The 71,547-nt window shown below is 41.7% G+C and overlaps 12 non-coding genes across 12 annotated transcripts; all 12 read left to right on the top strand.

Moving 5' to 3' along the window:
• The first annotated feature begins 42,172 nt into the window (after positions 1-42,172).
• trnar-ccu (transfer RNA arginine (anticodon CCU)) lies at positions 42,173-42,245 on the top strand. Its single transcript has one exon. It is a non-coding gene; the product is annotated as a tRNA-Arg (tRNA).
• Positions 42,246-44,673: 2,428 nt separating this feature from the next.
• trnar-ccu (transfer RNA arginine (anticodon CCU)) lies at positions 44,674-44,746 on the top strand. Its single transcript has one exon. It is a non-coding gene; the product is annotated as a tRNA-Arg (tRNA).
• A 1,598-nt stretch (positions 44,747-46,344) lies between these two features.
• Positions 46,345-46,417, top strand: trnar-ccu (transfer RNA arginine (anticodon CCU)). The gene has a single exon. It is a non-coding gene; the product is annotated as a tRNA-Arg (tRNA).
• Positions 46,418-51,826: 5,409 nt separating this feature from the next.
• On the top strand, positions 51,827-51,899 carry trnar-ccu (transfer RNA arginine (anticodon CCU)). Its single transcript has one exon. It is a non-coding gene; the product is annotated as a tRNA-Arg (tRNA).
• Positions 51,900-55,132: 3,233 nt separating this feature from the next.
• Positions 55,133-55,205, top strand: trnar-ccu (transfer RNA arginine (anticodon CCU)). The gene has a single exon. It is a non-coding gene; the product is annotated as a tRNA-Arg (tRNA).
• Positions 55,206-56,244: 1,039 nt separating this feature from the next.
• On the top strand, positions 56,245-56,317 carry trnar-ccu (transfer RNA arginine (anticodon CCU)). Its single transcript has one exon. It is a non-coding gene; the product is annotated as a tRNA-Arg (tRNA).
• A 1,947-nt stretch (positions 56,318-58,264) lies between these two features.
• trnar-ccu (transfer RNA arginine (anticodon CCU)) lies at positions 58,265-58,337 on the top strand. The gene has a single exon. It is a non-coding gene; the product is annotated as a tRNA-Arg (tRNA).
• Positions 58,338-61,498: 3,161 nt separating this feature from the next.
• trnar-ccu (transfer RNA arginine (anticodon CCU)) lies at positions 61,499-61,571 on the top strand. Its single transcript has one exon. It is a non-coding gene; the product is annotated as a tRNA-Arg (tRNA).
• Positions 61,572-62,892: 1,321 nt separating this feature from the next.
• trnar-ccu (transfer RNA arginine (anticodon CCU)) lies at positions 62,893-62,965 on the top strand. Its single transcript has one exon. It is a non-coding gene; the product is annotated as a tRNA-Arg (tRNA).
• Positions 62,966-66,920: 3,955 nt separating this feature from the next.
• Positions 66,921-66,993, top strand: trnar-ccu (transfer RNA arginine (anticodon CCU)). The gene has a single exon. It is a non-coding gene; the product is annotated as a tRNA-Arg (tRNA).
• Positions 66,994-67,755: 762 nt separating this feature from the next.
• Positions 67,756-67,828, top strand: trnar-ccu (transfer RNA arginine (anticodon CCU)). The gene has a single exon. It is a non-coding gene; the product is annotated as a tRNA-Arg (tRNA).
• A 1,809-nt stretch (positions 67,829-69,637) lies between these two features.
• On the top strand, positions 69,638-69,710 carry trnar-ccu (transfer RNA arginine (anticodon CCU)). Its single transcript has one exon. It is a non-coding gene; the product is annotated as a tRNA-Arg (tRNA).
• Positions 69,711-71,547: the final 1,837 nt, after the last annotated feature.

Raw genomic sequence — 71,547 nt, 5'->3', positions numbered from 1 at the left:
ATTTTGGAAGGTATCATTCTGAAACTTTGCACAAGGACTGTTGCCCTCTTATGTTTTTCACTGAAATTGTCCCCATCATCCTATCTGAATGTTTGTTTTGTCTTGTTCATTTTAGCCTCTTGGAACCCCCCCCCCCCCCCCCTATCAACAGGGACAGTAGGCTTTTCACTAGGACCGGGAGGAAAAATGGCTACCTCTTTGTTTAGCGCAAAAAGTCACACTGAGAGCCAACAACTGACCACTTACGCAATGTGGACGTTTACGCTCATTCTTCAAAATAAAGGCCTGAAACTACGTCTAAAGGCTGTAGACATCTTAGGGAAGCCACAGAAAAAAAGGAATCTGGTTGATATCCCTTTCAATGGGCAATGGGGATGCATAGAAAGACAGGGGTTTCAAAATAAGAGTCACTTCCTGATTGGATTTTTCTCAGGATTTCGCCTGCAATATCAGTTCTGTTATACTCACAGACAATATTTTTACAGTTTTGGAAACTTTAGGGTGTTTTCTATCCTAAGCTGTCAATTATATGCATATTCTAACATCTGATCCTTAGAAATAGGCAGTTTACTTTGGGAACGTTATTTTTCCAAAAATAAAAATAGTGCCCCCTAGCTTCAAGAGGTTAAGACAATCAGAAATACTATCAGACATCCCCAAATGGGCACATTTATAGACCTACATTTGTGCTTAGGCCAGGTAGACTAGTCCTACTTCTAATCAGGTGTGTGTCCTTACTTAACCTCTTGATACTCCCCACCCCGGATCCGGGATCGTGAATAAAGCCTCAGGCTCATTAGCATAACGCAACGTTAACGATTTCTGAAAATCGCAAATAAAATGAAAATAATGCACCTGCTCTCAAGCTTAGCCTTTTCTTAACAACACTGTCATCTCAGATTTTCAAAATATGCTTTTGAACCATAGCAAATCACTAATTTGTGTAAGAGTATGCTAAGCTAGCTTAGCATTTTGAGTAGCATTTAGCACGCAACATTTTCACAAAAACCAGATAACCAAATAAATAAAATCATTTACCTTTGAAGAGCTTCGGATGGTTTCAATGAGGAGACTCTCAGTTACATAGCAAATGTTCAGTTTTTCCTGAAAGAATCTTTGTGTAGGAGAAATCGCTCCGTTTTGCACATCACATTTGGCTACCGAAACGAACCGAAAATTCAGTCACCAAAACGTCAAACTTTTTCCGAATTAACTCCATAATATCGACCGAAACATGGCAAACGTTGTTTGGAATCAATCCTCAAGGTTTTTTTTCACATATCTCTACATTGATATGCAGTTCGTGGAAGCCTGCTTTCCCCTCAGAATCGAATGGAAAAATACCAGCAGCTGAAAAAGATGCACCAATTTCGACGGAGGACACCGGGCGGACACCTGGAAAATGTAGTCTCTTATGGTCAATCTTCCAATGATATGCCTACAAATACGTCACAATGCTGCAGACACCTTGGGGAAACGACAGAAAGCGCAGGCTCATTCCTCTCGCATTCACAGCCATATAAGGAGACAATGGAAAATGGAGCCTCAAAAAGCCTGCTGGTTTCCTGGATGCCGTTTCATCTTGGTTTTGCCTGTAGCTCCCGTTCTAGGGCACCCACAGAGAATATCTTTGCAGTTCTGGAAACGTCAGAGTGTTTTCTTTCCAAAGCTATCAATTATATGCATAGTCGAGCATCTTTTTGTGACAAAATATTGCGCTTAAAATGGGCACGTCTTTTTATCCAAAAATGAAATAGCGCCCCCATAGCATCAAGAGGTTATTAACATTGACAGGAGGGTTTCAAACAAAAGACAATTAATAAATGTACAAAACTGGCACATCTTGTGGGGTAAGGTCTGGGTGGTCTGCAAGGGGTCGTTTCATTTAGTATCCGTTTGGGTCGGCATGGGGAGTGATTGTATTTTCCCATAGTATGTTTTACCGAAGTTAACCGACCGGAAGGGAGTGTCATGACATTGGCTTGGGGGATAGGTTACCTCTTTCCCCCTTTTTCCTCTCTCTACCCTACTGATGTTGCATTTGCAAAACCATTGGTTAGCATAGAGATTCTGGGAACATCAGAAGGTGGGGGAAATTAACTATAATCTGGTAATCCGACAAATGGAACATATGCGGTGGTACTTAATGAATGTGATGTCAGTTCGGTTGTCATCTGAGACATTCTTATCAATGATAAGATGACATAAACTCTACAGTGGAAAGTCTACACATCAGAGTTATCGGATTCACATGGAATTGTTGTTCAATTTAAATGTTTGAATATGAAATTATTTGTGATGGGATGAAATGTGATTTTAGCTTCTAAAATGTGAGATTTGGGTTTTCATAAGATAGGGCTCTGCTCAATCAGTGGCCCGCCCTTGTGAAGGGACATGGGCTATAAAACTTTTCAAACGTGCCCTCCTCTCCCTTCCTATATAAGCCCTTGACGACAATGTAACCTCCTGTTCCGAAGATGTGAGGACGACGGTCCTATGTCAGAATGGTTCAGATAATAGCTACAGAACGAAGCCAACATCAGCGTGAGCTTTGGTTGCGAATGGTATGAACTTTGAACTCTTATTCACTACAGAAGTGATACCTCCTAGCCGTTGAGTTAGCAACAGCAGATGCAAACGAGGGTTAGGAATGAACAGACAGAGTATTCTGTCTATCACACAACAACGTTACTACAACGTATCCAATTGACCGCCAGAAACATTCTACCAGAGTAAATATTTATTGCATTTTCCTTTTCCCAATGGGCGGTAATTTAGAATGCATAAGATACTGTATTTACAATAGCACAGCCTCTTCCCTTTGTTCCTCAGTCTTCCCGCTCTTTCACTCAAACCCAGCCCCTTTTATTTTGTGTAACAAGCTGTCATATCTGTTCCGCCCGCTAGGGACGATTTCCTTTATGACGTAATGTGTAATCAAGTTATGATTTAAATATGTGTATGTGCAGTTCTGTGTGATTAGTTAGGTATTTAGTAAATAAATAATTAAACCCAATTTTGTATTGCTGATTCAACTTGTTAGCCAGGGTTCGTGCAGATAACTAAGAATTTACAACTTTCAGATGAGCCTGAATTAAGCTGACTATTAATATTGACTGCTATTGATGTCTTTAAGAGTTTATTCGAAGATAACAGCTCTATAAATATTATTTTGTGGTGCCCGACTCTCTAGGTAATTACATTTACATGATTAGCTCAATCAGGTGATATTAATTACGGAGAAATTATTTTATAGAATAGCATGTCATATCACTTAATCCGGATAGCCAAAGACACGACAGGAGTGTAACTTTATGACTACTGTTGGATTCAGGCTAAACTTTGAACATTGAGATATTAAAAGACATGATAGGTCAGGCGCAGAGTATATAAAGGAGTGAGATCTGTAGAAAGATAGAGTGGCTGTGGAATGTGCTGGGTGGATGGGAGGTGATCACAGGATTGCTATAGGGGAAGAGGATGGACATCTGTGGATTAGGCGAAGGAGGGGATTAGGTCAGGTCAGATCCCCTGAAGGGAGTAATCAGGGTTTAGTATCCTGTTACCCTCTTCCTGTTGAACCAGAAGATGTAAGGATTGGAGAGAAGGAGTGATCAAAGTGGGGTATATATACTTGTGATGGTGAGAACATTTCTTTGGTCTGAATTACAGCTGTAACGACCCTTTGGGAAGAATTCAACTTGGTTAAGCTTCTCTAGTGTCTGTGAGTTATTTACTCTGAAAAATTAGAACCTAACACTATAATTAATGTTCCCTGAAGGAGGGAAACGAGGTGCAACACCTGTTTGGCCCCACCCTTCCTGGGTCAGTGAAGAGTGTTATTAAATTTAAGGAATAATCCCGAGCCTCACGCTCATCACCTGTGGAAGGTGGGGCTACCAGCGAGGCGCAAATTTAATGGTATGTTGTTTCTAGGAGTTTTTCCTAGCCACCGTGCTTCTACACCTGCATTGCTTGCTGTTCGCGGTTTTAGGCTGGGTTTCTGTACAGCACTTTGAGATATCAGCTGATGTACGAAGGGCTATATAAATAAATTTGATTTGACCTTTGCACCGGACGCACCGGAGTGGCTATAGTGGTGAACGCCCTTGTCCCGACGCTAGTACCAGTTAGCCTCGAGTCAGGTGCGTCTCCCGGCTAGCAAACAAAATTACTCCAGCTACAATACCTATTTTGCCAAATGGCCTGGACCCTTTGTCGACACGTAGCCCCACCGATCCATCACGACTGGTCTGCCGACGTAATTCCGTCCGATGTGCCCTCAACCGGCCTTTACAGGACGTTGGTGACTCCCTTGTCCCGAAGCTAGCACCAGTTAGCCTCGAGCCAGGCGCATCTCCCGGCTAGCGTAGTAACGACTACCTAACGGCTTCCCTGTTTCATACAGTTGAAGTCGGAAGTTTACATACACTTAGGTTGGAGTCATTAAAACTCGTTTTTCAACCACTCCACAAATTTCTTCTTAACAAACTATAGTTTTGGCAAGTCGGTTAGGACATGTTCTTTGTGCATGACACAAGTCATTTTACCAACAATTGTTTACAGACAGATTATTTCACTTATAATTCACTGTTTCACAATTCCAGTGGGTCAGAAGTTTACATACACTAAGTTGACTGTGCCTTTAACAGCTTGTAAAATTCCAGAAAATGATGGCATGGCTTTGGAAGCTTCTGATAGGCAAATTGATGACATTTGAGTGAATTGGAAGTGTACCTGTGGATGTTTTTCAAGGCCTACCTTCAAACTCAGTGCCTCTTTGCTTGACATTATGGGAAAATCAAAAGAAATCAAGCAAGACCTCAGATAGAAAATTGTAGATCTCCACAAGTCTGGTTCATCCTCAGGAGAAATTTCCAAACGCCTGAAGGTACCACGTTCATCTGTACAAACAATAGTACGCATGTATAAACACCATGGGACCATGCAGCCGTCATACCGCTCAGGAAGGAGACGTGTTCTGTCTCCTAGAGATGAACGTACTTTGGTACGAAAAGTGCAAATCAATCCCAGAACAACAGCAAAGGACCTTGTGAAGATGCTGGAGGAAACAGGTACAAAGGTATCTATATAGTAAAATGAGTCCTATATCGACATAACCTGAAAGGCCGCTCAGCAAGGAAGAAGCCACTGTTCCAAAACCACCATAAAAAAGCCAGACTACGGTTTGCAACTGCACATAGGGACAAAGACTGTACTTTTTGGAGAAATGTCCTCTGGTCTGATGAAACAAAAATAGAACTGTTTGGCCATAATGGCCATGGTTTTGTTTGGAGGGGAAAGGGGTAGGCTTGCAAGCTGAAGAACACCATCCCAACAGTGAAGCACAGGAGTGGCAGCATCATGTTGTAGGGGTGCTTTGCTGCAGGAGGGACTGGTGCACTTCACAAAATAGATGGCATCAGGAGGGAAATGATGTGTATATATTGAAGCAACATATCAAGATATCAGTCAGGAAGTTGAAGTTTGGTCACAAATGGGTCTTCTTAATGGACAATGACCGCAAGCATACTTCCAAATCTGTGGCAAAATGGCTTAAGGACAACAAAATCAAGGTATTGGAGTGGCCATCAGAAAGCCCTGACCTCAATCCTATAGACAATTTGTGGGCAGAACTGAAAAAGCGTGTGAGAGCAAGGAGGCCTACAAACCTGACTCAGTTACACCAGCTTTGTCAGGAGGTATAGGCACAAATTTACCCAATTTATTGTGGGAAGCTTGTGGAAGGCTACTCAAAACGTTTGACCCAAGGTTAAACAATTTAAAGGCAATGCTAACAAATACTAATTGAGTGTATTTCTGACATCTGACCCACTGGGAATGTGATGAAAGAAATAAAAGCTGAAATAAATCATTCTCTCTACTATTATTCTGACATTTCACATTCTTAAAATAAAGTGGTGATCCTAACTGACATAAAACAGGGAATTTTTACTTGGATTAAATGTCAGGAATTGTGAAAAACTGAGTTTAAATGCTAAGGTGTATGTAAACTTCCGACTTCAACTGTATATTGCTGTTTACTGGACACTATGATCACTTGGTTACATAGCTGATGCCTGCTGGACTGTTAATTAATTAGTTAATTCATTCATTTTGTTTATCTGTCGGCCCCAGCCTTGAACTCGGGCATTGTGTGTCGTTAACTGAGCCTCACTGCCCATTCATCAACATATTACCTGTTGTTGTTGTCTCCGCTAGCTCTCCCAATCAACATCTGTGATTGCATTATGCCTCGCTTTGTCTCTCTCTAATGTCAATATGCTTTGTATACTGTTGTTTAGGGTAGTTATCATTGTTTTATTTTACTGCGGAGCCAATAGTCCCACTCAACATGCCTCAGAGAGCTCTTTTGTACCACCTCCCACACATACGGTGACCTCACCTAGCATAACTAGTGCTTCCAGAGATGCAACCTCTGTTATCGTCACTCAATGCCTAGGTTTACCTCCACTGTACCCGCACCCTACTAAACCCCTGTCCGTATATTATGCCTTTAATCTATCCTACCACGCCCAGAAATCTGCTCCTTTTATTCTCTGTCACCAACGCACTAGACGACCAGTTCTGATATCATTTAGCCATACCCTCATCCTACTCCTCTGTTCCTCGGGTGATGGAGAGGTTAACCCAGGCCCTGTGTGTCCCCGGGCGCTCTCATTTGTTGACTTCTGTAACTGTAAAAGCCTTGGTTTCATGCATGTTAGCATCAGAAGCCTCCTCACTAAGTTTGTTTTATTCACTGCTTTAGCACACTCCGCCTACCTTGATGTCCTTGCCGCGTCTGAATCCTGGCTTTGGAAGGCCCCCCAAAATTCTGAAATTTCCATCCCCAACTATAACATTGTCCATCAAGATAGAACTGCCAAAGGGGGAGGAGTTGCAATCTACTGCAGAGATGGCCGGCAAAGTTCTGTCATACTTTCCAGGTCCATGCCCAAACAATTCGAGCTTCTAATTTTAAAAATGAATCTCTCCAGAAAGGAGTCTCACTGTTGCCGCCTGTTATAGACCCCCTCCCCCCCCAGCTCCCAAATGTGCCCTGGACACCATATGTGAATTGATTTCTCCCATCTATCTTCAGAGTTCCTTCTGTTAGGTGACCTAAACTGGGATATGCTTAACACCCCGGCCGTCCAACAATCTAAGCTAGATGCCCTCAATCTTACACAAATTATCAAGGAGTCCACCAGGTACAACCCTAAATCCGTAAACATTTGCACCCTTATCGATATTATCCTGACCAACTTGCTCTCCAAATAAACCTCTGCTATTTTCAATCAGGATCTCAGTGATCACTGCCTCATTGCCTGCATCTGTTATGGGTTCGCAGTCAAACGACCACCCCTCATTACTGTCAAACGCTCCATAAAACACTACTGCGAGCAGGCCTTTCTAATCGACCTGGCACGGGTATCCTGGAAGGATTTTGACCTCATCCCATCAGTTGAGGATACCTGGTTGTTCTTTAAATGTAATTTCCTCACCATCTTAAATAAGCATGTCCCTTTCAAAAAAATTTAGAACTAAGAAAATATATAGTCCTTGGTTCACTCTAGACCTGACTGCCCTCGACCAGCACAAAAACATCCTGTGGCGTACTGCACAAGCATCGAATAGTCCCCGCGATATGCAATTTTTCAGAGAAGTCGAGAACCAATACACACAGTCGGTTAGGAAAGCAAAGGCTATCTTTTTCAAACAGAAAATTGCATCCTATAGCTCTCAAAAAGTTTTGGGACATGTAAAGTCCATGGAGAATAAGAGCACCTTTCCCCAGCTGTCCACTGCACTGAGGCTAGGAAACACCGTCACCACCGATAATTCCACGATAATCGAGAATTTCAATAAGCTTTTCTCTACGGCTGGCCATGCTTTCTTCCTGGCTACCCTGGCCAACAGCTCCGCACCACCCGCAGTTACTTGCCCAAGCCTCCCCAGCTTCTCCTTCACCCAAATCCAGATAGCTGATGTTCTGAAAGAGCTGTAAAACTGGACCTGTACAAATCAGCTGGGCTAGACAATCTGGACCCTCTCTTTCTAAAATTATCCGCCGCCCTTTTTGCAACCCCTATTACTAGTCTGTTCAACTTCTTTTGTGTCGTCCGAGATTCCTAAAGATTGTAAAGCTTCCGTGGTCATTCCCCTCTTCAAATGGGGTGACACTCTAGACCCAAACTGTTACAGACCTATTTCCATCCTGTCCTACCTTTCTAATGTCTTTGAAAGCCAAGTTAACCTCTCTTGTGTTTGTGGGATGCTAGCGTCCCACCTGGCCAACAGCCAGTGAAATTGCATGGCGCCAAATTCAAAACAACACAAATCCCATAATTAAATTCCTCAACCATACAAGTATTATACACCATTTTAAAGGTAAACTTCTTGTAAATCTCTTAAACCTCTGGGGGCAGTATTTCATTTTTGGATGAAAAACGTTCCCGTTTTAAACAAGATATTTTGTCACGAAAAGATGCTCGACTATGCATATAATTGACAGCTTTGGAAAGAAAACACTCCAAAACTGCAAAGATATTGTCTGTGAGTTCCACAGAACTAATGCTACAGGCGAAACCAAGATGAAATTTCATACAGGAAGTGAGCCAGATTTTGGAGGCGTTGTGTTCCAATGTCTCCTTATATGGCTGTGAATGCGCAAGGAATGAGCCTACACTTTCTGTCGTTTCCCCAATGTGTTTGCAGCATTGTGACGTATTTGTAGGCATATCATTGGAAAATTTACCATAAGAGACTACATTTACCAGGTGTCCGCTCGGTGTCCTCCGTCGAAACTATTGCGTAATCTCCAGGTGCGTGCATTTTTCCATTTTGAACAGAGGAGAAGCCAAACTGCAACGAGTGATTTATCATCGAATAGATATGTGAAAAACACCTTGAGGCTTGATTCTAAACAACGTTTGCCATGTTTCTGTCGATATTATGGAGTTAATTTGGGAAAAAAGTTTGCGTTGTAATGACTGAATTTTCGTTTTGTTTTCTTATCCAAACATGATGAACAAAACGGAGCGATTTCTCCTACACAAATAATCTTTTTGGAAAAAATGAACATTTGCTATCTAACTGAGAGTCTCCTCATTGAAAACATCCAAAGTTCTTCGGTTGAATGGTTGAAAAGCATTTTTTGAAAATCTGAGATGACAGTATTGTTAACAAAAGGCTAAGCTTGTGAGCCAATATGTTTATTTCATTTCATTTGCGATTTTCATGAATAGTTAACGTTGCGTTATGGTAATGAGCTTGAGGCTATAATTACGCTCCCGGATACGGGATTGCTCGTCGCAACAGGTTAATCCAAACACTGTGTCCGATTTCAAAAAGGCTTTATGGCGAAAGCACACCATATGATTATGTTAGGTCAGCACCTAGTCACAGAAATCCAAACAGCCATTTTCCATCCAAGGAGAGGGCTCACACAAGTCAGAAATAGCGATTAAATTAATCATTAACCTTTGAGGATCTTCATCAGATGGCACTCAAAGGACTTCATGTTACACAATACATTTTTGTTTTGTTCAATAAAGTCCCTCTTTATATCCAAAAACCTTAAAAATTGTGCGTTATGTTCAGTATTCCAAAGGCACAACTGGCGCTCTCAAATCCAGTGTAAAGTTAATAAACAGATAACTGACCATTTCGAATCCCACCGTACCTTCTCTGCTGTCTAATCTGGTTTTCGAGCTGGTCATGGGCGCACCACAGCCACGCTCAAGGTACTAAACGATATCATAACCGCCACTGATAAAAGACAGTAGTGTGCAGCCTGTCACCTTCTGACCCTAGTTATTGTGTTAATTGTTTGTTTTAGTTGGTCAGGACGTGAGTTGGGTGGGCATTCTTTTTGTGTGTTTAGGTTGTTTTTCTGTGTTCGGCCTAGTATGGTTCTCAATCAGAGGCAGGTGTCGCTAGTTGTCTCTGATTGAGAATCATACTTAGGTAGCCTGGGTTTCACTGTTTTTTTTCACCTTTATTTAACCAGGTGGGCTAGTTGAGAACAAGTTCTCATTTGCAACTGCGACCTGGCCAAGATAAAGCATAGCAGTGTGAACAGACAACACAGAGTTACACATGGAGTAAACAATTAACAAGTCAATAACACGGTAGAAAAAAAGAGAGTCTATATACATTGTGTGCAAAAGGCATGAGGAGGTAGGCGAATAATTACAATTTTGCAGATTAACACTGGAGTGATAAATGATCAGATGGTCATGTACAGGTAGAGATATTGGTGTGCAAAAGAGCAGAAGAGTAAATAAATAAAAACAGTATGGGGATGAGGTAGGTGAAAATGGGTGGGCTATTTACCAGTAGACTATGTACAGCTGCAGCGATCGGTTAGCTGCTCAGATAGCAGATGTTTGAAGTTGGTGAGGGAGATAAAAGTCTCCAACTTCAGGGATTTTTGCAATTAGTTCCAGTCACAGGCAGCAGAGTACTGGAACGAAAGGCGGCCAAATGAGGTGTTGGCTTTAGGGATGATCAGTGAGATACACCTGCTGGAGCGCGTGCTACGGATGGGTGTTGCCATCATGACCAGTGAACTGAGATAAGGCGGAGCTTTACCTAGCATGGACTTGTAGATGACCTGGAGCCAGTGGGTCTGGCGACGAATATGTAGCAAAGGCCAGCCGACTAGAGCATACAAGTCGCAGTGGTGGGTGGTATAAGGTGCTTTAGTGACAAAACGGATGGCACTGTGGTAAACTGCATCCAGTTTGCTGAGTAGAGTGTTGGAAGCAATTTTGTAGATGACATCGCCGAAGTCGAAGATCGGTAGGATAGTCAGTTTTACTAGGGTAAGTTTGGCGGCGTGAGTGAAGGAGGCTTTGTTGCGGAATAGAAAGCCGACTCTTGATTTGATTTTCGATTGGAGATGTTTGATATGAGTCTGGAAGGAGAGTTTACAGTCTAGCCAGACACCTAGGTACTTATAGATGTCCACATATTCAAGGTCGGAACCATCCAGGGTGGTGATGCTCGTCGGGCATGCGGGTGCAGGCAGCGATCGTTTGAAAAGCATGCATTTGGTTTTACTAGCGTTTAAGAGCAGTTGGAGGCCACGGAAGGAGTGTTGTATGGCATTGAAGCTCGTTTGGAGGTTAGATAGCACAGTGTCCAAGGACGGGCCGGAAGTATATAGAATGGTGTCGTCTGCGTAGAGGTGGATCAGGGAATCGCCCGCAGCAAGAGCAACATCATTGATATACAGAGAAAAGAGTCGGCCCGAGAATTGAACCCTGTGGCACCCCCATAGAGACTGCCATAGGACCGGACAACAGGCCAGGTCGATGAAGACGGCTGTGTAATGGTTTTCCTCCTCTTCGTCTGAAGAGGAGAGACGAGAGAAGGATCGGAGGACCAATATGCGGCGTGGTAAGTGTCCATGGTATTTATTTAAATGCATAAACTGAACACTCCATACAAAACAATAAACGTACCGTGAATAACGAAAAATGAAAACAGTACAGCGGCGGACTCTTTTCTCTGTATATATCAACGATGTCGCTCTTGCTGCAGGGGGTTCCTTAATCCACCTCTACGCAGACGACACCATTCTGTATACATCTGGCCCTTCTTTGGACACTGTGTTAACCTCTCTGGGGTAGTTGGGACGCAAGCGTCCCACATGGCCAACATCCAGTAAAATTGCAGAGTGCGAAATTCAAAAACACTAAATTCAAATATTTAACATTCTTGAAAATATATGCATTTATACATCAAAATAAAGCTTAACTTCTTTGTTAATCCAGCCAAAGTGTCAGATTTCAAAAGGCTTTATGGCAAAAGCACACCATGTGATTATCAGAGGACAGCGCCCGCATACAAAACACATGAAAATCATTTTTCAACCAGGCAGGTGCGACACAAAAGTCAGATATAGCAATACAATTAATCACTTACCTTTGATGATCTTCATCTAGTGACACTCACTATAGTCCCTGTTACACAATAAATGTTTGTTTTGTTTGATCAAGTCCCTCTTTTTATAAAAAAAACATTTTGGTAAGGCGCGTTATGTTCAGTAATCAACTTTCTAAACAGCATCCGGTGAAATTGCACTGGGCGACATTCAACAAAAATAAATATTCATGATATAAATTCAGAAAACATACATGTGTTAAACATAGGCTTAAAGATAAACTTCTTCTTAATGCAACCGCTGTGTCAGATTTCAAAAAGGCTTCACGGCAAAATTGATCATCTGAGGATAGCGCTCAGCTACCAAAACATTAAATACAGTTAGCAGCCAGGTGGATTAGTCACAAAAGTCAGAAATAACAATAAAATTAATCACTTACCTTTGATGATCTTCATATGGTGCACTCAAAAGACCCCCAGTTGCACAATAAATGTTTTGATCGATAAGGTCCCTCTTTATATCCAGAAACCTCCATTTTGTCAGCTCGTTTTGTCCAAGAATTCATTGTCTCAAAGCACGACCACAAGACTCAGATGAAAAATCCAAAAACCATCATTAAAGTTCATAGAAACATGTCAAACAATGTTTATATACAATCCTCAGCATGTTTTGGTCATAAATATTCAATAATATTTCAACCGGACAATTTCTCCGTCATTAGAAAATGAAAAACAAAAAGTGCACTGTGTCAGCCACACGCATTGAACAGGTCTGGTAATTTTCCACTATCCACTGACTTATAGTGGTGTATCTCTCACACTTTTTAGAATAGAAGCCTGAAACAATGCCTAAAGCCTGGCCACATGTACTGGAACACATAGAAAATGTGAACTGGGTCATAAGTCTTTGTATGGTGGATTTCGATGGAAAACCCTCCTTTCAAATAATAGCATTTCCTTGGTGGATTTTCTCAGGTTTTCACCTGCTATATCAGTTGTTATACTCACAGACATTATTTTAACAGTTTTGGAAACTTTAGACTCTATCCAATACTACAATAATGCATATGCATCTCCTAGCTTCTGGGCCTGAGTAACAGGCAGTTTGGGCACGGTTTTCATCCGTATGTCACAATACTGCCCCCTACACACGAGAGGTTAAACGCTCGTAAAATTAAATGCATGCTCATCAACTGATCGGTGCCCGCCAGCCCGACTAGCATCACTACTCTGGATGGTTCTGACATAGAATATGTGGACAACTACAAATAAATTGGTGTCTGGATGGACTGTAAACCCCCCTTCAGACTCATATTAAAACCTGTTAAGGCTCGGGACAATACTGCCCCCTTTGGATGAATTGTGTGCCCAAAGTAAACTAAAAAATAAACTGTCAAAAATTGCTAATATATGCATATAATAATTATTATTGAATAGAAAACACTCTAAAGCTTCTAAAACCGTTCGAATTATGTCTGTATGTAAAGCAGAACTCACAGGGCAGCCATTCTCCCAAACTCTCTCTCTGTCCTAAGAAAGTTGCTCCAACTTTGACGTCATCTCCCCCACCCTTCCAAAACAGCTACGGATCTGGGAACAGTTTCTATTTCTTCAGCGCGATCTCGTCTTTCAATGAGACGTGGAACCGAGAAAATAGCACTAGCTTTGACTGCTTGGCGGGCAAAATACTGAGGTGTCACGAGTTTTCAGGTGCGCGCTCTGTGAAAAGGGTCTTTTTTTTCCAGCTTGCTTGAGGAGAGTTCGTTATGTTTGATTTAATCGCCAATTGTTTTGTACGTTAAAAACATCCTAAAGCTTGATTCTGCACTTAGTTTGACCAGTTTAGTCGACATATAATATGAAATTTGAAGTTTTGATGCGCAATTTTCGTGATCAGAAGTCCTTTTTGGGGTAATTCACCTGAAGATGTTAGCGTTTGCTAATACAAAGACACACCAACAGCAACCAAACGTTATATTAGGTAAGTATAACTCCTTCCACGACATTCTTGTCGAAGACCATCAAAGGTAAGGGAATATTTATGTTATAAAATTGTATTTTTGTCGAATCCAACATTGTAGAGAAATAATGCTAATGCCTGAGCGCCGTCTCAGATTATTGAATAGTGAACGAATTCTGTAACGTTAAAAATAAATGTAACACAGCGTTTGCATTAAGAAGAAGTGTATCTTTCTAAATATATGTAGAACATGTATATTTAGTCAAAGTTTATGATGTTTATTGCTGTTATCTGGCGTTAGCTGCCGGAGCTATTTATAATTTCTCCGGACATTTCTGTTGCATTTTTTGAACATGGCTCAATGTAAACGGAGATTTATGGATATAAATTGCATATTATTGAAAAAAACATAAATGTACTGTGTAACATGTGCTATTACTGTCATCTGATGAAGATTTTCAAAAGGTTAGTGAACCATTTTTCTTTTAATCCTGCGTTTGTGATTGTGCTATTTTGCATAGCAATGTGGCTACATATTGTATGCTTTCCTAGTGGTGGTTTAACATAAATATGTGCTATGTTTTCGCTGTAAAACATTTTAAAATTCTGACATGCTGGGTAGATGAACAAGGTGTTTATCTTTCATTTAAGCTATTGGACTTGTTAATGTGTGGAGGTTAAATATTTTTAAGAATATTTTTGCTTTCCCTGCGCCACCGTTTGGGCTGAAGGGGGGGGGGGGGGGTGTTCCCAGTTGGGAACCCGCAGCCCCTTCAGGTTAAGCATCTCCAATCCAAAATTAAATCTACAATCGGCTTCCTATTTCGCAACAAAGCCTCCTTCACTCACGCTAACAAACATACCCTCGTAAAACTGACTATCCTACTGATCCTTGACTTCGGCGATGTCATTTACAAAATAGCCTCCAACACTCTACTCAGCAAACTGGATGCAGTCTATCACAGTGCCATCCGTTTTATCACCAATGCCCCATATACCACCCACCACTGCGACCTATATGCTCTCGTCGGCTGGCCCTCGCTACATATTGTTGCCAAACCCACTGGCTCCAGGTCATCTATAAGTCTTTGCTAGATAAAGCTCTGCCTTAACAAAGCTCACTGGTCAACATAACAACACCCACCTGTAGCACGCGCTCCAGCAGGTACTGTATAACTCACTGGTCATCCCCAAAGCCAACACCTCCTTTGGCCACATTTCCTTACAGTTCTCTGCTGCCAATGACTGGAACGAATTGCAAAAATTGCTGAAGTTGAAGACTTATATCTCCCTCACTAACTTTAAGCATCAGCTATCTGAGCAGCTTACCGATCGCTGTAGCTGTACACAGGCCATCTGTAAATAGCCGATCCAACAACCTACCTCATCCCCATGTTTTTAGTTCCTTTTTTGCTCTTTTTCACAACAGTATTTCTACTTGCACATCATCATCTGCACATCTATCTCTCCAGTGTTAATTTGCTAAATTGTAATTACATCGCTACTATGGCCTATTTATTGCCTTACCTCCTTACTCCTTTTGCACACACCGTATATACATTTTTCTATTGTGGTATTGACTGTACTATTGTTTATCCCACATTATTGTCGCACTGCTTTGCTTTGTCTTGGCCAGGTCGCAGTTGTAAATGAGAACTTGTTCTCGACTGGCCTACCTGGTTAAATAAAGGTGAAATAAAAAAATGAATCTTAACTTTAACACCCAAATGGATAATAATAATTATAATAATAATAATTAATAATTATCAATAATTACACATAATTCTTAATACTGTAGCAAACATTATAATAAACAAGACATTCAAAAGAGCCTTACAATTATAATCCAAACTATTGTGAAATGTACTCATAAGCAACCTGAAAAGGGAGGTTACTCCCCTGAGTTTTCCCCCATTCACATTCAGAATACATTGTGAAAAACAAAAATCTTTGCTCAACATTTTTGTTTAGGCAGATATAGTACACCAGATATACTACGTCCATAACAAGTGGTTTCCTCATTAGCAGGGAGGAGTTTCTACAACCAAATTGTTTGTGCATCGCCCTGGTGCCGCAATTTTAGCAAACACAGAAAGGGGCCGATATTGGAGACCAAAAGGTTGTCTGGCACACTGCTTAAAGTTTCAACAACATGAATAACTTATTTCTAGCCTACAATCATCGATGTTACTACTCATGTGAAAACAAGACAAAATATGACTATTGTTGCTCATTTTAAGACAATTGTCAAATAATTCTAACATTCATTATAGACGTCAATTGTTGTACAACATCATGGCTACGCTGTTGGCATCACCATCTACAATGGATTTCCGCTGTTGTGGAACTTTAATCATCTGTCTGACTTTGTTGTTCACACAGGAGAGAGACGTGTCTATCATGGATCCTCTGGGGATCCTCAACAACTCATGATGCTGAAGAGGCAGAGAAGTGTCTCTCCAGGTCAGGACACCTCAATAAACACCTGCAGAGGTCCACAGGGAAGATGCTGCTCTGACTGTGGGAGAGATTCACCTCCTCAGCAGGCATTAAAATTCACAAGAGAACACACACAGGAGAGAAATCTTATAGCTGTGTTCAATGTGGGAAGAGTTTTGGTCGATCTGGAGTGCTGACAGTGCACCAGAGAATACACACAGGAGAGAAATCTTTTAGCTATGGTCAATGTGGGAAGAGTTTTGGTCGATCTGGAGAGCTGACAGTGCACCAGAGAATACACACAGGAGAGAAAACTCATAGCTGTGATCAGTGTGACAAGAGGTACTTTGAGAAAAGATCTCTGATCAAACATCAGAAAATACATGAAGGAGTTGTTTCATGATATCAATGAAATAAAGTCACACTGTAGAATGTTTTTAATGTTCTAGTAGGAGTATTTTAAGGAATTTCACAATGTAGAACCCTAAACGTTTGCCCAATTCAATTGATTTCAACATGATATGGATATTAGCCCCGGGGGGAAAATCCAGGCTCTGAATTGAAAGAGTACTACTTGTGTGATTTAACCAAAAGTGACTAACACAAAAAGAGCTGTGTTACACTTACCATGTTGGTGACACACTTTAATCAAAATGCAACACTTCAAAATGTTGCTAGCTGTTTTCTACAAATTATTCCCAGATTCCTTGTGGTTTTTGAGCTGTTAGTTTTAACAGGACGTGCAACCTCATCTCCCTCTCGGCACACCTTTGACATTGGGCTATCCCACCTAGCAAAATGTAATTGAAAAGACGTTGAAAATAAGACTATGCAATCAAATATTTAGTAATGAAAATTATTCATGCAACCAACTGACAATTCTTTGGTACAATTATATTGACATTGTTGCTCTGCTTTTAGAATATCAGGGTTAATTCTCACATGTGCCAACCCAAATGTACTAGAGCATGACATTGGGGACTGGGCCCCGATCCAACAACATGCCTTTCTAGTGAACCCTGAAAAGGGAGAGAAGCTCCGAAGTGAAGTGTAAAGTTACTATGGATATTGCAGAAGTTTCCTCTTGAAATCAGACATGTCTGTGGTAATTGGCTGTTGATTGAATCAAGGGTGGGCAATCAAAAAGTTTTTTGTTTTGCATTTAGCCGGTGCACTGCCATTTATTTTGACTGCGCGTTTTTCCGTATTGGAGATGAGTTTTGTTTGGGCTCGTTCCAAAGGGACGAGAGTTCTAGAAGCTAGTGAGTTTTAGAAAAACAAGAGTTCTAGAAGCTAGTGAGTTTTAGGAAGATATATATATATATATATATTTATATTTAGAAATGTTTTTTTCCTATGTTTAATTGTTTGCAGCCAGTAGACACCATGTTTATATGGTAGTAGGTGAAGGAAGCATTGTAGTTGATTATAATGTGAAATGGAAGTTGTTTTCTGTTGGTGGTGTGGGAGCAAATATAACACATAGACAAATGCATAAGATGTACAGAATAGCTGAACATTAAAACAGACCACATGAAGAGAAGGAGACATGTAGGCGCCAAGACGGCTGGACACACCAAAAACTAGAGGAAACACACAGTCTGCTGATCCGAGATAAAGACACACATACAAAGGAACACATGGAGCTATTTACAGGGTCAAAGCATAGGTCATAGGTTAGAGGGACGTATATTAGTTTTAGGGACAGCAAGGGTCTTGTAATCTGCCGAAAGCAGATGTGGGTGTTAGTGGGCGGAAGCAAGTAGGAAGCCTGAACTAAAAAGATAATGATAAACAAAGAATCAGGGAAATATGTATATCTGCATATGGGGTGGACCGATATGAGATAGGTGGATAAATACTGGAGCCGGGGCTCTGGAAAGTGGAGTGTGTTCCATGGACCTTCCCGGCTTGCTATATTCTTGTATTAAAAAGCCGAATTGACTTCACAAGTTCTGTAATGCGTTGTATTTGATCCGATTTTCTACTACATATTGGCGAGCTTGCCAGGAGTTTCAGGGACTGAAGACGTTCTTCGCTGGCCGTGGGATCTTTGGGGCAATCTGGCAAGACAAGGGTGGCCACCCAGCTTTGAACAAGGTAAGCTGAAATGTCTGCGTAGATTGCCACAAAAGATCCTGTAGCAGCAAGGGGAGCGTCAAGTAGGTCTCTCACTCAAATTTCCTAAAAACCATAGAAACGAAAGAACTTTTGAATTCAATGAATTGCATGCATGTATATAAGCTTGGGAATTGTATAAATACTAATGTGTATGCATGTTTAGTTTGTAAGTAAGCGGGGGCTGTGAACTTCGATGGTGTCGGGTGCTCGGACGGTGCGAGTGTGTTGCGCTCTCTGGCTGAGTGGTTGGAATCAGGCACAGGGCTACAGCTGTCTGCTTATATGTTTAGAAAATAAATAAGTAGTGAGATATGGATCAAATATTCATGGCTACCGCTTCAAGGAAAAGGTCTGTATGGATGATTATTTAGAAAATAAATACACATGGCTACCGCTTTGAAATGGAGGCCTGTACGGGTGAATATTTAGAACACGGGAAAACGTTAGCCTGATTGTGCAACGTTCAACTGAAAAAGGAAATCCTGCGATACCGCTTCAAAATATATATCAGAAGGTCTGTATGGGTAGGCTACTTTATTAATAAGTAGATAGAGAAATATTCGTGGATACCGCTCTATGAAAGAGGTCTGAAACGGACGGATATTTAGAACATGGGAAAACGTTAGCCTGATTGTGCAACGTTCAACTGAAAAAGGAAATCCTGCGATACCGCTTCAAAATATATATATCAGAAGGTCTGAATGGGTAGGCTACTTTATTGATAAGTAGATAGAGAAATATTCGTGGATACCGCTCTATGAAAGAGGTCTGAAACGGACGGATATTTAGAACATGGGAAAACGTAAGCCTGATTGTGCAACGTTCAACTGAAAAAGGAAATCCTGCGATACCGCTTCAAAATGTATATCAGAAGGTCTGTATGGGTAGGCTACTTTATTAATAAGTAGATAGAGAAATATTCGTGGATACCGCTCCATGAAAGAGGTCTGAAACGGACGGATATTTAGAACACGGGGAAAACGTTTGCCTGATTGTGCAACGTTCAACTGAAAAAGGAAATCCTACGAATATAAAACGCTCTGCCTAGCTAAACGGGGGTTTATAAATCAGTAGGTCGCGCCACGATATTGCTCTAACGTAGAATAAAGATCAATACGGGGTGGATGAATAGGATATGAAGACAAGTTGATCCGATTAGACAGTAGTCTCGTCATGTCGTAAAAATCCTATAGGATAATACCAGTTTATGTAGAGGAAGTGTATTAAGCTAGGGGATAAACTATAGGTCGTTTTTAGGTATAAACGAAGGGTATGAGTGAAAAATCCTATAGGATAATACCAGCTTATGTAGAGGAAGTGTATTAAACTAGGGGATAAACTATAGGTAGTTTTTGGGTAAAAACGAAGGGTATGAGTGGAAAATCCTATAGGATAATACCAGCTTATGTAGAGGAAGTGAATTAAGTTAGGTAATAAACTGTTTTGTTATTAGGTAAAAACAAAGGGATTGAATGAATGCGGTAATATAATTCTTTGTGATGAATGAGCAGATTAGAAAGAAGAGGAAGAACAGGCTGTGTGTCTGTGACCAACTGGGAATGCGCTGGCCTCTCTGACAGTTAAATTAACTAAGTGTAATTTGAGAAAGAGAGCGCATTTAACTCTCAATGCGAAGTAGGAAGAAATAACTTAAAGATATACAGATTAAAATATACTGGTTAAAATAAATCTAGGCGGTCAAGAATAAAGTGAGAAAAGTGCATGAAAATAGAAGTCTAGAACACATATTAAAAAAGTATCACGAGCCCTGTAAACGAAATAGGAAGCTGCAATTTAAAAACAGTCTCAGGAATTAAATAGTAAAATAGGCTAAAAGAGAAAATAGCAAGTGGATAAATAAAGAGATAAGAAAGTGCATTATATTATAAATAAGAAATGGGATTTAATACACTGAATAAAGTTAAAGTAATAGTATAAGCAAAGATAAAAACACAGTGATATTTGAGGTGCTGTACTAGAATAAGACATTAAGGCTCCTGTAATATTCAGTAATACAGTTGTAGACATTATAGAATAGGTTTTACTAGGGTTTTAATGGTGATTGAATGCGTGGAGAAGTTGTTATTGGCGTCAAAATACGGAAAATAAACGTATATGAGAAATCACAAACGTGGTAGAATTAGTTAAGAAGAAGAGCAAATTGTAGTGTATGGGTGGTTTCAATTTCTAAGGGTAGGATACAGATGGCCGAGCAGGGAGGAATTGTGCGTTCTGTGCATGGCTGGAGCTTTTGTCGCATGCTCGGGAAAAGTGAGGGGATTTTAGTATGTGTGTTACTGTTGGCTTGCTGATTTAGAGGGTGGCATGGTGAATGTTAACGAAATGTACATTTCTTTTCCAGAAAAAAGGGGTTACATTTTCAATGGGTTTTCAGTTCGGTTTCAAATTGGGTATGCAGAAGGATGGAAATGTTTTTGAAAATATATTTAAGTTGTTTCTAAAGAAAGGAGAGTGGAAACATTTTAATGGTGTCAAATGCCCTGGATCCTAAGAATTTCCCGTGAAGACTGATCAACTTCACTAGAAATTGTTGGAACAGGTGGGAGTTAATTATAAAATGATTGAGAAACACCAGTCTCTATTCAAAGTGTACCATCACTTTGAAATTCTATTATTTTTTGAATTGAATAGTTATTCAAATTGGTTTATTTACATTTTAACATGGGTTCGTAGGAGAAATTATCAGTTCCCTGGGGTTATGGTCTTTGGGTAAATCCTAACTGGGGGAAAGGTTTGAGCGTTTAAATTAGGACTATTTTCTGTTGTCCAGATGCTGGATAAACAACTATAGATAACTGTAAAATGGGTCTATTTGCGGAGAATCTCAGTCAGGTTCATAGCATTGCTGTTATAGTGGTGAGCGGAGCAGTCTTACAAACTGCGATCAAGGGTTCGGTTCCCAGCCGAGGCGTTAATTAAAAATATATCTGAGTTCTTGGTGGTAATTAAATTGTTTTGCAGAGAAAGTTATAGTCACTAGTAATGGTATAAGATATAAACTGAACGTATTAAATAGTTTGTTTGGTTCTAATTGAAAGACTAACTCATTCAACTTAAAATAAGGGTGAAGTGATGTCTGTTCACTAAATTATCTTAGGTGTCTCAATTTTGGATGTTTCCTGGGATTATAATCTTGGGGAGAATGAGGCCATAAACGACCAAGTTAAAACAGGTCTGCAAGTATATACACCTAAAACCATTGTTAGGACTATTTGTTTTGGTGCAAAGGTATTTTAAAGAGGCACACTCAAATATGGCATTTTATGAGTTTTTATTTTATGAGTTTTAAATTACACAAGTTAATTTTGATTTTAAGGATAAAGGGTTCTTTAATATGTCTAATGTAGCATTGAACTTGACTATTAAAGGGAGAATTGGACATGTGGAAAATTAAAAGGGGCTCCTACATGATGATGTCAGATATAAGGATAATTTACTAATCTTACCTAAATCATTGTTTAAGAGTAGGCAAGGTTGTTGCCTGGGCAGAGCCAGGTAACAAAGGGGGGATGGGTAAATGGTGTTCTAGGATAGGATGTGACCTATGGGATAATTAACAGATAAGGAAGGACAGTTGGTCTTGTAGGGACAATTAAAATGTAGGGACAATTCTAAAAGTAAATAGAACATTACACACACCTAGATTATGGTAAAAATAATAAGTAGTGGCATTTTGAACACTAGAGCAAAAGTTGAGAAGCTTAGGATTTAGTTTTGTTAGGATTGGAGGTTTTTTCAACTGGAAGACACTTGACTGATTATTCTTACAGCAGGTGTTGTAGGGACCATATTTTGGCTATCATTATGAATATTTTTGTGGCAAGAGGCCAGGTATTTGAGACAGAATGTTTACATAACAGAATGTTTACATAGGGCTGTTATTTAAAAATTAAAATTTAGTGATCCTGCTATATGAAGAAAGTCTGTTGTCAGGAAATAACCCACGTGTTAGTGTGTATGCCCCCAGGAAAAGACAGCACATAAAACGCCAGATGGAAGGGCATGGGCTGAATTCTGGAGACTGAGTGTACATCAACATACACCAGGCTGGGGTTATACCTCTCACAGCACCTGCAGTGGTAAAGATCGTCATGTCTCTCTTTGATGGGTGCATAAGTTTCACAAGAAGTAAGGTCCAGCTGAATAATGGGTGAGCTTGAAAACACCATGACAGAGGACGTGAAACAAAACAAGAGAGAGAGAGAGAGAGAGAGAGAGAGAGAGAGAGAGAGAGAGAGAGAGAGAGAGAGAGAGAAAATAAGATTCCACTGTAGACATACTGGGTTGAGTTTGGGGGTTATTTGTTTTATTTGATAATGTATCATGTGAATAAGGATAGATGGTAGTTTTATTCAGTGTTGAAATAATTCAAGAAGAAATAATGTTGATTAAGGGTATGCACAGGCTTATCAGTTGATATAGAGCAAGTGGGGAACTAAGTAAAAAATGACATGATTTGGGAACACCTCTCAGAACCTGTGGCTGAAAGGGGAAGACTGGATAAAAGCATGAGGAAGCTAATTAGGGCCTCCATTTTTGTAGAGTCCAGCAGAAACACATCCTGGAAGCATAGAGTCAGGTGAAGAGAGAGTGGGAATTGTCATGGTCTTAGATTTCAGTATTTATGAATACAGTCATGCATAACACATAACATTGTCAATACTGTTATGTTGTGTTTTTTGTTTTCTAAGTCTTTTGTTTAGGAAACCAGATGGAGAAGGGTTCTCCAGCTTCAGCTGGAATGTCAGTTTGTGTGATGAGTGATGGAAGTAAGAGAATGTATGGTGTAATCATAGAACAGAGGCCATAAGTCTTTAAGTATGAATGCCCCACAGAAAGAAGGCAGAAACCTGAACCAGGACGAGAGGTTCCACATCTGATGATCCAAGGGGACCAGAAGGACCTCTCCCAGTGATACCAGGAGATCCAGTCTACGTTCGAGAGTATTCCGAAGGAAGTGGGATCAGCCGAGGAGGGAAGGACCCTACGAGGTGGCAGCAGCCACAATCACGGCCGTCCAAGTGAAAAGAAGCAAGACGTGGTGTCATCTAAACCACTGTACCCGAGTCCCGACGGAGAGAAGGACACAACCATACAGAGATGGGGACACAGAGGATGCTGATTCACCAGAGGGGACCCCGGAGGGAGCAGGAGCAGCGGAGACGATCAAAACGCCAGAGAGGAATCAAGAAAATGGCAGACCAAGCCAAGATACGATGAGTGCGCCAACTAACGCACCCAGAAGAAGCACCAGGGGAAAAGAGCCTGAAAAGAAAAGAGACAAACAACCAAAGCCTCCTCCAGTATGGCCAGAAAGCCCAGAAGTGGGGGGGGGGTAACATGTCTGTTACTTCTGATGATATACTTGTTGGGGCAGACTCTGTTGACGGAAGCCCTCTACAGTGAGACCACGAGGTATCGCCTAAAGAATGGGAACATCTCTTCCCGGAAATGGAAGTCTTCTCAGATGGAGGCTCAGTTCGGCCTGAGGAGGGAACAACAGGAGAAGAGAGTGGAGGAGAAGCCTTACCAAGAGCAGAAGGAGACATCTTACAAGATGAAAGGAATGGGGATTTCCCCACAATTGACTTTTCAGCTCTTACCTGATCTCCATAATGAACCATTGGAATTAGGACCTCGAAAGAACAGTGACAATGACAGAGTAAGAGCAACTGAGGACAATAGGAAGATAATGCACGCACTCACAATCAAGATAAATGATAAAAGCAGGAAGAGAAGAGAAGAGAGGAACCTGTCGAACGAGGTAAAAAGACAGGACCTGTTGATAGGTTTAAGTTTCATGTTCCGCCACAACTTCTAACAGAACTAGGGGAACAGAGGATAGTTCCTGTATGGGAGAAGAAACCTGTACCGGAGGAGCCACTCTGTGGATGGACGCGTCATATAACAAAGGGAGAAGCTGTTTGGGACCTCAAAGGATGTGACCTGACACTAACCAAACGTGTGGAAGGCTGGGAGTTTATCATGAACAAGAAAACACCAGCAGAAGGTGAAGAATTTGTAGTTGAAATTACAAGAACAGGACTGTGTGAAGGAAACAGTTACGAATATGTTGAATTGGGTCCTGTGCCAACACCTAAACAGGAAGAGCTTGTGGTAGCTAGAAAGCATCAGAACCAGGAGGGTTCTTTATTAACAATTGGAGAAAAAAAATCAAACTTTAATGACCCACCTCATGACAAGAACATTGCCAAGATGACAGATATAGATGTATCAGATTCAGAATCGTTCAATGACATCACACAGGAAGAAGAGGTGAAAAACGAATGGTACTGATGGTCTAAGTATACGGCAAACAGGCACAGAATGGACAATTGTATATTGTGTAGTAAATCACCTTTGTCTGATCTTTTGACAGTACCTGAACCTGCATCATTTGAAGAAACGTGTTAAATATAAAATGTTCAATGGTCAGAGAAAGTATTCTATTCCCTTGTGTGATATAGAATGTGTGATTGCTCAGGGGAGCACTCGAGGCAGGACTGTGTTGAACAACATTGGTTTGGGTGACAAGGATTGTGCTGTCAATAACATTTGAACTGAATTAAATGGACCTTTGTTAGATGGAAAGACTGTGATTAAAGGAATATATGAATGTTTTTACAGCCATAACACCGAAGGTATTGATGTAGGTAACACCACTGTAGAATGTGATACTATTTGGGTACTAGAGACTGCAGGGGTTCGTAGAAATAAAGATAAAGGGTTGGTGAGGAATAAAAGAGGGTTGTGTGGTAAAATAACTCAGGTTGCGCCATCTCTTATTATGCTAAATTATCAAGACAGAGGTATTGTGGATAGTTTCTGGATGTTTGGTAATCCAAACTGCATGTATGGAGTGGTCTCTGGAGGTGGTTACGCTTGTCATGGTTTTTCATAAGGATGGTTTACCTGTACATGCTGTCATTCCAAATTCATAAGAAGGTCAACTGATACATGTCCACAACAAGGGTCATTTCCGTAGTAAGTACAAGAGGTGCTATGTAGGGTCTATTTTTGCTTATGGCCTTGTGTTTTTGTATGTTTTGTTGAATGTTTTTATAGGTATATCGATGAATATATCTGGGTTTTCTTTTAATTAAAAGTTAGTTTTGCCTTTTAGATACTAGGTTAAATTTAAAAACATGTAGGAAACAGTGGGATATCCTGGTTATAAGTGTCTATGGACCATGTCCTTAATCTTTTAACAGAGGTTGGTATCATGTTTGTTGGAGAGGTGTCTGAGAGGGAGGATCATGTTGATAGCTTAAATTTAGAATGATGTCAATTTTATTTTGAAATATTTTTTCTTTTTCACATAAACTAAGATAGCCTTGCCTGAGGTTATGTTATGCTCATGCTTCAACAAAATGTAATGTATTATTTTTTGTTTTTTTTTGTTTTTTTTTGTTTCTATACTTAACTGGATCTTTTACTCTTATGAAATACTAGAGATGTTTGGTCCAGTTGGTATATGTATTTTACTCTGTTTTTCTGTTTTATTGTCTATCACAGGTATTCTCATTCACCATCCTATGGTTATATTTGTATTATTATGGGGCTAGGAAGCCCCAGAGGGGGATTGTGGGAGCAAATATAACACATAGACAAATGCATAAGATGTACAGAATAGCTGAACATTAAAACAGACCACATGAAGAGAAGGAGACATGTAGGCGCCAAGATGGCTGGACACACCAAAAACTAGAGGAAACACACAGTCTGCTGATCCGAGATAAAGACACACATACAAAGGAACACATGGAGCTAATTACAGGGTCAAAGCATAGGTCATAGGTTAGAGGGACGTATATTAGTTTTAGGGACAGCAAGGGTCTTGTAATCTGCCGAAAGCAGATGTGGGTGTTAGTGGGCGGAAGCAAGTAGGAAGCCTGAACTAAAAAGATAATGATAAACAAAGAATCAGGGAAATATGTATATCTGCATATGGGGTGGACCGATATGAGATAGGTGGATAAATACTGGAGCCGGGGCTCTGGAAAGTGGAGTGTGTTCCATGGACCTTCCCGGCTTGCTATATTCTTGTATTAAAAAGCCGAATTGACTTCACAAGTTCTGTAATGCGTTGTATTTGATCCGATTTTCTACTACAGTGGTGAGCAAACTTGTCCAACAAAAATATAGGATATGTTTGTTGTCTTAAGGGGAAAGGTGTTACAGGCTTTGGTTTTTCCATTTATATTTTGAGGTTGGACGTTAGAGCATAGGAAAGGGGGATACCTCGTCAGTTCTACAACTGAATGCATTCAACTGAAATTTGTCTTCGGCGCACTGATTGGTGTCACCTCATTAGTCAGTATGTGTTACACCTGTGCTGGCTTGTCCATCTCGTTAGTGGGAAGGTGTTTCACCTGAGCTGGTCCAGGTTCTATTTAAGAGTGTCTGGCCCAGAGTTCCAGTTGTTTTGATCGATGTAGAGAGTCAACACCTTTAGTTATGCTACTTTTTTGGTTTTCTTCCTGTTTTTAACTTTTTCTTGTTTTTTGGAAGAGGTTGGAGAGCCAGGTGTGCTATTCTCCTTGCGGAGATGGAGCAGGAAAAAGCGTCATGGTCGGTTCCAGCAGGTGGGCTGGCCAATACGGTGCATTTTTCTTGGAGGGAAAGAGAGATGGAGCCTTGGGGGAGAGAAACCTTTGCGAGGACCATTCTGATGGGGCATCTGAAGTTGAAGGTGAAAGATGTCCTCTGCCTTCAGGGGAATCCGGTGGAGAAAGGGTTTGATGTGACTGTACATTTGGAAGAACAGCACGACGAGATTATGAAGATGGTGAGGGAAGGGAAAGAAGAAGGACCCCTGTGCCATTACACGGTGACCAGCCTGGCAAGGAACAACTTCAGGGTGGTCACCGTAACCATGTACAATCCGCATGTGAAGGATGAAGAGGTGAGGGCCTTTCTGGGGAGATATATGGACAATGTCTCCTCAGCGAGGTACCTCAGGGACTCCCTGGGTTTCTGGAACGGAAAGAGAGGTTTCCAGGCGTTACTCAGGGAGTCCCCGAAGAGTGTGGATGGCTACCTCCATCCTCCGGCGATGTTCTCCCTGGGGGCTGACAGGGGAACACTCTACTATGCACGTCAGCCCCCTTTCTGCAGGCGTTGTATGGCCTACGGCCATACCCTGACCTCGTGCAGTAACAAGAAATGTCGGTTTTGTGGGTCGGAAGAGCACGAGGCCAGGGAGTGTGACGAGCCCAAGGCTTGCCATGGGTGTGGCTCCAGAGAACACCTGTGGCGTGATTGCCCGGCTCGTCACAGGTCATACGCGTCTGCAGCTGGGGGGGGAGCGGGGGATGGGGGGAGAAAAGAAAGGACGCGTGCGGATTGTACGGATGGCACAGGGGAAAGGACGGAGAAGGACGAAGAAGGGAAGAAGGAAGAGGCGAAAAGAAAGATGAGAGAAGATGGAAAGAAGGAAAAAGAAGGAGAGATTAAAAAGAAGGTGGAAGAACGTGGAGGAGCAGAGAAGAGAGAGAAGGGGACAGTGGTACGAGAAGGAGTGGAAGAGGGAACGGGGACAGTGACGGAGAAGGAGGGAGGAGTGGAGGTGGGAGGGGGGTGGGGGGAAGGAGTGGGGGGACAGCCTGCCAGGCTTCCTCGAGGTCGAAATGAGGGATTTGGTGGAGGAGTTAGCGGGGATGGGATGTTGTGTCTCCCCGCTACCTCCTTCACCAAAGAAGAAAGGGATGAAGAGGGGGAGCTTGGCAGGAAGTGAGAGGGAGGGGGGTGTGGAGGGGGGGGCTAAGAGAGTGGCGGCGGGGGGGGGGGGGTAATTTGTCCTCCCGGTTTGCCACAGCCCCTTGCATTTTAGTGGATGACTCCAGTGAGGGGTCGGTGGGCTGTTTGTTAGAGGGATCCCAACTCCTGTTTGAGGAGATGGGGTCCCCTACATGCAGTCCCGAGGAAAACAGGGAGGGGGGATGGTGGGTGGGGAGGGAGGACCCAACACACTGGGGCGTCAGGAGAGGAGAGGACGTCCCCGCCTGTGGAGATGGACCAGGGGAGCATCGGGTGAGTCTCCTGTTTTTTCTTTGGTTTTTATTTTTTTATTTGTTGTTAATAATTAAATGAATAGTTCTGTTTCTTTTTTTAGTCTAAATGTTAGGGGGTTAAGGAATAATGTTAAAAGGAGGGCGGTTTTTTGTTATTTAGAGGGTGTGGGGTTTGATTTCTGTTTTTTACAGGAGGTTCACCTGAGGGATGGTGGGGATGTGTGTAGATTTAAGAGGGAGTGGGATAAGGGGGAATCTTTTTGGGGCATAGGAGGGGTGCACTCAACAGGAGTAGGGATTTTGTGTGGGCATAGAGAGGTTAAAATAGAGAACACTTTTGTAATAATGCAGGGTAGAGTTTTGGGGATAGATGTTAAGTTTAGAGAAGCTAGATATAGGTTAATTGGGGTGTATGGGCCACAGGTGGCGGCAGACAGGAGGGAGATGGTGGACTGTCTGGCGCCCCTGTGTGTTACAAACAGGCACTTGGTGATAGGAGGAGACTTTAATATAGATTTAGGGGTAGGCGGTGATAGCAGTGCAGGTGCCATCTCTGGGCTAATGGCTTGCCATGGTCTGGTTGATGGTGGCCTGCACACTACTCCGGCAATGGTCAGTCCTACATGGCGCAACTCCAGGGGGGTTGCGCAAAGGCTCGACTACATTTTTGTATCCAGGTCTTTGGGTCAGTTGTCTGGGCGGCTGTTGCCTGTTTTCTTCACGGATAACGACGGGGTGTTCCTGCAGGTGGGGTTGCCAGTCTGCCTCTTCGGTAGGGGGTACTGGAAGTTAGATCGGGATATACTGGAGGAGCAGGCTTTTGTTGACGCATTTTTTTGTTTATTTCGGAGGCTTGACGGCCTCCGGTCCATGTGCGAGGGGGTGTTAGAGTGGTGGGATTTAGTTAAGGTGAGGATTAGGGCTTTTATAATAGGATATTGTAGAAGGAAAAAAAGGGAGGAAAGGAGGGAGGTGGATCGTATCCAAAGGTTAATTGAACTCGAGTACGAGACAGGCAACCTCGGCGGGTCGATTGACTGGGAGAGATCTGCAACCCTAAAGGCGCAGCTCAGGGAGCTACATGAGCAGAAGGCTCGAGCTTTCCTGGAGCGTGCGCATAGTGGCTTTCTAGAACATAATGAGACTTGTTCCGCTATGTTCTTTAAGTCGGTTAGGGCCAGGCAGAGTAGGAAGGTAATGCATGGCATTAGAAAAGAAGATGGTAGTATAGTTAGAAAACCAGAGGAAATGGTCAGGGAGACAACTGATCATTTCCGAGGGTTTTTTAAAGAAAGGGAGATAGATGTAGAGCAGGGAAACGTGTTTTTAGAACACTTGTCCCGGCGGCTGGCGGAGGACATTAGAGACGGAGGTCCCAGATCTCACTAGAAGAGGTTGAGAGCGCTCTTAGGAGGATGGGAAAAGGGAAGGTGCCTGGGATGGATGGGCTGCCGGCTGAGTTTTACCTCAAGTTTTGGGGTATACTTGGTCCAGTGGTCCTCGAAGTCTTGAAGGCCATCCTTGAGACGGGGGTCCCGGGGGGATCAATGGCTGTTGGTGTGCTGTCACTTCTTTATAAGAAGGGGGAAGCAACTGATCTTGGCAACTGGCGGCCGTTGACCATGCTGTGTGTAGACTACAAGATTCTTGCAAAGGTTTTAGCAGACCGGTTGCGCACAGCCCTTCCCTACGTTGTCCATGAGGATCAGACGTGCGGGGTAGAGGGCCGCTCAATAAGATGGAACCTACAGTTGATCAGGGACTCCATCGCCTGGGTTGAAGATAGAGGGCTGCCTTTAATGGTAGCAGCGCTAGATCAGGCGAAAGCCTTTGATCGTGTGAATAGATCTTTTCTATTCAGGGTGTTAGGTAGATTAGGATTTGGGGAGAAGTTTATAGGATGGATCCGTACATTATATGTCGGAGCGGGGTGTCGAGTTAGTGTAAATAGTCACTTAGGTGACGTTTTTGACCTCTCGTCTGGGGTCAGGCAGGGATGCCCACTCTCGGCCCTCCTCTTCGTACTGTACATGGAGCCTCTGGGGGCTGCCATTAGGGCAGACACAGGGGTGGAGGGCTTGTTGATCCCTGGGAGCGGTGGGCTGCGTGTTAAGAGGACGCAGTACGCCGACGACACTTCCTTGCTGTTATGTAAGGACTCGAGCCTGACAAGGTCCCTTGCCATCATTGGGGATTTCACCCAAGCGTCGGGGGCAGTTCTGAATCATGCAAAATCTTCCGTTAAGTATTTCGGAAGATGGCGCGGTAGGACGGATGTGCCCGGGGGGTTATCTCTCTGTGAAGGGGCCCTGAGGATTCTCGGGGTCCATTTTGAGACCTCTGGCTCAGCGACGCTAAACTGGAACATGCGTATCGCAGTGGTACAGACGAAGCTAGCAATGTGGAAGGCTGGGTCTTTGTCTTTTATAGGTAAGGTCCTGGTCCTAAAGGTGGATGTATTGCCATCTCTTTTGTATTTGGCATACATCTACCCATTGCCGGCTTGTCTGAGAAAGTCTCTAGTGAGACTTGTGTTTCAGTTCATGTGGGGTGGCAGGTGCGAGTGGGTCGCCAGGGCACGCATGATCTGTCCCATCGGGGAGGGAGGTAGGGGGGTACCACATTTCCCCCTCAAGCTGGACTCAATTTTTGTTTCTTTCTTGTTAGCGGAGCTTGCTCAGCCAGTGATACACCCGTCCGGTTACCTCCTGCGGGTGTTCTTCTCGTACCAGGCGAGAAGCGTAATGGTGTGGTCTAACGCGGGTCCTTGGGCGGAACAGCTGCCGTGGCACTTTGGCCATGCGGCAAAGTGGCTGCGTGCGCACCCCGAGGTTGAAGTTGCCCCAGTAGGTTTAGATCACAGGCACCTGTACGAAGAGGTCAGGCAGGCAGGGAGTCCTGAGCCTGTAGCGGGCATCTCGTCAGTGGTCTGGGAGGGAGTGCAGGCGCGGGGCCTGGACAACAGGCTCAAGGACCTGAATTGGTTGGGCCTCCATAAGTGCTTGCCGGTATTTTCCATCTTGTACCGGTATAGTGTGGTGCGATCCCCCACCTGTCCAAGATCTGCTTGTGGCAGGGAGGAGACTGTGCGCCATGCCTTCTGGGACTGTGCCGGACTAGTATTGGCTAGGGCACGGGTGATGCTAGGTGTGGTTAGGAGGGATTTTGTTTTGACATGTGCTAGGCTAGAGAGAGGCGTAGGGAGAGCAAAGGGAACGGATAGGGACAGGTTTCTGCTCTGGCTTCTCATGAGTCTCTTTAAAAAGGGACTGTGGGAAGCCAGGAAGAATTTAGTCAAGACAGGAAGAGATTGGGGGGTGGAAGGGATAGTGAGAAGGGTGGAAGGTGAGGGGGAGGATGAAGAGGGAGGAGAGAAAGTGGGGGAAGCATGCGGCACGGGAGAGGTGGAAAGGGGGTTTAGGGCTGGGAGTGTTAGAGTGAGTTTGGTAAGGGGATAGATTAGGGAAGGGGAGATAGGGAAAGGGTTAGGTATTGGTTAGGTATGACGGGGAGGGACGATGCTCCCCTGAGGTTCGTTTTTGTTTGATGTTTTTGTAAATAGAATTAATTAAGAATGAATGAGAATTATGATTTTGTAATAGTATGAATGGTATTGATGGTAATAAATTATTTTAACCACTTTTTTGGTTTGCTTCCTGTCTTTAAGTTTCTTGTGGGGTTTTATTTTGTTTGCCTCTTGGGCAGATTTAGTGGGTCTCATGGTGGATGTCTTTTAGGTCCCAGTTGTTGTTACTAGTCCATTTTCATTGGACACCCCCATAGTGTCTTTCAGAGTCCCTCCTAAAAAACAAGCTTGTATTTTGGGGTGGATATTGTATCAAATTATTTTAATCAATAGCATTTCCTTAGAGTGCCCATTAGTCTTTCAGTTGTTAGTCTTCTGTTTGTTGTGTACTAAATATTTCTGTTCATTTTCATTTATTTGTTTTATTCCTGTGAAGCCATTGTGTTGCATCCATGTCTGAAATGTGCTGTATAAATGAAGTTTGATTTGATTTCAACAAAGTAACCCAATGACTGACCAATCAAGACTATTGGTCCCTCTTAGTATGGAAAAACCGGATCAATCCCACGTTTCCAGCCTGCTTATGTCATGTTCTGTGGCCTTGTTGTTCCATTTCTTGACTGTCCCTGCAACACAGAAATTAACACATTTAGTCATTATTTAAAACACTCAAAGTAATGGATATGGAGCATCTATGGCCTCAGTTACACCTGGCACTGAAATGTGACTTCTGCCATCCGATCACTCCAAGCTGCATTAGGTTCAGATCTACCAGGATAGGCATTTGACAATCTGGATACAGTCAGGCCACCAAATATAAATAAGCAATGTAAAGAGATGGGGTGAATCAGTGGGGAAATGTACATTCTACACAAATTACCTTCATTATATCAAAGAACAAATGTGTGTGCCTGAGGGGAAATTAACTTTCCTACTGACAAAATTACACCAATATCAGATAATTCTTCTTTCTAGAAAACATAGCTACAACATTCACACTCTTTACACTGTTTTGGCGTATATTAGTCGCTGTGTATTAAACACACCTCTGTCGTATGTACTTGAAGGCCCATTTAATTATATATTTACATTTGTAAGCTAGCTGGTTTGCTAAGTTATCTTAGATCGAGGGTAGTCGCTGATGCTAGCGAGCTAACATCTCCGACCATGAGTTCACTAAACTACTCTCCTCCTGATAAAGAAGAGGTCTGCTGGACGGAGAAAGAAGCTCTGGTGGAAGAGGAGGATGTTACAATACAAAAACAAGTAGAGTTTGAGAATGTTACCGTTAAAGAAGAAGAGAAAGACGTTTCATTGAAAGAAGATGAAGACGTGTTCTGAGTGAAAGAGGAGGAGGAAGAGAAAGAGGCTGCAGAAGACACTCTCAAGACCCAATTCAGCGCCGGGCTGTTCAGCAAGGATACTGCAGGAGTCTCTATGGAATCGACAGACCCACCGGTGCAAACAAATGACTGGGGGCACGGGCTCGCTACTGTGCCGAATCTCGAGAGTTTCATCTGTTAGGGCCTATACACTCTGACATTTTCTTTCAAGAACTTTTACTCTTAAATTCGGTTGATTTAAGACTAAAATTAACCAGGGCCAAGGATAAGTTTTGCCTGATGTCTGCCCAGGACGGGGACTTTAGTTTAAACGTGTTGGGGGCAATGCTTTTTATTTAAAAGGTGTCTGTATCTCCGGCAGTTCGTCTGGGTCACTCACAGGCTTTGATGAAAGGAAATGCCCTTTACCCTCTCCAAAGAATTACAATAAAAACATTTAGCTTACCTGTGGGCAGCAGAATCTGTAGTCAAGAAAACCTATTTCTAGGCCCTTTACCACGATACATGGTTATAGGTTTGGTTGATCACGCCTCTAATAGGGGCAGCTTAAATAAAAATCCATTTAATTTTCAACACTTCCATGCAGAGTATGTAACTCTCTGTCAGGACGGACGTCAGGTCCCTGCAAAGGCTTTCCAACCGCAATTTAATAACAACATATCTGTGCAAGAATTTTACATTCTATTCCAGGCTACCGGGAGGCATCTAAAAGATCTCTCTTTACCTATTGACAGAAATGATTTTGCAGAGGGTTACACATTGTATGCTTTCAATTTATCACCTGATGATGACACCTCAGGAAATCTTTCGGTGGTGTCCTCAGGTGACCTCAGGCTTGAAATGTGTTTCCGTAAACCTTTAGCCTGTACCGTAAGCATGATTGAAGGTTTTTGTTTTAAAGCTTGAATCTGTTGACAAAGCTTAGAGTTGGGCTTCACCCGAGAGGGGAATGTTGAGGATTGCCAGGGCCTTAAGAAACTGAAGCCACCCTGGAAGTCTTCTGTCTTCAGCAAATTTATGGGCAGATGTGGTACTTTTAAGCAAGTCAAGCATATGTGAACCCCTGACAACAGAGCCCTGAAGGATAAACTCTCCTTGGTCGCCCCAAGTAGCGGCCCCATTTGAGTCTTTTATGTTGTTCATAATGTAGCTAACATTTTTTCTGTTATGTTCTGGAACATGGGTCAATATGTCCTGCATAACTTTATCTTCAACCGGCATTGATCTTCAGCTGGTAAGCTCGCAGGTACATGCATTACAGGGGCTTGGCTCTCGCTAGGCTCTTCATCTTTTTAAGGGTTCGGTAGGGAAAGCGTTAAATGGTTGGTCTCTCTCTCCCCTTGTTTCACCAAGGCCAAATATCTTTGCAATAGGTTTGTGTATTTTTGGACTTTATCATAAGGGTTCAATCCTTTTCGATTCAAAATATCCTTCATGGCCTTATCCAAATCATTTTCCGCTGTTTGTCGGATATTTTTAGGACCCTGCACTTGTTTTTTAAGTCTATCCAACTCTTGATGTGGCACCAGATACATTTTATTGGCCATCACCCTCTGTGTTCAACCCCCATGTCTGGCAGCAATAAGGCTGGTGATGAAGTGTATGGCTATACTTAGTAAAGGTAGAAGAAAACCCCCAGACTGTTGTATGCTATGTCTTTTCTTTTGAAGACTGGCCCTTTTATTGGCAAAGAGTTTGATCGCAGTCTTGTCCCTTTCATTTTTTCAATTGGTTCAGGGCGAGTGGAATGTGTCCTTTGAGAAGATTCAAAGCAATCTCACATTGGGATAATATGAGATCTGAAGAACAGTGACCCAAGATGGCCTTCCATTCATTAGCTGTAGCCCCAACTCGGCTTCTCAAGAGGGGGAGGTTTCTTTTTAAACGCAGAGACATAGCTATTACTTTTAGGAATGTACGTAGCCGGCCACTCCCATGAGACCAGACCGGTTCGTAGCCTCAGGTGTTCTGGAGTATTTGCTTTTAAATCCATCCACGATTAACTAAGAAAATGGTGCTTTGGTAGCGTCCTCATAGCTCTCCATAAAGTAGGATTTCCTTCCCAGGTACATCTGCTGAGCTAGAGTGTTAATTTGTAGTTTGTTTTTATGAGGGAGAAGTTCATCATCAGACAGGGATTCAGGTATTCCTTCAACAAACTTGACTTTTATTTTCTTCAACAATTCATCATACAGAGGTTGATAACACGAATAACACCACACAATATTATCAGGCTTTTGAGATAACACATGTTCAGAATTCTCTAAAATACTTTTTACAAAACAAGTTTTACCACTATTAGATGGCCCTGCGATTAAGGCCAAAAATGGTAGTTGCAACCAGGGGTAAAAACCTTCTACAGCAGTCATTATATCTTAAGCTTTAAGACACACTGGCTTGTAACATACAGTGCCTTGCGAAAGTATTCGGCCCCCTTGAACGTTGCGACCTTTTGCCACATTTCAGGCTTCAAACATAAAGATATAAAACTGTATTTTTTTGTGAAGAATCAACAACAAGTGGGACACAATCATGAAGTGGAACGACATTTATTGGATATTTCAAACTTTTTTAACAAATCAAAAACTGAAAAATTGGGTGTGCAAAATTATTCATCCCCCTTAAGTTAATACTTTGTAGCGCCACCTTTTGCTGCGATTACAGCTGTAAGTCGCTTGGGGTATGTCTCTATCAGTTTCGCACATCGAGAGACTGAAATTTTTCCCATTCCTCCTTGCAAAACAGCTCAAGCTCAGTGAGGTTGGATGGAGAGCATTTGTGAACAGAAGTTTTCAGTTCTTTCCACAGATTCTCGATTGGATTCAGGTCTGGACTTTGACTTGGCCATTCTAACACCTGGATATGTTTATTTTTGAACCATTCCATTGTAGATTTTGCTTTATGTTTTGGATCATTGTCTTGTTGGAAGACAAATCTCCATCCCAGTCTCAGGTCTTTTGCAGACTCCATCAGGTTTTCTTCCAGAATGGTCCTGTATTTGGCTCCATCCATCTTCCCATCAATTTTAACCATCTTCCCTGTCCCTGCTGAAGAAAAGCAGGCCCAAACCATGATGCTGCCACCACCATGTTTGACAGTGGGTATGGTGTGTTCAGGGTGATGAGCTGTGTTGCTTTTACGCCAAACATAGCGTTTTGCATTGTTGCCAAAAAGTTAAATTTTGGTTTCATCTGACCAGAGCACCTTCTTCCACATGTTTGGTGTGTCTCCCAGGTGACTTGTGGCAAACTTTAAACGACACTTTTTATGGATATCTTTAAGAAATGGCTTTCTTCTTGCCACTCTTCCATAAAGGCCAGATTTGTGCAATATATGGACAGAGTCTCCCACCTCAGCTGTAGATCTCTCCAGTTCATCCAGAGTGATCATGGGCCTCTTGGCTGCATCTCTGATCAGTCTTCTCCTTGTATGAGCTGAAAGTTTAGAGGGACAGCCAGGTCTTGGTAGATTTGCAGTGGTCTGATACTCCTTCCATTTCAATATTATCGCTTGCACAGTGCTCCTTGGGATGTTTAAAGCTTGGGAATTCTTTTTGTATCCAAATCTGGCTTTAAACTTCTTCACAACAGTATCTCGGACCTGCCTGGAGTGTTCCTTGTTCTTCATGATGCTCTCTGCGCTTTTAACGGACCTCTGAGACTATCACAGTGCAGGTGCATTTATACGGAGACTTGATTACACACAGGTGGATTGTATTTATCATCATTAGTCATTTAGGTCAACATTGGATCATTCAGAGATCCTCACTGAACTTCTGGAGAGAGTTTGCTACACTGAAAGTAAAGGGGCTGAATAATTTTGCACGCCCAATGTTTCAGTTTTTGATTTGTTAAAAAAGTCGTTCCACTTCATGATTGTGTCCCACTTGTTGTTGATTCTTCACAAAAAATACAGTTTTATATCTTTATGTTTTAAGCCAGAAATGTGGCAAAAGGTCGCAAAGTTCAAGGGGGCCGAATACTTTCGCAAGGCACTGTAAGTCAGTAGCCAAATGGCAATGTGGTCCCATCAGGCAAAAGCAGTCTCTTGTCATAGACTACTCAGAATATTTTACCTAGTGTGGCATTCCTTAGATGGAAGCCCTTTTTATCCCTAACAATTTTTTTGAAGGAGCTCAAAATCTACAAGTCACTATTCCTGTCGTTTACGAACCCCTCGACCAAGCATGTGATTGATTCCAAGTTTACATGTGGGGTATTTTCATAGTTTTGAGTCATGCCTTTGGCTTTCAACACCACATGATTGTCTTTAGTCCTAAAAGCATAGCTTTTGGGACCATAGGAGGACATTTCTGTGATATGGTCACCATCTTCAAGTTCACTCGGTTAACCACCCAGATAGTTGCTGAGTGGGGAGTTCCAGTCACCCTGTTTGCTTACAGAGACCCCAGAGTCTGTGTCGTGGTGAAGAACCCGCCTCTGAAGCTGCTCCATGAGGGTGTACAGTTCAAGTCAGCCATAGGCCGTGGTAAATGCTGCAAGAAACACATTTGCATTGTCCGGGGGTAAAACCCACTTCTTGTTGCGCCTCCATTGCACCAGGGCAATGTCTTGACCCAAGAATGAAAAATGTGAATTTTCGTATTGGTCCAAAAAAACAAATTCCAAAAATTATTTGCGGTCTTTAATGATCGACGTTGTTAGCATATTACATCTCTGCGATAATTTGCCCCAAAGTGATTTCAAAGTATAATTTGGACATTTATTTTGGTTTTCTTGACCTCTATTCTGTCAGGGTCAAGAAGTATGACTTCTCTGTCATGATATTCTTGAATGACCTGAATGTACCTGTCCTACCACTTTTCACCCTTGAAAGTCATGGTAGATACAAAAATATGCAAATGAACCACCGATTGCTGATTTGTCTCAAAATCATAGAAGACGTATTTCTCTGAATGTTCATCTTCATCCAAGGTCTGAATATAACACTTGTGTGGCACTTCTTGACTCTGGCTTCCTAATCCATGGATTGTGAGATCTAGTCTTTTCTGAAGTGGCTGAAAGCAGAGTGGCGCAGCTGACGTGTGCTGGGTCCGAAACCTAGAGGTTGATGGATCAAAAACATTTTCTGCAAACCAGCTTCTTTTGCATTGAAGTGCGAACAAATATTTAAAAACATGCGTAGTTTCATTCCATGTGTAAGTGCCATTATACATTTTTTTACCTCTTCCATCAGTTCGTATTGGTCAGATTGATTACAAAGAACCCCAGTGGCCTAAGACACTGGCCTCCTCAGCAATGGATTGTGAGATCTAGTCTTGTCTGAAGTGGCTGAAAGCAGAGTGGCGCAGCAGAAGAATGCTGGGCCAAGAACCAAGAGGTTGATGCATTTAAAGCATTTTCTGCTAACAAGCTTTTTAGCATTGAAGTGCGAACAAATATTTAAAAACATGCGTAGTTTCATTCCATGTGTAAGTGCCATTATACATTTTTTTTACCTCTTCCATCAGTTCGTATTGGTCAGATTGATTACAAAGAACCCCAGTGGCCTAAGACACTGGCCTCCTCAGCAATGGATCGTGAGATCTCGTCTTTTCTGAAGTGGCTGAAAGCAGAGTGGCGCAGCGGAAGAATGCTGGGCCAAGAACCAAGAGGTTGATGCATTTAAAGCATTTTCTGCTAACAAGCTTTTTTGAGCATTGAAGTGCGAACAAATATTTAAAAACATGCGTAGTTTCATTCCATGTGTAAGTGCCATTATACATTTTTTTACCTCTTCCATCAGTTCGTATTGGTCAGATTGATTACAAAGAACCCCAGTGGCCTAAGACACTGGCCTCCTCAGCAATGGATCGTGAAAACTAGTTTTTTCTGAAGAGGCTGAAAACAGAGTGGCGCAGCGGAAGAATGCTGGGCCAAGAACCAAGAGGTTGATGCATTTAAAGCATTTTCTGCTAACAAGCTTCTTTTAGCATTGAAGTGCGAACAAATATTTAAAAACATGCGTAGTTTCATTCCATGTGTAAGTTCCATTATACATTTTTTTTACCTCTTCCATCAGTTCGTATTGGTCAGATTGATTACAAAGAACCCCAGTGGCCTAAGACACTGGCCTCCTAAGCCATGAATTGTGAAATCTAGTTTTTTCTGAAGTGGTTGAAGGCAGAGTGGCGCAGTGTAAGTGTACTGTGCCCAGAAGTCAATGGATCGAAACCATCATCTGCTAACCAGTCAGTTTTAAAAAATGAAACGCGAACATAAATAAGAAAGCGGAATTTCATGGGCATGTGTAAATGCCATCCATTACACATTGTTTTTGCTGCTTCTATCAGCTCGTACTGGTTGTGAAAAACTATGAATTGCCCCAGTGGCCTAATGGATAAGGCACTGGCCTCCTAAGCCAGGAATTGTGGGTTCAAGTCCCATCTGGAGTGGTAGAAACATAATTGTGCATTGGAAGTGTGCTGGGTCCAGAAACCTAGAGGTTGATGGATCAAAAAACATTTTCTGCAAAACCAGCTTTTTTAGCATTGAAGTGCGAACAAATATTTAAAAACATGCGTAGTTTCATTCCATGTGTAAGTGCCATTATACATTTTTTTTACCTCTTCCATCAGTTCGTATTGGTCAGATTGATTACAAAGAACCCCAGTGGCCTAAGACACTGGCCTCCTAAGCCATGGATTGTGAGATCTCGTCTTTTCTGAAGAGGCTGAAAACAGAGTGGCGCAGCAGAAGAATGCTGGGCCAAGAACCAAGAGGTTGATGCATTTAAAGCATTTTCTGCTAACAAGCTTTTTTTAGCATTGAAGTGCGAACAAATATTTAAAAACATGCGTAGTTTCATTCCATGTGTAAGTTCCATTATAATTTTTTTTTACCTCTTCCATCAGTTCGTATTGGTCAGATTGATTACAAAGAACCCCAGTGGCCTAAGACACTGGCCTCCTAAGCCATGAATTGTGAAAACTAGTTTTTTCTGAAGAGGCTGAAAGCAGAGTGGCGCAGTGTAAGTGTACTGGGCCAAGAAGTCAATGGATCGAAAATCATCTGCTAACCAGTCAGTTTTAAAAAATGAAACGCGAACATAAATAAAAAGCGGAATTTCATGGGCATGTGTAAATGCCATCCATTACACATTGTTTTTGCTGCTTCTATCAGCTCGTACTGGTTGCAGAAAACTACAAAGCCCCAGTGGCCTAATGGATACGGCACTGGCCTCCTAAGCCAGGAATTGTGGGTTCAAGTCCCATCTGAGGTGGTAGAAACATAATTGTGCATTGGAAGTGTGCTGGGTCCAGAAACCTGGAGGTTGATGGATCAAGAAACATTTTCTGCAAAACCAGCTTTTTTAGCATTGAAGTGCGAACAAATATTTAAAAACATGCGTAGTTTCATTCCATGTGTAAGTGCCATTATACATTTTTTTACCTCTTCCATCAGTTCGTATTTGTCAGATTGATTACAAAGAACCCCAGTGGCCTAAGACACTGGCCTCCTAAGCCATGAATTGTGAAAACTAGTTTTTTCTGAAGAGGCTGAAAACAGAGTGGCGCAGCAGAAGAATGCTGGGCCAAGAACCAAGAGGTTGATGCATTTAAAGCATTTTCTGCTAACAAGCTTTTTTGAGCATTGAAGTGCGAACAAATATTTAAAAACATGCGTAGTTTCATTCCATGTGTAAGTGCCATTATACATTTTTTTTACCTCTTCCATCAGTTCGTATTGGTCAGATTGATTACAAAGAACCCCAGTGGCCTAAGACACTGGCCTCCTAAGCCATGAATTGTGAAAACTAGTTTTTTCTGAAGTGGTTGAAGGCAGAGTGGCGCAGTGTAAGTGTACTGTGCCCATAGAACCCAGAAGTCAATGGATCGAAACCATCATCTGCTAACCAGTCAGTCGAAAAATTTTCTGCTAAAAAATGAAACGCGAACATAAATAAAAAAGCGGAATTTCATGGGCATGTGTAAATGCCATCCATTACACATTGTTTTTGCTGCTTCTATCAGCTCGTACTGGTTGTGAAAAACTAAGATTGCCCCAGTGGCCTAATGGATAAGGCACTGGCCTCCTAAGCCAGGAATTGTGGGTTCAAGTCCCATCTGAAGTGGTAGAAACAGTGTTACATTTTTTTTATCCATCAGTTGTGCATTGGAAGTGTGCTGGGTCCAGAAACCTAGAGGTTGATGGATCAAAAAACATTTTCTGCAAAACCAGCTTTTTTAGCATTGAAGTGCGAACAAATATTTAAAAACATGCGTAGTTTCATTCCATGTGTAAGTGCCATTATACATTTTTTTTACCTCTTCCATCAGTTCGTATTTGTCAGATTGATTACAAAGAACCCCAGTGGCCTAAGACACTGGACTCCTAAGCCATGGATTGTGAGATCTCGTCTTTTCTGAAGTGGCTGAAAGCAGAGTGGCGCAGCGGAAGAATGCTGGGCCAAGAACCAAGAGGTTGATGCATTTAAAGCATTTTCTGCTAACAAGCTTTTTTAGCATTGAAGTGCGAACAAATATTTAAAAACATGCGTAGTTTCATTCCATGTGTAAGTTCCATTATACATTTTTTTTTACCTCTTCCATCAGTTCGTATTGGTCAGATTGATTACAAAGAACCCCAGTGGCCTAAGACACTGGCCTCCTAAGCCATGAATTGTGAAAACTAGTTTTTTCTGAAGTGGTTGAAGGCAGAGTGGCGCAGTGTAAGTGTACTGTGCCCAGAAGTCAATGGATCGAAACCATCATCTGCTAACCAGTCAGTTTTAAAAAATGAAACGCGAACATAAATAAGAAAGCGGAATTTCATGGGCATGTGTAAATGCCATCCATTACACATTGTTTTTGCTGCTTCTATCAGCTCGTACTGGTTGTGAAAAACTATGAATTGCCCCAGTGGCCTAATGGATAAGGCACTGGCCTCCTAAGCCAGGAATTGTGGGTTCAAGTCCCATCTGGGGTGGTAGAAACATAATTGTGCATTGGAAGTGTGCTGGGTCCAGAAACCTGGAGGTTGATGGATCAAGAAACATTTTCTGCAAAACCAGCTTTTTTAGCATTGAAGTGCGAACAAATATTTAAAAACATGCGTAGTTTCATTCCATGTGTAAGTGCCATTATACATTTTTTTTACCTCTTCCATCAGTTCGTATTTGTCAGATTGATTACAAAGAACCCCAGTGGCCTAAGACACTGGCCTCCTAAGCAATGGATTGTGAGATCTCGTCTTTTCTGAAGTGGCTGAAAGCAGAGTGGCGCAGCGGAAGAATGCTGGGCCAAGAACCAAGAGGTTGATGCATTTAAAGCATTTTCTGCTAACAAGCTTTTTTAGCATTGAAGTGCGAACAAATATTTAAAAACATGCGTAGTTTCATTCCATGTGTAAGTGCCATTATACATTTTTTTTACCTCTTCCATCAGTTCGTATTGGTCAGATTGATTACAAAGAACCCCAGTGGCCTAAGACACTGGCCTCCTCAGCAATGGATTGTGAGATATAGTCTTTTCTGAAGTGACTGAAAGCAGAGTGGCGCAGCGGAAGAATGCTGGGCCAAGAACCAAGAGGTTAATGCATTTAAAGCATTTTCTGCTAACAAGCTTTTTTTAGCATTGAAGTGCGAACAAATATTTAAAAACATGCGTAGTTTCATTCCATGTGTAAGTGCCATTATACATTTTTTTTACCTCTTCCATCAGTTCGTATTGGTCAGATTGATTACAAAGAACCCCAGTGGCCTAAGACACTGGACTCCTAAGCCATGGATTGTGAGATCTCGTCTTTTCTGAAGAGGCTGAAAACAGAGTGGCGCAGCAGAAGAATGCTGGGCCAAGAACCAAGAGGTTGATGCATTTAAAGCATTTTCTGCTAACAAGCTTTTTTTAGCATTGAAGTGCGAACAAATATTTAAAAACATGCGTAGTTTCATTCCATGTGTAAGTTCCATTATACATTTTTTTTACCTCTTCCATCAGTTCGTATTGGTCAGATTGATTACAAAGAACCCCAGTGGCCTAAGACACTGGCCTCCTAAGCCATGAATTGTGAAATCTAGTTTTTTCTGAAGTGGTGGAAAGCAGAGTGGCGCAGTGGATGTGTACTGGGCCCATAACCCAGAAGTCAATGGATCGAAACCATCATCTGCTAACCAGTCAGTTTTAAAAAATGAAACGCGAACATAAATAAGAAAGCGGAATTTCATGGGCATGTGTAAATGCCATCCATTACACATTGTTTTTGCTGCTTCTATCAGCTCGTACTGGTTGTGAAAAACTATGAATTGCCCCAGTGGCCTAATGGATAAGGCACTGGCCTCCTAAGCCAGGAATTGTGGGTTCAAGTCCCATCTGGTGTGGTAGAAACATAGTTGTGCATTGGAAGTGTGCTGGGTCCAGAAACCTAGAGGTTGATGGATCAAGAAACATTTTCTGCAAAACCAGCTTTTTTAGCATTGAAGTGCGAACAAATATTTAAAAACATGCGTAGTTTCATTCCATGTGTAAGTGCCATTATACATTTTTTTACCTCTTCCATCAGTTCGTATTTGTCAGATTGATTACAAAGAACCCCAGTGGCCTAAGACACTGGCCTCCTAAGCAATGGATTGTGAGATCTAGTCTTTTCTGAAGTGGCTGAAAGCAGAGTGGCGCAGCGGAAGAATGCTGGGCCAAGAACCAAGAGGTTAATGCATTTAAAGCATTTTCTGCTAACAAGCTTTTTTAGCATTGAAGTGCGAACAAATATTTAAAAACATGCGTAGTTTCATTCCATGTGAAAGTGCCATTATACATTTTTTTTACCTCTTCCATCAGTTCGTATTGGTCAGATTGATTACAAAGAACCCCAGTGGCCTAAGACACTGGCCTCCTCAGCAATGGATTGTGAGATCTAGTCTTTTCTGAAGTGGCTGAAAGCAGAGTGGCGCAGCGGAAGAATGCTGGGCCAAGAACCAAGAGGTTGATGCATTTAAAGCATTTTCTGCTAACAAGCTTTTTTAGCATTGAAGTGCGAACAAATATTTAAAAACATGCGTAGTTTCATTCCATGTGTAAGTGCCATTATACATTTTTTTTACCTCTTCCATCAGTTCGTATTGGTCAGATTGATTACAAAGAACCCCAGTGGCCTAAGACACTGGCCTCCTAAGCCATGAATTGTGAAATCTAGTTTTTTCTGAAGTGGTGAAAGCAGAGTGGCGCAATGGAAGTGTACTGGGCCAATAACCCAGAGGTCAATGGATCGAAAACATCCTCTGCTAACCAGTCAGTTTAAAAAAATGAAACGCGAACATAAATAATAAAGCAGAATTTCATGGGCATGTGTCAATGCCGTCGATTACACATTGTTTTTGCTGCTTCTATCAGCTCGTACTGGTTGTGAAAATCTATGAATTTCCCCAGTGGCCTAATGGATAAGGCTCTGGCCTCCTAAGCCAGGTATTGTGGGTTCAAGTCCCATCTGGGGTGGTTGAAACATAGTTGTGCATTGGAAGAGTGCTGGGTCCATAAACCTAGAGGTTGATGGATCAAGAAACATTTTCTGCAAAACCACCTTTTTTAGCATTGAAGTGCGAACAAATATTTAAAAACATGCGTAGTTTCATTCCATGTGAAAGTGCCATTATACATTTTTTTTACCTCTTCCATCAGTTCGTATTGGTCAGATTGATTACAAAGAACCCCAGTGGCCTAAGACACTGGCCTCCTCAGCAATGGATTGTGAGATCTAGTCTTTTTTCTGAAGTGGCTGAAAGCAGAGTGGCGCAGCGGAAGAATGCTGGGCCAAGAACCAAGAGGTTGATGGATTTAAAGCATTTTCTGCTAACAAGCTTTTTTAGCATTGAAGTGAAGTGCGAACAAATATTTAAAAACATGCGTAGTTTCATTCCATGTGTAAGTGCCATTATACATTTTTTTTACCTCTTCCATCAGTTCGTATTGGTCAGATTGATTACAAAGAACCCCAGTGGCCTAAGACACTGGCCTCCTAAGCAATGGATTGTGAGATCTAGTTTTTTCTGAAGTGGCTGAAAGCAGAGTGGCGCAGCGGAAGAATGCTGGGCCAAGAACCAAGAGGTTGATGCATTTAAAGCATTTTCTGCTAACAAGCTTTTTTAGCATTGAAGTGCGAACAAATATTTAAAAACATGCGTAGTTTATTCCATGTGTAAGTGCCATTATACATTTTTTTTACCTCTTCCATCAGTTCGTATTGGTCAGATTGATTACAAAGAACCCCAGTGGCCTAAGACACTGGACTCCTAAGCCATGGATTGTGAGATCTCGTCTTTTCTGAAGAGGCTGAAAACAGAGTGGCGCAGCAGAAGAATGCTGGGCCAAGAACCAAGAGGTTGATGCATTTAAAGCATTTTCTGCTAACAAGCTTTTTTAGCATTGAAGTGCGAACAAATATTTAAAAACATGCGTAGTTTCATTCCATGTGTAAGTGCCATTATACATTTTTTTTACCTCTTCCATCAGTTCGTATTGGTCAGATTGATTACAAAGAACCCCAGTGGCCTAAGACACTGGCCTCCTCAGCAATGGATCGTGAGATCTCGTCTTTTCTGAAGTGGCTGAAAGCAGAGTGGCGCAGCGGAAGAATGCTGGGCCAAGAACCAAGAGGTTGATGCATTTAAAGCATTTTCTGCTAACAAGCTTTTTTTAGCATTGAAGTGCGAACAAATATTTAAAAACATGCGTAGTTTCATTCCATGTGTAAGTTCCATTATACATTTTTTTTACCTCTTCCATCAGTTCGTATTGGTCAGATTGATTACAAAGAACCCCAGTGGCCTAAGACACTGGCCTCCTAAGACATGAATTGTGAAATCTAGTTTTTTCTGAAGTGGTGGAAAGCAGAGTGGCGCAGTGGAAGTATGCTGGGCCAAGAACCCAGAGGTTAATGGATCAAAAGCATTTTCTGCTAACCAGTCAGTTTAAAAAAATGAAACGCGAACATAAATAATAAAGCGGAATTTCATGGGTCATGTGTCAATGCCGTCGATTACACATTGTTTTTGCTGTTTCTATCAGCTCGTACTGGTTGTGAAAAACTACGAATTGCCCCAGTGGCCTAATGGATAAGGCACTGGCCTCCTAAGCCAGGGATTGTGGGTTCAAGTCCCATCTGGTGTGGTTGAAACATAGTTGTGCATTGGAAGAGTGCTGGGTCCATAAACCTAGAGGTTGATGGATCAAGAAACATTTTCTGCAAAACCAGCTTTTTTAGCATTGAAGTGCGAACAAATATTTAAAAACATGCGTAGTTTCATTCCATGTGTAAGTGCCATTATACATTTTTTTTACCTCTTCCATCAGTTCGTATTGGTCAGATTGATTACAAAGAACCCCAGTGGCCTAAGACACTGGCCTCCTCAGCAATGGATTGTGAGATCTAGTTTTTTCTGAAGTGGCTGAAAGCAGAGTGGCGCAGCGGAAGTATGCTGGGCCAAGAACCCAGAGGTTAATGGATCAAAAGCATTTTCTGCTAACAAGCTTTTTTTAGCATTGAAGTGCGAACAAATATTTAAAAACATGCGTAGTTTCATTCCATGTGTAAGTGCCATTATACATTTTTTTTACCTCTTCCATCAGTTCGTATTGGTCAGATTGATTACAAAGAACCCCAGTGGCCTAAGACACTGGCCTCCTAAGCCATGGATTGTGAGATCTAGTTTTTTCTGAAGAGGCTGAAAACAGAGTGGCGCAGCAGAAGAATGCTGGGCCAAGAACCAAGAGGTTGATGCATTTAAAGCATTTTCTGCTAACAAGCTTTTTTGAGCATTGAAGTGCGAACAAATATTTAAAAACATGCGTAGTTTCATTCCATGTGTAAGTGCCATTATACATTTTTTTTACCTCTTCCATCAGTTCGTATTGGTCAGATTGATTACAAAGAACCCCAGTGGCCTAAGACACTGGCCTCCTAAGCCAATGGATTGTGAGATCTAGTCTTTTCTGAAGTGGCTGAAAGCAGAGTGGCGCAGCGGAAGAATGCTGGGCCAAGAACCAAGAGGTTGATGCAGGTTAATGGAAAAAAGCATTTTCTGCTAACAAGCTTTTTTTAGCATTGAAGTGCGAACAAATATTTAAAAACATGCGTAGTTTCATTCCATGTGTAAGTGCCATTATACATTTTTTTTACCTCTTCCATCAGTTCGTATTGGTCAGATTGATTACAAAGAACCCCAGTGGCCTAAGACACTGGACTCCTAAGCCATGGATTGTGAGATCTCGTCTTTTCTGAAGTGGCTGAAAGCAGAGTGGCGCAGCGGAAGAATGCTGGGCCAAGAACCAAGAGGTTGATGCATTTAAAGCATTTTCTGCTAACAAGCTTTTTTTAGCATTGAAGTGCGAACAAATATTTAAAAACATGCGTAGTTTCATTCCATGTGTAAGTGCCATTATACATTTTTTTTACCTCTTCCATCAGTTCGTATTGGTCAGATTGATTACAAAGAACCCCAGTGGCCTAAGACACTGGCCTCCTAAGCCATGGATTGTGAAAACTAGTTTTTTCTGAAGAGGCTGAAAACAGAGTGGCGCAGCAGAAGAATGCTGGGCCAAGAACCAAGAGGTTGATGCATTTAAAGCATTTTCTGCTAACAAGCTTTTTTGAGCATTGAAGTGCGAACAAATATTTAAAAACATGCGTAGTTTCATTCCATGTGTAAGTGCCATTATACATTTTTTTTACCTCTTCCATCAGTTCGTATTGGTCAGATTGATTACAAAGAACCCCAGTGGCCTAAGACACTGGCCTCCTCAGCAATGGATTGTGAGATCTCAAGTCTTTTCTGAAGTGGCTGAAAGCAGAGTGGCGCAGCGGAAGAATGCTGGGCCAAGAACCAAGAGGTTGATGGATCAAAAAACATTTTATGCTAACAAGCTTTTTTAGCATTGAAGTGCAAACAAATATTTAAAAACATGCGTAGTTTCATTCCATGTGTAAGTGCCATTATACATTTTTTTTACCTCTTCCATCAGTTCGTATTGGTCAGATTGATTACAAAGAACCCCAGTGGCCTAAGACACTGGCCTCCTAAGCCATGGATTGTGAGATCTAGTTTTTCTGAAGTGGCTGAAAGCAGAGTGGCGCAGCGGAAGAATGCTGGGCCAAGAACCCAGAGGTTGATGGATTTAAAGCATTTTCTGCTAACAAGCTTTTTTAGCATTGAAGTGCGAACAAATATTTAAAAACATGCGTAGTTTCATTCCATGTGTAAGTGCCATTATACATTTTTTTTTTTACCTCTTCCATCAGTTCGTATTGGTCAGATTGATTACAAAGAACCCCAGTGGCCTAAGACACTGGCCTCCTAAGCCATGGATTGTGAGATCTAGTTTTTCTGAAGTGGCTGAAAGCAGAGTGGCGCAGCGGAAGAATGCTGGGCCAAGAACCAAGAGGTTGATGCATTTAAAGCATTTTCTGCTAACAAGCTTTTTTAGCATTGAAGTGCATTGAACAAATATTTAAAAACATGCGTAGTTTCATTCCATGTGTAAGTGCCATTATACATTTTTTTTACCTCTTCCATCAGTTCGTATTGGTCAGATTGATTACAAAGAACCCCAGTGGCCTAAGACACTGGCCTCCTCAGCAATGGATTGTGAGATCTAGTCTTTTCTGAAGTGGCTGAAAGCAGAGTGGCGCAGCGGAAGAATGCTGGGCCAAGAACCCAAGAGTTTAATGGATTTAAAGCATTTTCTGCTAACAAGCTTTTTTAGCATTGAAGTGCGAACAAATATTTAAAAACATGCGTAGTTTCATTCCATGAGTAAGTGCCATTATACAATTTTTTTACCTCTTCCATCAGTTCGTATTTGTCAGATTGATTACAAAGAACCCCAGTGGCCTAAGACACTGGACTCCTAAGCCATGGATTGTGAGATCTCGTCTTTTCTGAAGTGGCTGAAAGCAGAGTGGCGCAGCGGAAGAATGCTGGGCCAAGAACCAAGAGGTTGATGCATTTAAAGCATTTTCTGCTAACAAGCATTTTTTAGCATTGAAGTGCGAACAAATATTTAAAAACATGCGTAGTTTCATTCCATGTGTAAGTGCCATTATACATTTTTTTTTTACCTCTTCCATCAGTTCGTATTGGTCAGATTGATTACAAAGAACCCCAGTGGCCTAAGACACTGGCCTCCTAAGCCATGAATTGTGAAATCTAGTTTTTTCTGAAGTGGTTGAAAGCAGAGTGGCGCAGTGGAAGTGTACTGGGCCAATAACCCAGAGGTCAATGGATCGAAAACATCCTCTGCTAACCAGTCAGTTTAAAAAAATGAAACGCGAACATAAATAATAAAGCGGAATTTCATGGGCATGTGTCAATGCCGTCTATTACACATTGTTTTTGCTGCTTCTATCAGCTCGTACTGGTTGTGAAAAACTATGAATTGCCCCAGTGGCCTAATGGATAAGGCACGGGCCTCCTAAGCCAGGAATTGTGGGTTCAAGTCCCATCTGGGGTGGTTGAAACATAGTTGTGCATTGGAAGAGTGCTGGGTCCATGATCAAATAACATTCTCTGCAAAACCAGCTTTTTTAGCATTGAAGTGCTAACAAATATTTAAAAACATGCCTAGTTTCATTCCATGTGTAAGTGTCATTATACATTTTTTTTACCTCTTCCATCAGTTCGTATTGGTCAGATTGATTACAAAGAACCCCAGTGGCCTAAGACACTGGCCTCCTCAGCAATGGATTGTGAGATCTAGTCTTTTTCTGAAGTGGCTGAAAGCAGAGTGGCGCAGCGGAAGAATGCTGGGCCAAGAACCAAGAGGTTGATGCATTAAAGCATTTTCTGCTAACAAGCTTTTTAGCATTGAAGTGCGAACAAATATTTAAAAACATGCGTAGTTTCATTCCATGTGTAAGTGCCATTATACATTTTTTTTACCTCTTCCATCAGTTCGTATTGGTCAGATTGATTACAAAGAACCCCAGTGGCCTAAGACACTGGCCTCCTCAGCAATGGATTGTGAGATCTAGTCTTTTCTGAAGTGGCTGAAAGCAGAGTGGCGCAGCGGAAGAATGCTGGGCCAAGAACCAAGAGGTTGATGCATTTAAAGCATTTTCTGCTAACAAGCTTTTTTAGCATTGAAGTGCGAACAAATATTTAAAAACATGCGTAGTTTCATTCCATGTGTAAGTGCCATTATACATTTTTTTTACCTCTTCCATCAGTTCGTATTGGTCAGATTGATTACATTGAACCCCAGTGGCCTAAGACACTGGCCTCCTAAGCCATGAATTGCTAGTTTTTTCTGAAGTGGTGAAAGCACTGGTACTCCTGCCAATAACCCAGAAGTCAATGGATCGAAACCATCATCTGCTAACCAGTCAGTTTAAAAAAATCGCGAACATAAATTTCTGAATTTCATGGCATGAAATGCCATCCATTACACATTGTTTTTGCTGCTTCTATCAGCTCGTACTGGTTGTGAAAAACTATGAATTGCCCCAGTGGCCTAATGGATAAGGCACTGGCCTCCTAAGCCAGGAATTGTGGGTTCAAGTCCCATCTAAAGAAACATTGTTGTGCTGGGTCCAGAAACCTAGAGGTTGATGGCATTTTCTGCAAAACCAGCTTTTTTAGCATTGAAGTGCGAACAAATATTTAAAAACATGCGTAGTTTCATTCCATGTGTAAGTGCCATTATACATTTTTTTACCTCTTCCATCAGTTCGTATTTGTCAGATTGATTACAAAGAACCCCAGTGGCCTAAGACACTGGCCTCCTCAGCAATGGATCGTGAGATCTCGTCTTTTCTGAAGTGGCTGAAAGCAGAGTGTCGCAGCGGAAGAATGCTGGGCCAAGAACCAGAGGTTGATGGATCAAAAGCATTTTCTGCTAACAAGCTTTTTTTAGCATTGAAGTGCGAACAAATATTTAAAAACATGCGTAGTTTCATTCCATGTGTAAGTGCCATTATACATTTTTTTTACCTCTTCCATCAGTTCGTATTGGTCAGATTGATTACAAAGAACCCCAGTGGCCTAAGACACTGGACTCCTAAGCCATGGATTGTGAGATCTCGTCTTTTCTGAAGAGGCTGAAAGCAGAGTGGCGCAGCGGAAGAATGCTAGGCCAAGAACCAAGAGGTTGATGCATTTAAAGCATTTTCTGCTAACAAGCTTTTTTAGCATTGAAGTGCGAACAAATATTTAAAAACATGCGTAGTTTCATTCCATGTGTAAGTGCCATTATACATTTTTTTTACCTCTTCCATCAGTTCGTATTGGTCAGATTGATTACAAAGAACCCCAGTGGCCTAAGACACTGGCCTCCTAAGCCATGAATTGTGAAATCTAGTTTTTTCTGAAGTGGTTGAAAGCAGAGTGGCGCAGTGTAAGTGTACTGGGCCAATAACCCAGGTCAATGGATCGAAACCATCATCTGCTAACCAGTCAGTTTAAAAAAATGAAACGCGAACATAAATAATAAAGCGGAATTTCATGGGCATGTGTAAATGCCGTCCATTACACATTGTTTTTGCTGCTTCTATCAGCTCGTACTGTTTGTGAAAAACTATGAATTGCCCCAGTGGCCTAATGGATAAGGCACTGGCCTCCTAAGCCAGGAATTGTGGGTTCAAGTCCCATCTGGGGTGGTTGAACATAGTTGTGCATTGGAAGAGTGCTGGGTCCATAAACCTAGAGGTTGATGGATCAAAAAACATTTTCTGCAAAACCAGCTTTTTTAGCATTGAAGTGCGAACAAATATTTAAAAACATGCGTAGTTTCATTCCATGTGTAAGTGCCATTATACATTTTTTTTACCTCTTCCATCAGTTCGTATTGGTCAGATTGATTACAAAGAACCCCAGTGGCCTAAGACACTGGCCTCCTAAGCCAATGGATTGTGAGATCTAGTCTTTTCTGAAGTGGCTGAAAGCAGAGTGGCGCAGCGGAAGAATGCTGGGCCAAGAACCAGAGGTTGATGATTTAAAGCATTTTCTGCTAACAAGCTTTTTTAGCATTGAAGTGCGAACAAATATTTAAAAACATGCGTAGTTTCATTCCATGTGTAAGTGCCATTATACATTTTTTTTACCTCTTCCATCAGTTCGTATTGGTCAGATTGATTACAAAGAACCCCAGTGGCCTAAGACACTGGCCTCCTCAAGCAATGGATTGTGAGATCTCGTCTTTTCTGAAGAGGCTGAAAGCAGAGTGGCGCAGCGGAAGAATGCTGGGCCAAGAACCAAGAGGTTGATGCATTTAAAGCATTTTCTGCTAACAAGCTTTTTTTAGCATTGAAGTGCGAACAAATATTTAAAAACATGCGTAGTTTCATTCCATGTGTAAGTGCCATTATACATTTTTTTTACCTCTTCCATCAGTTCGTATTGGTCAGATTGATTACAAAGAACCCCAGTGGCCTAAGACACTGGCCTCCTAAGCCATGAATTGTGAAATCTAGTTTTTTCTGAAGTGGTGGAAAGCAGAGTGGCGCAGTGGATGTGTACTGGGCCAATAACCCAGAGGTCAATGGATCGAAACCATCATCTGCTAACCAGTCAGTTTAAAAAAATGAAACGCGAACATAAATAAGAAAGCGGAATTTCATGGGCATGTGTAAATGCCATCTATTACACATTGTTTTTGCTGCTTCTATCAGCTCGTACTGGTTGTGAAAAGTTATGAATTGACCCAGTGGCCTAATGGATAAGGCACTGGCCTCCTAAGCCAGGAATTGTGGGTTCAAGTCCCATCTGGGGTGGTTGAAACATAGTTGTGCATTGGAAGTGTGCTGGGTCCAGAAACCTAGAGGTTGATGGATCAAAAAACATTTTATGCAAAACCAGCTTATTTAGCATTGAAGTGCGAACAAATATTTAAAAACATGCGTAGTTTCATTCCATGTGTAAGTGCCATTATACATTTTTTTTACCTCTTCCATCAGTTCGTATTGGTCAGATTGATTACAAAGAACCCCAGTGGCCTAAGACACTGGCCTCCTCAGCAATGGATCGTGAGATCTCGTCTTTTCTGAAGTGGCTGAAAGCAGAGTGGCGCAGCGGAAGAATGCTGGGCCAAGAACCAAGAGGTTGATGCATTTAAAGCATTTTCTGCTAACAAGCTTTTTTGAGCATTGAAGTGCGAACAAATATTTAAAACATGCGTAGTTTCATTCCATGTGTAAGTTCCATTATAATTTTTTTTTACCTCTTCCATCAGTTCGTATTGGTCAGATTGATTACAAAGAACCCCAGTGGCCTAAGACACTGGCCTCCTCAGCAATGGATCGTGAGATCTCGTCTTTTCTGAAGTGGCTGAAAGCAGAGTGTCGCAGCGGAAGAATGCTGGGCCAAGAACCAAGAGGTTGATGCATTTAAAGCATTTTCTGCTAACAAGCTTTTTTTAGCATTGAAGTGCGAACAAATATTTAAAAACATGCGTAGTTTCATTCCATGTGTAAGTGCCATTATACATTTTTTTTACCTCTTCCATCAGTTCGTATTGGTCAGATTGATTACAAAGAACCCCAGTGGCCTAAGACACTGGCCTCCTAAGCCATGAATTGTGAAATCTAGTTTTTTCTGAAGTGGTGAAAGCAGAGTGGCGCAGTGTAAGTGTACTGGGCCCATAACCCAGAGGTCAATGGATCGAAACCATCATCTGCTAACCAGTCAGTTTAAAAAAATGTAACGGGAACATAAATAAGAAAGCGGAATTTCATGGGCATGTGTAAATGCCATCCATTACACATTGTTTTTGCTGCTTCTATCCGCTCGTACTGGTTGCAAAAAAACTATGAATTGCCCCAGTGGCCTAATGGATAAGGCACTGGCCTCCTAAGCCAGGAATTGTGGGTTCAAGTCCCATCTGGAGTGGTAGAAACATAATTGTGCATTGGAAGTGTGCTGGGTGAAACCTAGAGGTTGATGGATCAAAAAACATTTTCTGCAAAACCAGCTTTTTTAGCATTGAAGTGCGAACAAATATTTAAAAACATGCGTAGTTTCATTCCTTGTGTAAGTGCCATTATACATTTTTTTTACCTCTTCCATCAGTTCGTATTTGTCAGATTGATTACAAAGAACCCCAGTGGCCTAAGACACTGGCCTCCTCAGCAATGGATCGTGAGATCTCGTCTTTTCTGAAGTGGCTGAAAGCAGAGCGGAAGAATGCTGGGCCAAGAACCCAGAGGTTAATGGATAAAGCATTTTCTGCTAACAAGCTTTTTTAGCATTGAAGTGCGAACAAATATTTAAAAACATGCGTAGTTTCATTCCATGTGTAAGTGCCATTATACATTTTTTTTACCTCTTCCATCAGTTCGTATTGGTCAGATTGATTACAAAGAACCCCAGTGGCCTAAGACACTGGCCTCCTCAGCAATGGATCGTGAGATCTCGTCTTTTCTGAAGTGGCTGAAAGCAGAGTGGCGCAGCGGAAGAATGCTGGGCCAAGAACCAAGAGGTTGATGCATTTAAAGCATTTTCTGCTAACAAGCTTTTTTAGCATTGAAGTGCGAACAAATATTTAAAAACATGCGTAGTTTCATTCCATGTGTAAGTGCCATTATACATTTTTTTTACCTCTTCCATCAGTTCGTATTGGTCAGATTGATTACAAAGAACCCCAGTGGCCTAAGACACTGGCCTCCTAAGCCATGAATTGTGAAATCTAGTTTTTTCTGAAGTGGTGAAAGCAGAGTGGCGCAGTGAAGTGTACTTGCCAATAACCCAGAAGTCAATGGGAAAACATCCTCTGCTAACCAGTCAGTTTAAAAAAATGAAACGCGAACATAAATAATAAAGCGGAATTTCATGGGCATGTGTAAATGCCATCCATTACACATTGTTTTTGCTGCTTCTATCAGCTCGTACCAAGATTGCCCCAGTGGCCTAATGGATAAGGCACTGGCCTCCTAAGCCAGGGATTGTGGGTTCAAGTCCCATCTGGGGTGGTTGAAACATAGTTGTGCATTGGAAGAGTGCTGGGTCCATAAACCTAGAGGTTGATGGATCAAGAAACATTTTCTGCAAAACCACCTTTTTTAGCATTGAAGTGCGAACAAATATTTAAAAACATGCGTAGTTTCATTCCATGTGTAAGTGCCATTATACATTTTTTTACCTCTTCCATCAGTTCGTATTTGTCAGATTGATTACAAAGAACCCCAGTGGCCTAAGACACTGGCCTCCTAAGCCATGAATTGTGAAAACTAGTTTTTTCTGAAGAGGCTGAAAACAGAGTGGCGCAGCAGAAGAATGCTGGGCCAAGAACCAAGAGGTTAATGGATCAAAAGCATTTTCTGCTAACAAGCTTTTTTAGCATTGAAGTGCGAACAAATTTTTAAAAACATGCGTAGTTTCATTCCATGTGTAAGTGCCATTATACATTTTTTTTTACCTCTTCCATCAGTTCGTATTGGTCAGATTGATTACAAAGAACCCCAGTGGCCTAAGACACTGGCCTCCTAAGCCATGGATTGTGAGATCTCGTCTTTTCTGAAGTGGCTGAAAGCAGAGTGGCGCAGCGGAAGAATGCTGGGCCAAGAACCAAGAGGTTGATGCATTTAAAGCATTTTCTGCTAACAAGCTTTTTTTAGCATTGAAGTGCGAACAAATATTTAAAAACATGCGTAGTTTCATTCCATGTGTAAGTTCCATTATAATTTTTTTTTACCTCTTCCATCAGTTCGTATTGGTCAGATTGATTACAAAGAACCCCAGTGGCCTAAGACACTGGCCTCCTAAGCCATGAATTGTGAAATCTAGTTTTTTCTGAAGTGGTGAAGGCAGAGTGGCGCAGTGAAGTGTACTGGGCCAATAACCCAGAAGTCAATGGATCGAAAACATCATCTGCTAACCAGTCAGTTTAAAAAAATGAAACGCGAACATAAATAATAAAGCGGAATTTCATGGGCATGTGTAAATGCCGTCCATTACACATTGTTTTTGCTGCTTCTATCAGCTCGTACTGGTTGTGAAAAGCTATGAATTGCCCCAGTGGCCTAATGGATAAGGCTCTGGCCTCCTAAGCCAGGAATTGTGGGTTCAAGTCCCATCTGGGGTGGTTGAAACATAGTTGTGCATTGGAAGAGTGCTGGGTCCATAAACCTAGAGGTTGATGGATCAAAAACATTTTCTGCAACCAGCTTTTTTAGCATTGAAGTGCGAACAAATATTTAAAAACATGCGTAGTTTCATTCCATGTGTAAGTGCCATTATACATTTTTTTTACCTCTTCCATCAGTTCGTATTGGTCAGATTGATTACAAAGAACCCCAGTGGCCTAAGACACTGGCCTCCTCAGCAATGGATTGTGAGATCTAGTCTTTTCTGAAGTGGCTGAAAGCAGAGTGGCGCAGCGGAAGAATGCTGGGCCAAGAACCCAGAGGTTAATGGATTTAAAGCATTTTCTGCTAACAAGCTTTTTTAGCATTGAAGTGCGAACAAATATTTAAAAACATGCGTAGTTTCATTCCATGTGTAAGTGCCATTATACATTTTTTTTACCTCTTCCATCAGTTCGTATTGGTCAGATTGATTACAAAGAACCCCAGTGGCCTAAGACACTGGACTCCTAAGCCATGGATTGTGAGATCTCGTCTTTTCTGAAGTGGCTGAAAGCAGAGTGGGCAGCAGTTTCATTCCTGTAAGTGCCAATACAACCATCAGATTGGTCAGATTGATACAAAGAACCCCAGTGGCCTAAGACACTGGCTACGGTCCCCTGAAAGAAGCTGGGCCAAGAACCAAGAGGTTGATGCATTTAAAGCATTTTCTGCTAACAAGCTTTTTTAGCATTGAAGTGCGAACAAATATTTAAAAACATGCGTAGTTTCATTCCATGTGTAAGTGCCATTATACATTTTTTTTACCTCTTCCATCAGTTCGTATTGGTCAGATTGATTACAAAGAACCCCAGTGGCCTAAGACACTGGCCTCCTCAGCAATGGATTGTGAGATCTAGTCTTGTCTGAAGTGGCTGAAAGCAGAGTGGCGCAGCGGAAGAATGCTGGGCCAAGAACCAAGAGGTTGATGCATTTAAAGCATTTTCTGCTAACAAGCTTTTTTTAGCATTGAAGTGCGAACAAATATTTAAAAACATGCCAAGTTTCATTCCATGTGTAAGTGCCATTATACATTTTTTTTACCTCTTCCATCAGTTCGTATTGGTCAGATTGATTACAAAGAACCCCAGTGGCCTAAGACACTGGACTACTAAGCCATGGATTGTGAGATCTCGTCTTTTCTGAAGAGGCTGAAAGCAGAGTGGCGCAGCGGAAGAATGCTAGGCCAAGAACCAAGAGGTTGATGCATTTAAAGCATTTTCTGCTAACAAGCTTTTTTTAGCATCGAAGTGCGAACAAATATTTAAAAACATGCCTAGTTTCATTCCATGTGTAAGTGCCATTATACATTTTTTTTACCTCTTCCATCAGTTCGTATTGGTCAGATTGATTACAAAGAACCCCAGTGGCCTAAGACACTGGCCTCCTCAGCAATGGATTGTGAGATCTAGTCTTGTCTGAAGTGGCTGAAAGCAGAGTGGCGCAGCGGAAGAATGCTGGGCCAAGAACCAAGAGGTTGATGCATTTAAAGCATTTTCTGCTAACAAGCTTTTTTGAGCATTGAAGTGCGAACAAATATTTAAAAACATGCGTAGTTTCATTCCATGTGTAAGTGCCATTATACATTTTTTTTACCTCTTCCATCAGTTCGTATTGGTCAGATTGATTACAAAGAACCCCAGTGGCCTAAGACACTGGACTCCTAAGCCATGAATTGTGAAAACTAGTTTTTCTGAAGTGGTGCAGAGTGGCGCAGTGTAAGTGTACTGTGCCAATAACCCAGAGGTCAATGGATCGAAACCATCATCTGCTAACCAGTCAGTTTAAAAAAATGAAACGCGAACATAAATGAAAGCGGAATTTCATGGGCATGTGTAAATGCCGTCGATTACACATTGTTTTTGCTGTTTCTATCAGCTCGTACTGGTTGTGAAAAACTACGAATTGCCCCAGTGGCCTAATGGATAAGGCACTGGCCTCCTAAGCCAGGGATTGTGGGTTCAAGTCCCATCTGGGGTTGTTGAAACATAGTTGTGCATTGGAAGAGTGCTGGGTCCATAAACCCAGAGGTTAATGGATCAAAAGCATTTTCTGCAAAACCACCTTTTTTAGCATTGAAGTGCGAACAAATATTTAAAAACATGCGTAGTTTCATTCCATGTGAAAGTGCCATTATACATTTTTTTTACCTCTTCCATCAGTTCGTATTGGTCAGATTGATTACAAAGAACCCCAGTGGCCTAAGACACTGGCCTCCTCAGCAATGGATTGTGAGATCTAGTCTTGTCTGAAGTGGCTGAAAGCAGAGTGGCGCAGCGGAAGAATGCTGGGCCAAGAACCCAGAGGTTAATGGATTAAAGCATTTTCTGCTAACAAGCTTTTTTAGCATTGAAGTGTGAACAAATATTTAAAAACATGCGTAGTTTCATTCCATGTGTAAGTGCCATTATACATTTTTTTTACGTCTTCCATCAGTTCGTATTGGTCAGATTGATTACAAAGAACCCCAGTGGCCAAAGACACTGGCCTCCTAAGCCATGAATTGTGAGATCTAGTCTTGTCAGAAGTGATTGAAAGCAGAGTGGCGCAGTGGAAGTGTACTGGGCCAAGAACCCAGAGGTCAATGGATCGAAACCATTCTGCTAACCAGTCAGTTTAAAAAAATGACGCGCGAACATAAATAAAAAAGCTGAATTTCATGGGCATGTGTAAATGCCATCCATTACACATTTTTGTTTTTGCTGCTTCTATCAGCTCGTACTGGTTGTGAAAAACTAAGAATTGCCCCAGTGGCCTAATGGATAAGGCACTGGCCTCCTAAGCCAGGAATTGTGGGTTCAAGTCCCATCTGGGTGGTTGAAACATAAGTTGTGCATTGGAAGTGTGCTGGGTCCAAAACCCAGAGGTTGATGGATCAAAGCATTTTCTGCAAAACAAGCTTTTTTAGCATTGAAGTGCGAACAAATATTTAAAAACATGCGTAGTTTCATTCCATGTGTAAGTGCCATTATACATTTTTTTTACCTCTTCCATCAGTTCGTATTGGTCAGATTGATTACAAAGAACCCCAGTGGCCTAAGACACTGGCCTCCTAAGCAATGGATTGTGAGATCTAGTCTTTTCTGAAGTGGCTGAAAGCAGAGTGGCGCAGCGGAAGAATGCTGGGCCAAGAACCAAGAGGTTGATGCATTTAAAGCATTTTCTGCTAACAAGCTTTTTTAGCATTGAAGTGCGAACAAATATTTAAAAACATGCGTAGTTTCATTCCATGTGTAAGTGCCATTATACATTTTTTTTACCTCTTCCATCAGTTCGTATTGGTCAGATTGATTACAAAGAACCCCAGTGGCCTAAGACACTGGCCTCCTAAGCCATGGATTGTGAAATCTAGTTTTTCTGAAGTGGCTGAAAGCAGAGTGGCGCAGTGGAAGTGTACTGGGCCAATAACCCAGAAGTCAATGGAGAAAACATCCTCTGCTAACCAGTCAGTTTAAAAAAATGAAACGCGAACATAAATAATAAAGCGGAATTTCATGGGCATGTGTCAATGCCGTCCATTACACATTGTTTTTGCTGCTTCTATCAGCTCGTACTGGTTGTGAAAAACTATGAATTGCCCCAGTGGCCTAATGGATAAGGCACTGGCCTCCTAAGCCAGGAATTGTGGGTTCAGTCCCATCTGGGGTGGTTGAAACATAGTTGTGCATGGAAGAGTGCTGGGTCCATAAACCTAGAGGTTGATGGATCAAAAAACATTTTCTGCAAAACCAGCTTTTTTAGCATTGAAGTGCGAACAAATATTTAAAAACATGCGTAGTTTCATTCCATGTGTAAGTGCCATTATACATTTTTTTTACCTCTTCCATCAGTTCGTATTGGTCAGATTGATTACAAAGAACCCCAGTGGCCTAAGACACTGGCCTCCTCAGCAATGGATCGTGAGATCTCGTCTTTTCTGAAGTGGCTGAAAGCAGAGTGGCGCAGCGGAAGAATGCTGGGCCAAGAACCAAGAGGTTGATGCATTTAAAGCATTTTCTGCTAACAAGCTTTTTTGAGCATTGAAGTGCGAACAAATATTTAAAAACATGCGTAGTTTCATTCCTTGTGTAAGTGCCATTATACATTTTTTTTACCTCTTCCATCAGTTCGTATTTGTCAGATTGATTACAAAGAACCCCAGTGGCCTAAGACACTGGCCTCCTAAGCCATGAATTGTGAAAACTAGTTTTTTCTGAAAGACACTGGAAACCATCATCTGCTAACCAGTCTGAAACGCGAACATAAATGAATTTCATGGGCATGTGTAAAGATCATTACATTGTTTCTGCTTCTATCAGCTCGTACTGGCTGAAAAACAGAATTGCCCCAGTGGCCTAATGGATAAGCACTGGCCTCCTAAAGGAATTGTGGTTCAAGTCCCATCAAGAAACATAGTTGTGCATTGGAAGAGTGTTCCAGAAACCTAGAGGTTGATGGATCAAAAGCATTTTCTGCAAAACCAGCTTTTTTAGCATTGAAGTGCGAACAAATATTTAAAAACATGCGTAGTTTCATTCCATGTGTAAGTGCCATTATACATTTTTTTTACCTCTTCCATCAGTTCGTATTGGTCAGATTGATTACAAAGAACCCCAGTGGCCTAAGACACTGGCCTCCTCAGCAATGGATCGTGAGATCTCGTCTTTTCTGAAGTGGCTGAAAGCAGAGTGGCGCAGCGGAAGAATGCTGGGCCAAGAACCAAGAGGTTGATGCATTTAAAGCATTTTCTGCTAACAAGCTTTTTTTAGCATTGAAGTGCGAACAAATATTTAAAAACATGCGTAGTTTCATTCCATGTGTAAGTGCCATTATACATTTTTTTTACCTCTTCCATCAGTTCGTATTGGTCAGATTGATTACAAAGAACCCCAGTGGCCTAAGACACTGGCCTCCTCAGCAATGGATTGTGAGATCTAGTCTTGTCTGAAGTGGTGGAAAGCAGAGTGGCGCAGTGGAAGTGTACTGGGCCAATAACCCAGAGGTCAATGGATCGAAAACATCCTCTGCTAACCAGTCAGTTTAAAAAAATGAAACGCGAACATAAATAATAAAGCGGAATTTCATGGGCATGTGTCAATGCCGGATTACACATTGTTTTTGCTGCTTCTATCAGCTCGTACTGGATGTGAAAAACTATGAAAGCCCCAGTGGCCTAATGGATAAGGCACTGGCCTCCTAAGCCAGGAATTGTGGGTTCAAGTCCCATCTGGGGTGGTTGAAACATAGTTGTGCATTGGAAAGTGCTGGGTCCATAAACCTAGAGGTTGATGGATCAAGAAACATTTTCTGCAAAACCAGCTTTTTTAGCATTGAAGTGCGAACAAATATTTAAAAACATGCGTAGTTTCATTCCATGTGTAAGTGCCATTATACATTTTTTTTACCTCTTCCATCAGTTCGTATTGGTCAGATTGATTACAAAGAACCCCAGTGGCCTAAGACACTGGCCTCCTCAGCAATGGATTGTGAGATCTCGTCTTTTCTGAAGTGGCTGAAAGCAGAGTGGCGCAGCGGAAGAATGCTGGGCCAAGAACCAAGAGGTTAATGGATTTAAAGCATTTTCTGCTAACAAGCTTTTTTAGCATTGAAGTGCGAACAAATATTTAAAAACATGCGTAGTTTCATTCCATGTGTAAGTGCCATTATACATTTTTTTTACCTCTTCCATCAGTTCGTATTGGTCAGATTGATTACAAAGAACCCCAGTGGCCTAAGACACTGGCCTCCTAAGCAATGGATTGTGAGATCTAGTCTTTTCTGAAGTGGCTGAAAGCAGAGTGGCGCAGCGGAAGAATGCTGGGCCAAGAACCCAGAGGTTAATGATCATTTAAAGCATTTTCTGCTAACAAGCTTTTTTAGCATTGAAGTGCGAACAAATATTTAAAAACATGCGTAGTTTCATTCCATGTGTAAGTGCCATTATACATTTTTTTTACCTCTTCCATCAGTTCGTATTGGTCAGATTGATTACAAAGAACCCCAGTGGCCTAAGACACTGGCCTCCTCAGCAATGGATTGTGAGATCTAGTCTTTTCTGAAGTGGCTGAAAGCAGAGTGGCGCAGCGGAAGAATGCTGGGCCAAGAACCAAGAGGTTGATGCATTTAAAGCATTTTCTGCTAACAAGCTTTTTTAGCATTGAAGTGCGAACAAATATTTAAAAACATGCGTAGTTTCATTCCATGTGTAAGTGCCATTATACATTTTTTTTTTTTACCTCTTCCATCAGTTCGTATTGGTCAGATTGATTACAAAGAACCCCAGTGGCCTAAGACACTGGCCTCCTAAGCCATGAATTGTGAAACCTAGTTTTTTCTGAAGTGGTGGAAAGCAGAGTGGCGCAGTGGAAGTGTACTGGGCCAATAACCCAGAGGTCAATGGATCGAAAACATCCTCTGCTAACCAGGCAGTTTAAAAAAATGAAACGCGAACATAAATAATAAAGCGGAATTTCATGGGTCATGTGTCAATGCCGTCGATTACACATTGTTTTTGCTGTTTCTATCAGCTCGTACTGGTTGTGAAAAACTATGAATTGCCCCAGTGGCCTAATGGATAAGGCACTGGCCTCCTAAGCCAGGGATTGTGGGTTCAAGTCCCATCTGGGGTGGTTGAAACATAGTTGTGCATTGGAAGAGTGCTGGGTCCATAAACCTAGAGGTTGATGGATCAAGAAACATTTTCTGCAAAACCAGCTTTTTTAGCATTGAAGTGCGAACAAATATTTAAAAACATGCGTAGTTTCATTCCATGTGTAAGTGCCATTATACATTTTTTTTACCTCTTCCATCAGTTCGTATTGGTCAGATTGATTACAAAGAACCCCAGTGGCCTAAGACACTGGCCTCCTCAGCAATGGATTGTGAGATCTAGTCTTGTCTGAAGTGGCTGAAAGCAGAGTGGCGCAGCGGAAGTATGCTGGGCCAAGAACCCAGAGGTTAATGGATCAAAAGCATTTTCTGCTAACAAGCTTTTTTTAGCATTGAAGTGCGAACAAATATTTAAAAACATGCGTAGTTTCATTCCATGTGTAAGTGCCATTATACATTTTTTTTACCTCTTCCATCAGTTCGTATTGGTCAGATTGATTACAAAGAACCCCAGTGGCCTAAGACACTGGCCTCCTAAGCCATGGATTGTGAGATCTCGTCTTTTCTGAAGTGGCTGAAAGCAGAGTGGCGCAGCGGAAGAATGCTGGGCCAAGAACCAAGAGGTTGATGGATTTAAAGCATTTTCTGCTAACAAGCTTTTTTAGCATTGAAGTGCGAACAAATATTTAAAAACATGCGTAGTTTCATTCCATGTGTAAGTGCCATTATACATTTGTTTTACCTCTTCCATCAGTTTGTATTGGTCAGATTGATTACAAAGAACCCCAGTGGCCTAAGACACTGGCCTCCTCAGCAATGGATTGTGAGATCTAGTCTTTTCTGAAGTGGCTGAAAGCAGAGTGGCGCAGCGGAAGAATGCTGGGCCAAGAACCAAGAGGTTAATGGATTTAAAGCATTTTCTGCTAACAAGCTTTTTTAGCATTGAAGTGCGAACAAATATTTAAAAACATGCGTAGTTTCATTCCATGTGTAAGTGCCATTATACATTTTTTTTACCTCTTCCATCAGTTCGTATTGGTCAGATTGATTACAAAGAACCCCAGTGGCCTAAGACACTGGACTCCTAAGCCATGGATTGTGAGATCTCGTCTTTTCTGAAGAGGCTGAAAGCAGAGTGGCGCAGCGGAAGAATGCTGGGCCAAGAACCAAGAGGTTGATGCATTTAAAGCATTTTCTGCTAACAAGCTTTTTTGAGCATTGAAGTGCGAACAAATATTTAAAAACATGCGTAGTTTCATTCCATGTGTAAGTGCCATTATACATTTTTTTACCTCTTCCATCAGTTCGTATTGGTCAGATTGATTACAAAGAACCCCAGTGGCCTAAGACACTGGCCTCCTAAGCCATGAATTGTGAAAACTAGTTTTTTCTGAAGTGGTTGAAGGCAGAGTGGCGCAGTGTAAGTGTACTGGGCCAATAACCCAGAAGTCAATGGATCAAACATCATCTGCTAACCAGTCAGTTTAAAAAAATGAAACGCGAACATAAATAAATAAAGCGGAATTTCATGGGCCAATGCCGTCCATTACACATTGTTTTTGCTGCTTCTATCAGCTCGTACTGGTTGTGAAAAACTATGAATTGCCCCAGTGGCCTAATGGATAAGGCACTGGCCTCTAAGCCAGGAATTGTGGGTTCAAGTCCCATCTGGGGTGGTTGAAACATAGTTGTGCATTGGAAGTGTGCTGGGTCCATAAACCTAGAGGTTGATGGATCAAAAACATTTTCTGCAAAACCAGCTTTTTTAGCATTGAAGTGCGAACAAATATTTAAAAACATGCGTAGTTTCATTCCATGTGTAAGTGCCATTATACATTTTTTTTACCTCTTCCATCAGTTCGTATTGGTCAGATTGATTACAAAGAACCCCAGTGGCCTAAGACACTGGCCTCCTCAGCAATGGATTGTGAGATCTAGTCTTTTCTGAAGTGCTGCTGAAAGCAGAGTGGCGCAGCGGAAGAATGCTGGGCCAAGAACCAGAGGTTAATGGATTAAAGCATTTTCTGCTAACAAGCTTTTTTAGCATTGAAGTGCGAACAAATATTTAAAAACATGCGTAGTTTCATTCCATGTGTAAGTGCCATTATACATTTTTTTTACCTCTTCCATCAGTTCGTATTGGTCAGATTGATTACAAAGAACCCCAGTGGCCTAAGACACTGGCCTCCTAAGCCATGGATTGTGAAATCTAGTTTTTTCTGAAGTGGTTGAAAGCAGAGTGGCGCAGTGGAAGTGTACTGGGCCAATAACCCAGAGGTCAATGGATCGAAAACCATTCTGCTAACCAAGTTTAAAAAAATGAAACGCGAACATAAATGAATTTCATGGGCATGTGTCAATGCCGTCCATTATACATTGTTTTTGCTGCTTCTATCAGCTCGTACTGGTTGTGAAAAACTATGAATTGCCCCAGTGGCCTAATGAAGGCACTGGCCTCCTAAGCCAGGAATTGTGGGTTCAAGTCCCATCTGGGGTGGTTGAAACATAGTTGTGCATTGGAAGTGTGCTGGGTCCAGAAACCTAGAGGTTGATGGATCAAAAACATTTTCTGCAAAAAGCTTTTTTAGCATTGAAGTGCGAACAAATATTTAAAAACATGCGTAGTTTCATTCCATGTGTAAGTGCCATTATACATTTTTTTTACCTCTTCCATCAGTTCGTATTGGTCAGATTGATTACAAAGAACCCCAGTGGCCTAAGACACTGGCCTCCTCTAAGCCAATGGATTGTGAGATCTAGTCTTTTCTGAAGTGGCTGAAAGCAGAGTGGCGCAGCGGAAGAATGCTGGGCCAAGAACCAAGAGGTTGATGCATTTAAAGCATTTTCTGCTAACAAGCTTTTTTAGCATTGAAGTGCGAACAAATATTTAAAAACATGCGTAGTTTCATTCCATGTGTAAGTGCCATTATACATTTTTTTTACTCTTCCATCAGTTCGTATTGGTCAGATTGATTACAAAGAACCCCAGTGGCCTAAGACACTGGCCTCCTAAGCCATGGATTGTGAAATCTAGTTTTTTCTGAAAGCAGAGTGGGCAGTGAAAGCAGAGTCAATGGATCGAAACCATCCTCTGCTAACCAGTCAGTTTAAAAAAATGAAAGAACATAAATAATGAATTTCATGGGCCAAGAACATTGTTTTTGCTGCTTCTATCAGAGGTTGCCCCATGGATAATGGATAAGGCAAAGCATTGTGGGTTTTCTGGGGTGGTGAAACATAGTTGTGCATTGGAAGCTGGGTCCATAAACCTTTTTGGATAGAAACATTTTCTGCAAAACCAGCTTTTTTAGCATTGAAGTGCGAACAAATATTTAAAAACATGCGTAGTTTCATTCCATGTGTAAGTGCCATTATACATTTTTTTTACCTCTTCCATCAGTTCGTATTGGTCAGATTGATTACAAAGAACCCCAGTGGCCTAAGACACTGGACTACTAAGCCATGGATTGTGAGATCTCGTCTTTTCTGAAGAGGCTGAAAGCAGAGTGGCGCAGCGGAAGAATGCTAGGCCAAGAACCAAGAGGTTGATGCATTTAAAGCATTTTCTGCTAACAAGCTTTTTTTAGCATCGAAGTGCGAACAAATATTTAAAAACATGCCTAGTTTCATTCCATGTGTAAGTGCCATTATACATTTTTTTTACCTCTTCCATCAGTTCGTATTGGTCAGATTGATTACAAAGAACCCCAGTGGCCTAAGACACTGGCCTCCTAAGCCATGAATTGTGAAATCTAGTTTTTTCTGAAGTGGTGGAAAGCAGAGTGGCGCAGTGAGACTACTGGGCCATAACCCAGAGGTCAATGGATCGAAATTTTCTGCTAACCAGTCAGTTTAAAAAAATGAAACGCGAACATAAATAAAAAGCGGAATTTCATGGGCATGTGTAAATGCCGTCCATTACACATTGTTTTTGCTGCTTCTATCAGCTCGTACTGGTTGTGAAAAACTAGAATTGCCCCAGTGGCCTAATGGATAAGGCACTGGCCTCCTAAGCCAGGGATTGTGGGTTTAAGTCCCATCTGGGGTTGTTGAAACATAGTTGTGCATTGGAAGAGTGCTGGGTCCAAGAACCCAGAGGTTAATGGATCAAAAACATTTTCTGCAAAACCAGCTTTTTTAGCATTGAAGTGCTAACAAATATTTAAAAACATGCGTAGTTTCATTCCATGTGTAAGTGCCATTATACATTTTTTTTACCTCTTCCATCAGTTCGTATTGGTCAGATTGATTACAAAGAACCCCAGTGGCCTAAGACACTGGCCTCCTAAGCCATGGATTGTGAGATCTAGTCTTTTCTGAAGTGGCTAAGCAGAGTGGCGCAGCGGAAGAATGCTGGGCCAAGAACCAAGAGGTTGATGCATTTAAAGCATTTTCTGCTAACAAGCTTTTTTTAGCATTGAAGTGCGAACAAATATTTAAAAACATGCGTAGTTTCATTCCATGTGTAAGTGCCATTATACATTTTTTTTACCTCTTCCATCAGTTCGTATTGGTCAGATTGATTACAAAGAACCCCAGTGGCCTAAGACACTGGCCTCCTAAGCCATGAATTGTGAAATCTAGTTTTTTCTGAAGTGGTGAAAGCAGAGTGGCGCAATGGAAGTGTACTGGGCCAATAACCCAGAGGTCAATGGATCGAAAACATCCTCTGCTAACCAGTCAGTTTAAAAAAATGAAACGCGAACATAAATAATAAAGCGGAATTTCATGGGCATGTGTCAATGCCGTCGATTACACATTGTTTTTGCTGCTTCTATCAGCTCGTACTGGTTGTGAAAAACTATGAATTGCCCCAGTGGCCTAATGGATAAGGCACTGGCCTCCTAAGCCAGGAATTGTGGGTTCAAGTCCCATCTGGGGTGGTTGAAACATAGTTGTGCATTGGAAGAGTGCTGGGTCCATAAACCTAGAGGTTGATGGATCAAGAAACATTTTCTGCAAAACCAGCTTTTTTAGCATTGAAGTGCGAACAAATATTTAAAAACATGCGTAGTTTCATTCCATGTGTAAGTGCCATTATACATTTTTTTTACCTCTTCCATCAGTTCGTATTGGTCAGATTGATTACAAAGAACCCCAGTGGCCTAAGACACTGGCCTCCTAAGCCATGGATTGTGAGATCTAGTCTTGTCTGAAGTGGCTGAAAGCAGAGTGGCGCAGCGGAAGTATGCTGGGCCAAGAACCCAGAGGTTAATGGATCAAAAGCATTTTCTGCTAACAAGCTTTTTTAGCATTGAAGTGCGAACAAATATTTAAAAACATGCGTAGTTTCATTCCATGTGTAAGTGCCATTATACATTTTTTTTACGTCTTCCATCAGTTCGTATTGGTCAGATTGATTACAAAGAACCCCAGTGGCCTAAGACACTGGCCTCCTCAGCCATGGATTGTGAGACCTTGTCTCGCCTGAAGTGGCTGAAAGCAGAGTGGCGCAGCGGAAGAATGCTGGGCCAAGAACCAAGAGGTTGATGGATTAAAAGCATTTTCTGCTAACAAGCTTTTTTAGCATTGAAGTGCGAACAAATATTTAAAAACATGCGTAGTTTCATTCCATGTGTAAGTTCCATTATAATTTTTTTTTACCTCTTCCATCAGTTCGTATTGGTCAGATTGATTACAAAGAACCCCAGTGGCCTAAGACACTGGCCTCCTCAGCAATGGATTGTGAGATCTTGTCTTTTCTGAAGTGGCTGAAAGCAGAGTGGCGCAGCGGAAGAATGCTGGGCCAAGAACCAAGAGGTTGATGGATTTAAAGCATTTTCTGCTAACAAGCTTTTTTAGCATTGAAGTGCGAACAAATATTTAAAAACATGCGTAGTTTCATTCCATGTGTAAGTGCCATTATACATTTTTTTTACCTCTTCCATCAGTTCGTATTGGTCAGATTGATTACAAAGAACCCCAGTGGCCTAAGACACTGGCCTCCTCAAGCAATGGATTGTGAGATCTAGTCTTTTCTGAAGTGGCTGAAAGCAGAGTGGCGCAGCGGAAGAATGCTGGGCCAAGAACCAAGAGGTTGATGGATTTAAAGCATTTTCTGCTAACAAGCTTTTTTAGCATTGAAGTGCGAACAAATATTTAAAAACATGCGTAGTTTCATTCCATGTGTAAGTGCCATTATACATTTTTTTTACCTCTTCCATCAGTTCGTATTGGTCAGATTGATTACAAAGAACCCCAGTGGCCTAAGACACTGGCCTCCTCAGCAATGGATTGTGAGATCTAGTCTTTTCTGAAGTGGCTGAAAGCAGAGTGGCGCAGCGGAAGAATGCTGGGCCAAGAACCAAGAGGTTGATGCATTTAAAGCATTTTCTGCTAACAAGCTTTTTTAGCATTGAAGTGCGAACAAATATTTAAAAACATGCGTAGTTTCATTCCATGTGTAAGTGCCATTATACATTTTTTTTACCTCTTCCATCAGTTCGTATTGGTCAGATTGATTACAAAGAACCCCAGTGGCCTAAGACACTGGCCTCCTAAGCCATGGATTGTGAATCTAGTTTTTTCTGAAAGCAAGTGGCTGAAAGCAGAGTCAATGAAAACATCCTCTGCTAACCAGTCAGTTTAAAAAAATGAAAGCGAACATAAATAATAAAGAATTTCATGGGCATGTGTCAATGCGATTACACATTGTTTTTGCTGCTTCTAACGTACTGGTTGTGAAGAGAATTGCCCCAGTGGCCTAATGGATAAGGCACTGGCCTCCTAAGCCAGGGATTGTGGGTTCAAGTCCCATCTGGGGTGGTTGAAACATAGTTGTGCATTGGAAGAGTGCTGGGTCCATAAACCTAGAGGTTGATGGATCAAGAAACATTTTCTGCAAAACCACCTTTTTTAGCATTGAAGTGCGAACAAATATTTAAAATCATGCGTAGTTTCATTCCATGTGAAAGTGCCATTATACATTTTTTTTACCTCTTCCATCAGTTCGTATTGGTCAGATTGATTACAAAGAACCCCAGTGGCCTAAGACACTGGCCTCCTCAGCAATGGATTGTGAGATCTCGTCTTTTCTGAAGAGGCTGAAAGCAGAGTGGCGCAGCGGAAGAATGCTGGGCCAAGAACCAAGAGGTTAATGCATTTAAAGCATTTTCTGCTAACAAGCATTTTTTAGCATTGAAGTGCGAACAAATATTTAAAAACATGCGTAGTTTCATTCCATGTGTAAGTGCCATTATACATTTTTTTTACCTCTTCCATCAGTTCGTATTGGTCAGATTGATTACAAAGAACCCCAGTGGCCTAAGACACTGGCCTCCTAAGCCACTGGCATGAATTGTGAAATCTAGTTTTTTCTGAAGTGGCTGAAAGCAGAGTGGCGCAGTGGAGTGTACTGGGCCAATAACCCAGAGGTCAATGGATCGAAAACATCCTCTGCTAACCAGTCAGTTTAAAAAAATGAAAGCAGAACATAAATAATAAAGCGGAATTTCATGGGCATGTGTCAAGTCGATTACACATTGTTTTTGGCTTCATCAGAACTGGTTGTGAAAAAGAAGCCCCAGTGGCCTAATGGATAAGGCACTGGCCTCCTAAGCCAGGAATTGTGGGTTCAAGTCCCAGAAACATTTTGGGTCCATAAACCTAGAGGTTGATGGATCAAAAACATTTTCTGCAAAACCAGCTTTTTTAGCATTGAAGTGCGAACAAATATTTAAAAACATGCGTAGTTTCATTCCATGTGTAAGTGCCATTATACATTTTTTTACCTCTTCCATCAGTTTGTATTGGTCAGATTGATTACAAAGAACCCCAGTGGCCTAAGACACTGGCCTCCTAAGCAATGGATTGTGAGATCTAGTCTTTTCTGAAGTGGCTGAAAGCAGAGTGGCGCAGCGGAAGAATGCTGGGCCAAGAACCAGAGGTTGATGGATTTAAAGCATTTTCTGCTAACAAGCTTTTTAGCATTGAAGTGCGAACAAATATTTAAAAACATGCGTAGTTTCATTCCATGTGTAAGTGCCATTATACATTTTTTTTACCTCTTCCATCAGTTCGTATTGGTCAGATTGATTACAAAGAACCCCAGTGGCCTAAGACACTGGCCTCCTAAGCCAATGGATTGTGAAATCTAGTTTTTCTGAAGTGGCTGAAAGCAGAGTGGCGCGGAAGTGTACTGGGCCAATAACCCAGAGTCAATGGATCGAAACATCCTCTGCTAACCAGTCAGTTTAAAAAAATGAAACGCGAACATAAATGAAAGCGGAATTTCATGGGCATGTGTAAATGCCATCCATTACACATTGTTTTTGCTGCTTCTATCAGCTCGTACTGGTTGTGAAAAACTATGAATTGCCCCAGTGGCCAATGGATAAGGCACTGGCCTCCTAAGCCAGGAATTGTGGGTTCAAGTCCCATCTGGGGTGGTTGAAACAAGTTGTGCATTTTGCTGGGTCCAAGAACCTAGAGGTTGATGGATCAAAAACATTTTCTGCAAAACCAGCTTTTTTAGCATTGAAGTGCTAACAAATATTTAAAAACATGCGTAGTTTCATTCCATGTGTAAGTGCCATTATACATTTTTTTTACCTCTTCCATCAGTTCGTATTGGTCAGATTGATTACAAAGAACCCCAGTGGCC

This window comes from Oncorhynchus masou, chromosome 6, assembly GCF_036934945.1.
Source record: "Oncorhynchus masou masou isolate Uvic2021 chromosome 6, UVic_Omas_1.1, whole genome shotgun sequence".
In the NCBI taxonomy this organism is placed as follows: domain Eukaryota; kingdom Metazoa; phylum Chordata; class Actinopteri; order Salmoniformes; family Salmonidae; genus Oncorhynchus; species Oncorhynchus masou.
Note: the sequence above shows the minus strand (reverse complement) of the source record. Positions and strands in the feature narration are given on the sequence as shown.